This window comes from Pelobates fuscus, chromosome 4 (assembly GCF_036172605.1).
Source record: "Pelobates fuscus isolate aPelFus1 chromosome 4, aPelFus1.pri, whole genome shotgun sequence".
NCBI lineage: Eukaryota > Metazoa > Chordata > Amphibia > Anura > Pelobatidae > Pelobates > Pelobates fuscus.
In genome coordinates this window covers 340,368,352-340,440,440 of record NC_086320.1, presented here as the reverse complement: position 1 = coordinate 340,440,440, position 72,089 = coordinate 340,368,352, and the positions used below count along the sequence as shown (strand labels likewise).

The 72,089-nt window shown below is 38.8% G+C and overlaps 1 protein-coding gene across 1 annotated transcript; it reads left to right on the top strand.

Moving 5' to 3' along the window:
- Nucleotides 1–14,327: 14,327 nt before the first annotated feature.
- LOC134609077 (metalloreductase STEAP4-like) lies at nucleotides 14,328–30,688 on the top strand. Its single transcript, XM_063452466.1, has 5 exons — nucleotides 14,328–14,605; nucleotides 20,962–21,420; nucleotides 22,463–22,990; nucleotides 25,987–26,151; nucleotides 28,948–30,688. The coding sequence occupies exons 2-5, from the start codon at nucleotides 20,965–20,967 to the stop codon at nucleotides 29,215–29,217; spliced, it is 1,419 nt and encodes a 472-aa protein (XP_063308536.1). The 5' UTR covers nucleotides 14,328–14,605; nucleotides 20,962–20,964; the 3' UTR covers nucleotides 29,218–30,688.
- The last annotated feature ends 41,401 nt before the right edge of the window (nucleotides 30,689–72,089 follow it).

The following is a 72,089-nucleotide window of genomic DNA, read 5'->3' as shown; positions in this document are numbered from 1 at the left end:
TGCTGAGCTCTGCAATGACGGCATTCTGGTGGTGGACACAGCATGCGTTGATTGGCGTGCTGTCGGGCTGACCCCGGGTGCCGATGCATGCTGTCTGACTGTGCCACTAGCTCCTTGCGACGACCCCCCCCTGCTTCCAACTGGTCTCCTCCTCCTCCTCTCTGTCTCCCCATCTGAACTTTCGCCCTGTTCTTCTTCTCTTCTAGCGGGCACCCACGTGACATCCATGGACGCATCGTCATCATCAACCGCTTCGCTTGTATCTGACAACTCAGAAAAGGAAGCAGCAGCGGGTACAACATCATCATCATCACACCATACCTCCATGTGTTTAATGCTGCCTGCCTGAGACATATCCCTGTTATCTACATCCTCTAGCAATAATGGTTGCGCATCACTCATTTCTTCAAACGGGTGTGTGAATAACTCCTCTGACATACCAAGTAAAGCGGCTGTGGTGCTAGTTTTGGTGGTGGCGGCAGGCGGGTGAGTGCTATCTTGAGAGGTGCCTGAAGCTAAGCTGGAGGAGGATGGTGCGTCAAGGTTCCGAGCGGAGGCTGTACAAGATTGGGTGTCCTGTGTTAGCCAGTCAACTAAGTCCTCAGAACTTTTCAAGTTCAGGGTACGTGGCTTCTGAAAACTGGGCATTATTCTAGGGCAAAAGGGAATCACAGCACCACGACCACGACGGCCCCTGCGGGGTGGCCTGCCTCTGCCTGTCATTTTTTGGGGGATTTGTGGTACTATGCGTGCAAGCTACTGTGAGACCAGATATGATTGGCAATGTGCACTGGAACAGTTCTGCAGAGCACACACTGTAGGCCTGAGACACCCGCTTGAAGACAAGTACCGTATTTTTCGCTCCATAAGACGCACCTGACCATAAGACGCACCTAGTTTTTTGAGGAGGAAAACAAGAAAAAAAATATTCTGAATCAAATGTTGTACTAAACTATTTAATAAACTACCAGTATAAACTACCAGTATATCAGAATAATATTTCAACCATGTAAAGTGAACAGTGGCATTAAGTCAACAGTGGTATTAAGAACCATCATCACTGTCATTAACAAATGAAGAGAGACTTTAAGGTTTGGGTACTCTTCTAGTCTTCTGTGAACCCCAAGAACTCATCATTGCTAGAGTCAGAATTTAGGAAGCTCAGTTGCTCACAATCACTGACATCACTTTCTTCGCTATCTTCATATAAGATATCATCTTCATTTCCATCCAAAGCATTGCTAATGCCACATTTTTTGAATGACTGGACAACAATTTCCTCCTTCACAGAGTGCCATGAAGTTTTCACCCATTCACAAACTTGAGTGATAGTGGGCCTCTTCATTCGTCCAGCAGGTGTCAGATCATGATTGCCAGCAGCCATCCATTTGTTCCACTCTTCTCGCATAAAGATCTTAAATGGTTTGTTGATGGAAACGTCGAGAGGTTGCAACTGGCTGGTAAGACCTCCAGGAATTACAGCTAGATGAGTCTTCACTTCTTTAAAGCACTTTTTTGTAGTTTCACTAATATGTGCTCTAAACTGGTCAAGTACTAATAAGGCAGTTTTTTTCAGAAGCCCTCCAGGACGTTTGGACCACACTTTTTCAATCCATACTCTCATTCCATTTTCGTCCATCCATCCTTTCTCATGAACATGAACAACAACTCCTCTTGGAATCGCTTCTTTTGGAAACGTTTTCCTTTTGAAAATCAACATGGGTGGCAATTTGGTGCCGTCTGCACAGCAAGACAACACAACCGTGTAATGGGTTTTCTCATGTCCGGAGGTTTTCACGGTGATTGTTTTGGCACCTTTCAGATCAACAGTCCTATTAGATGGCACATCAAAGGTTAGCGGGACTTCATCCATATTCCCAATCTGGCCAATTTCATACCCATTTTTCTTCCTAGCATCAATGACAAATTTATGAAAAGAAAGAATCTTAGATTCATATTCTTTTGGCATTTTTTGCGCAATTCTGGTTTTGGTGCGCATAGCAAGGCCACATCGCTTCATAAATCTGTAGCACCACGATGGTGATCCAATAAAATCGTGAATGCCTTTCTCTACAGCAATGCGTTTGGCTTCATATATTATCATTTTTGTAGAGACTGAGAAGCCATTATTCCGGTGATTTGTGATCCATTCTTTCATGGCCACGTCTAACTGTGGCCACTTTGCAGCATGTACACGAAGAGTGTGCTTACTTTTATCCACTTTTTGCAGCTGATCCTCCTGTTTCCTCCACTCTCTTATCATTTTTTCAGTTGGAGGTGGCCCAAAATGTCTCTCCGCTGCTCTGTTTCCATGCTCCTTAGCATACTTTACTACCTCTAGTTTAAAAGGAAACTTATATGCTAGTCTTTTCTGCTTGCTCATCCTTGTATGTAGAATGGGGGAAGGTTTCTGCAAGAAAATACAGTGATGAAGGAACTGTCAGTAATGTACCGTATCTCCAATGTGTACCACTGAGTGCTGACCGTACCTTTAAATAATGGCATCATAGCAAACATACGTAGTACCGTAAGTGATATCTATAAAATTCCACAAGGAAAATAAATGTGCAAATTCAACTTGCACTTTTCAGAGAACTGCCCCATTAATCTGATCCCTGACAATTTAAATAAAATTAATATTATATTCAATATATATTAATGTACGGTAATTACTGTACATGTTGTAATATGTTGTAATATATTACAACATTTTGTGGGAATATAACCGTGTTTAATCAGCTATGGGTTTTGATCACTGCTAACAGTGCTGTTTAAGTGAGGAAAGCTAGGTGGCGATAGAGCTCTTACCTCAAATCCCAGCAAGACCACTGCTGTTGAAGTGAGGGAAGCTAGGTGGCGATAGATCCCAGCAAGACCACTGCTGTTCAAGTGAGGTAAGCTAGGTGGCGGTAGATCCCGGTTACGAGCGAGTGGGGAAGAAGCACGGTGCTGGACAGACGCAATACCGGAACCCCAGAAGCCTCTTCTCTTCCGCACGGAACCCCAGGAGCCTCTTCTCTTCCGCACGGAACCCCAGGAGCCTCCTCTCTGCAGCACGGAACCCCATGAGCCTCCTCTCAGCCGCACAGGAACCCCAGGAGCCTCCACGATCCACATTTCATCACTGCACTCTGGCGTTTTGACTCAAGGTACCACACATTCGCTCCATAAGACGCACATACATTTCCCCTCACTTTTGAGGGGAAAAAAAGTGCGTCTTATGGAGCGAAAAATACGGTAACTGCTATTCAATCTATAACAGTGAAAAACAAATTTTGTTTTTAAAAACACGCTATAGAGACACCAGATATGATTGGCAATGTGCACTGGAACAGTGCTGCAGAGCACACACTGTAGGCCTGAGACACCCGCTTGAAGACAAGTAACTGCTATTCAATCTATAACAGTGAAAAACAAATTTTGGTTGTAAAAGCACGCTATAGAGACACAAGATATGAGTGGCAACTGTCAAAGCACGCTGGCACAGGTCTGCAGAGCACACGCTGAAGTGGGCCTGGCACCAAGATGCTTGCAGACAACTAACTGATCTTCTATTACAGTGAAAAAAAATTATTTCTTTTAAATCTAAAGCTTAACCAATTGTTAAAACAGATATGAGTGGTGGCACTGGGCAAATAGGCACAGTATCCAATGTGAACCTCACACAGAAGCTGGCAGGCAGGTAACTGCTCTTCTATTACAGTGGAAACAAAATTTTGGTTGTAAAAGCACGCTATAGAGACACCAGATATGATTGGCAATTGTCAAAGCACGCTGGCACAGGTCTGCAGAGCACACGCTGAAGTAGGCCTGAAACACAGACGCTTGCAGACAACTAACTGCTCTTCTATTACAGTGAAAAAAAATTATTTCTTTTAAATCGAAAGCTTAACCAATTGTTAAAACAGATATGAGTGGTGGCACTGGGCAAATAGGCACAGTATCCAATGTGAACCTCACACAGAAGCTGGCAGGCAGGCAACTGCTCTTCTATTACAGTGAAAAAAAAAAAATATTTTAAATGTAAAGCTTAACCTATTGTTAAAACAGATATGAGTGATGGCACTGGGCAAATAGGCACAGTATCCAATGTGAAGCTCACACAGAAGCTGGCAGGCAGGCAACTGCTCTTCTATTACAGTGAAAAAAAAAAATTATTTTAAATGTAAAGCTTAACCTATTGTTAAAACAGATATGAGTGGTGGCACTGGGCAAATAGGCACAGTATCCAATGTGAACCTCACACAGAAGCTGGCAGGCAACTGCTCTTCTATTACAGTGGAAACACAATTTTGGTTGTAAAAGCACGCTATAGAGACACCAGATATGATTGGCAACTGTCAAAGCACGCTGGCAAATAGGCACAGTATCCAATGTGAACCTCACACAGAAGCTGGCAGGCAGGCACCTGCAATTACATTACACAGGAAAAAAAAAAAAAGCAGCCTGATGTTATAGCCCTAAAAAGGGCTTTTTGGGGTGCTGTCCTTACAGCAGAGATCAGATGAGTCCTTCAGGATTGTAGTGGACACTGAATACCCTAGCCTAGCTATCAATTTCCCTATGTAATCAGAAGCAGCTAAACTTTCCCTCCTCTCACTAAGCATGCATCTTCCGAATGAATCGAAAATGGATGCTGGGAGGGAGGTTGGAGGGTGTGGAAGGGAGGGAGTGCTGCTGATTGGCTGTAATGTGTCTGCTGACCGAGAGGCACAGGGTCAAAGTTTGCCCAATGATGACGAATAGGGGGCGGATCGAACTGCGCATGTGTCCGCCCGCCGCGGCGAACGCGAACACGCTAATTTCGCCGGGAACTGTTCGCCGGCGGACAGTTCGGTACATCACTAATTTGGACCTTAAATTTTAAATTAATGTTAAATTCACCTTTAGTTTTCGTTTTCGTGAATAACTCTGAAAGATCAGATTCTTGGCTTCCCACAGAGCCTACCATTAAAATGTATTTTGCAGCCGAAATATGTATGGTTTTTTTTCACCTCTAAATTTCCACAGAAGAGAAACAGCAATGCATGCTGCAACAGGACTTAGAATTTTAGATTTTCTGCCAACTATATTGGCAGAGAGCCTATTTGTATTACAGAGAGTCATCACCTCCGACAACTCCACAGAGACACTCCCTAAATTACTTTCTGCATGGTGCACCATATCTATTGCCAGACAGACTGAAGACGATGAGAAGATCTACCTCAATATCTCTCCCCCTTTGTTGGTGGCGCTGGCAACAAAAGGGCATTGCATTCTATGTTTTGTGAAGCTGTTGCAAGTTATTCTTATTTTGGCTACAGATCCAAAGCCTCCTACAATCGGTGTGTAATGTGAATATTGCATTATTTCCAATGTTTCCTAAATGTAGTCAATAAGAGAGAGACAGAGAGAGAGAGACAGAGAGAGAGACAGAGAAAGAGAGAGAGAGAGAGAGAGAGAGAGAGAGAGACAAGGGGATACACAACGGTAACTGTATACTATAGGAAAATAATGGCATCAAGAGGTTCCAAAAAACAGCTTAGTAAATAATGAGAAGTAGGTTGTGTGTTTTGTATCCACAATCCTTAGAAAGCATTATCAACATATTTTGTTGTTATGTATCTTTTACATTGCAAAATATTTTCCTCAATAAATAGTTTTTTGAATTTAGATCCACAACAGCTGGAATGCTATAGACTGATCCTTGTCATTTCAGTTACTGTTGAATGTATCACACGAACGCACTTCCACACGCACCATGACAACCACAAAAGAACACAGACACATAAACGCAAACACATAAACATGCGTGCGTGTTCACAGACACATATATGCACATGCATGAAACACAAACAGATATGTGACTGAATTAAGGATGGTTGAAAGTACTGTGAAGTGTAGTCTAGACCACAGCCTACATTTATAAGTTAAACAAACTTTTAAACGTTTTATTGAAACACTAAAGCAAGTTATAGCAAATTTCATTTTTTTTTCGTGTCAGTTATATATATAAAGTTTGTTAGACTTTATCCGAAGGGTTTTTTGTTTGTTTGCTTTCGGTTTTTTTTCTTGGGAAATGTAAATGTGTACAGCTGTGGTTGCCATGGTAAAAAAAAAACAAAGAAAAAAATGTGTTCTTCTCTCCTCTCTCTCTGCTTTTTAATATTTTATATTTTAAACTAAACTCTGACAACCAGTTGCTATAATTCTAATTTGATTGCTTTTGGTTCCATTTTTTAACCTCACTAGCTATCCATGCTATAATATGAATTATTCTTGTGTTATTTGTATTTATATTGTCCATTTGATATCATAGTAGTAATCTAGAATATGATCTAGAACACACACAACTTCATGTGTTATCATAAATATTTTTTAGTTTTTAAATTGTACTGATCAAAATAAATTTGTGGGAAAAAGAAAGTACACCCTCTATTCTGTGGTTTTACATATCGGTGCATAATAATAATCATCTGTTCCTTAGCAGGTCTTAAATTTAGATAAATACAACTTCAGATGAACAACACATGACATATTACATTGTGTCAACATTTATTTAACACAAATTAAGTCAAAATTAAGATGTTATTTGAAAAAAAAAAGGAACAGATGATGTCTAATATCCAAGACTCTTTTCTATTGTGCAATGACAGAATCATTCCAGGCATACAGTACATGCAAAGATTTTACAAAGTGTTACAATGGTCTACAAATATTTGACCAAAATAACATTATTTATTGACTAGATAAAAAGTTGTATCTTCATTAGAAGGGTACTCGATTCAATACCAACACAGAAACCAGCTATAGTGATTATAGTTAAGAATTAGATTGCACTAGTAGGCAATATATCGTGGTCCAACCACACCGACGTATCCATCACCCTGGGTAACCTCTGCTTGGCATCGCCGTGGACATGGAGGCTGAACACGTCTCTGTTGCGGGACCCTGAAATAAAAGAGCAGATTCGGAAGGAGATGACAGAATATTCCGATACAAATAACACCCCGGAAGTAAGTGTGGGTACGGTGTGGGCGGCACATAAGGTCGTGGTGAGGGGGACCCTGATTAAATTGGCCACCAGAAAGAAAAAAATTAAACATCAAGAGCTGGAAAACCTACTGGGACAGTTGAGATCCCTCGAACAAAAACACCAAACTGCACCTGGGGGAGATACCTACGAACAGTTAAGCGCAGTGAGACAATCTATTCGTACACTATTACTAGACGATACAGCTAGGTCCATGACCTGGTCGAAACTGACATACTTTGAAAAAGCTAACAAGATGGACACCCTACTGGCCAGGACGTTGCGACCCAGGCAGGATCGGCCCCATATCACAGCTATTAAACATCCAGACGGCACAGCCAAATCCAAACCGAGTGAGATAGCCAAGGTATTTGAGGAATTTTATAAGCGGCTTTACAATCACACACCAGATGGCAACACTAATGAGAAGCAGGAGGAACAACATATCCTCACTTACCTCGACAGTCTAGGGATGAACAGATTGAATAGAGAGGCGATTGTTAGCCTAGCCGCAGACATTACTGAAGATGAAGTGGATCAAGCCTAAAAGGCAACAAAGCGCAGGGGCCAGATGGATTTGACGGCTCATACTACAAATCCTTTAGAGAGGAACTGTTCGATGACCTGAGGAGGGGAGGACGGCTAGATCAAAGACCCAAACTTCTGCCCAAACCTAACAAAGACCCACTACAACCGGAGAACTTTAGGCCCATATCGCTAATCAATCACGATCTAAAGATTTTAGCGAGGATACAGGCAGCTAGGTTTAATCCAATCCTGAACTCGCATATACACGAGGACCAGGTTGGCTTCATCCAGGGCAGGCAATTGTTTGAAAACACTAGAAGGAACATTGATTTGATTTGGAAGCAGGTGGCCACTGGAACTCCTACGTTAGTGGTCTCCATCGACACAGAAAAGGCCTTTGATAGGGTCCGGTGGCAATTTATGTTCACAGTATTGAAACACATGGGCTTCCCAGACGAATATATCACTATAACAAGAGCAATGTACCATAATGTGAGAGCCCAGATTCAGATAACGGGAGCCCCGTTGAACCCATTTAGGCTATATAATGGGACTAGACAAGGGTGCCCCTTGTCCCCCCTCCTATTCGTGCTGGCATTGGAACCCCTGCTACAAGCAATACGCCGGCATTCGAGGATTAGCGGTGTTCGAATGGGCGACAGAGAGTTCAAGGTTTCGGCTTATGCGGACGATGTCCTCCTGACAGTTACAAATCCAATAGAATCAATGACGGCTATACAGGACGTAATAAGAGAATACGGAAAGACCTCCGGATATAAAGCAAACATGCAGAAATCTAGCGCCCTGCCGGTGGGTTTAATGGAAGACGAGACGAGTAGGATACGGGAGACCCATAGGCTCCAGATGGAGACAAACTCCTTGACATACTTAGGGATCCACTTAACAGCAGACCCGGGACGCCTATACCCCACCAATTATGACCCCATGCTTCGATCATTGATAAAAGACCTGGAAAAGTGGAAAGACAAGCCTATCCCCTGGATAGGATGGATTCATTCTGTGAAAATGAATATTCTCCCATGTATATTGTTCTTGTTTCAGGCACTACCTGTGCGCATTACGAAAACTCAATTGCTACCTCTAAAAAGATCAATAGGGGATTTTATCTGGCAAAACAAGAGACGTAGAATCTCCAGACAGGTGTTATATAGACATAAGGACAGAGGTGGACTGGGGCTGCCGAGCCTATATTTTTATTACCTAGCGGCCTAACTAACGCAGATAGCAATGTGGCATTTCCCACCTAATGAAAGAAGATGGGTAGAAATTGAGTCTATGCTGGTGGGATTGGATATCCCCCAGTTCACAATGTGGGTTCCTAAGGACAGCAGACCGATAATACGAGCGACATGTCCGGCCATACTCAATTCGATTCAAATATGGGACAGGTGTGGTACCAGGTATGGGCTCGCTTCGTCCCCCTCACTCCAATATTAAGAAACCAAGAATTCCCCTCCGGAATGGCCCCTAGGGAATTTCGACATATCGAGAGAACCGGACTGCAACGGATCCATCAGTTATATCTAAACGGAAGGATATTCCAATTCGCTGAACTTCAACAAGGCAATCACTTAACCCAAGTGGATTTCTTTTGATATATTCAAATCCGGGACTTCGCCAGAAAACCACACATAAAAGAAGCAACTCAGAGAAAGATTACTTTTTATGTGCTTAAACGGGGTGACCCCCAAGGGACTGATCACGCTCTTATATGCTCACCTCAGTACAGAGAATAAAGAATGGGGAAGACTGATGTGCACCGACAAATGGGAATCGGATTTAGGGGAGGTATTGGAAGGAATTGAGTGGCAAGAGATATGGGAAGCAAACACCAATGCTTCCATATGTGTCACATTCCAAGAACAATCATGGAAAACCATGTTACGATGGTACACCACACCCATACTACTTTATCATATGCATAAAACAGAAACAGATGTATGCTGGAGGGGTTGCAAAGCACTTGGTACTTACATACACATGTGGTGGGAGTGCCCGAAAATCCAAGACTTCTGGAGGTCTGTTGGGGATCTGCTGAAACAGACTTTCGATAGGCTATGGACCCTTGGGTATATCTGCTAAATAGGTCAGTTGATGGGTGGACCAGGAGAGAGCAGAAGTTAATACATAAGATAACTCTAAGCACACACTGAGCAATTGCAACCGCGTGGCTTTCGCCAGAGGGCCCAGAATTCACGGGGGTTATATCCAGAATAAGGGAATGTAGAATAATGGATGACCTGACAGCAAGGGTAAAAGGGACGATGGAGACTTTCCAGAGACTGTGGGAACCGTGGGACAACAGCACATTAGGTTCGAGCAGCGACTGACAGGGATCGGTTAGAGAAATGATCCGAACCGACAATAACGACAACAGAAGCCCCCTATTGAAGGACATAATATCGTGCCCTGCCCTCCCCCCCCCCTTCCTCTCCTCCGTCCTCTCCCCCTGTTTTCTTCTTCTTACCCTTTTCTTTCTGTCACTAGCTCTCTCTCTCTCTCTTCTTTCACTCTTCTTTCAGGGGGAGGCAATTTCTTTCTAATGTTTGTTTTTTACCAGGCATGACTAAAAGGTTTAAAGGAACAGAAAAGTCTTTGGGCTGGATGAAAAGGTGCTCCAAAGGTCGCTGATATTCCTGTTCAATAAATCAATAAATTAAAAATCCTTTTGGGAGGCAAGCCACAAAAGGTTCAAGATTGGGCATATGTTGTACCGTTAGGATTGTACTGTTCAAATTGCATTTTGTTTTCACAAACTGTATCTCAGTTGGCTTCTGCGAAAGCCCAACAGTTAATGTATACTTGCTTTGTCTGTCAAGTGAAAAATAAAGAATTAACAAAAAAAAAGGATTAGATTGACCCTTACCTCAGTCACCTCGGCCATCGCAGTTCGCCCCCCTTCACAAATATCACTAAAGCAGAAGTTCCCCTCGCCCATTAGCTTATCAATTATGTTCATCTTTATCTGCAATTTTGGGTTTGTTCTGGTGCTATAAACTTCTGACCCCTCCAAGTGCCGTTATGACATCACCCTTTTATATTTCTTTTCATTTCATATATTATCAGGCAAAAACGTGTTTGCTTTGCTGCCAAAGTGCTTTAATATTTGATATACTTTATGCTTTTTGTTTGCCTATGTCAAATATCGCAGTCACTTTCCTGTGTAACATTGCAGATAAACAAATGGGTCAGACTTTTATAATTACACTATAGTTACAACTGCAGCAAACAAAATTACATGTAAGGGTAGAGTGAGAAAACCCCCTGATATCTGATTAAAATCCATTGTGTTGACATCTGATTGAGACATGTTTGCAATTCAAATATCCATAATGTTTATAGGGTTCTTCACAAGAGTGAATTTCAAATGTTAGGCATAATAGTCAAACTGGAAAATTCACGTAAATTTCCACTATTTTAAAGTTGACTTTTCAATTCTAGTAATTTTACAATTTAGTGAATATGTTTCTGTAGTAATCTGTATGATCAGATCTTGTAGTGACTGTCTCTACGTATGTATATCCGGAACACAGCAAAGGAATATTCTTATAAGAAATGTATAGGAATGCTGACCTAGGGGATATGTGGCCACAGGTGTCTTACACTAGATGTGCTCACCCCTCCCACCCTTCATCCGCTGCTTCCTCCTCCTCTCCTCGCTAGCTCAGATTGAGCGCATGCGCTTTGAGTCGGCAAAACAGCACAATCACAGGCTTCTCTATGATAATCCTGTCACTGGACCGCGCAAGGCCACCGTGACGTTAGCTGAGGCGTGGAAGATTAACTTTTTTGAGGGGTACAAAAGATTAATGCATATTAAATAAAAAAAAACACAGGTTGAATATGAGTTAAAGTAACCCTCTAATTTTGACCTTTAAGCTGTTTAGTAGATAACTCCTTCACTTAACCTTGCATTGCCATAATTAATGGTACCAAATTAGGGAGCTGTTGAGTGTACTAGATAGCTCTCTAATTTGGTATTCTTAAATTGTCAGTCCCACATAAGGGTATCACATTGAAGAGCTATCTACTATGCAGCTGAAAACAAAACTTAGAGGGACACTGTAGCCACCAGACCACTTCAGCTAATTAAAGGTGCCTGGGTGCTGTGACCATTTTGCACTTAGTGCTGCAGCTCTAAGACTGCCCTCTGTGGCTGTCTAACAGACAGCCACTAGAGGGCTTCTGGAATCCAAATGGACTTTTGGTCCGTCATCTGATGCTGGTGGTCCTCACGGACCTCCAGCGTCAGATTTTCCCCATAGGAAAGCATTAGATAATGCTTTCCTATGGGGAGGTCTAATGCGCGCGCAGCCATTGCCGTGCATGCGAATAAGGAGCGTGGGCAGAGCCTGACCCAGCACCGAGGGACATCAGCTCTGGATTCAGGTAAGTGACTGAATGGGTTTTAATCCCTTCAGCACTGCGGGAGGGGGGACGCGAGGGAGGGGGGCACTCCAGGAGCCTATAGTGCCAGAACAACGGGTTTATTTTCCTGGCACTGTAGGATCCCTTTAAGAAAATGGCTGTACTTAATGTGAGCTTTAGAACTGGACCATGGAGCAATAAAAGAAGGTTGTCTGGTCTGATGAATCACGTTTTCTTTTAGATCAGCAATATGACCGGGTGTGTGTACATTGTTTACCTTTGGAAGAGATGGTAGCACAATGCACTATGGGAAGAAGGCAGGCTGGCAGAGGCAGTGTTATGCTCCAAAACCTTCATTAGAATGTTACTTTAACACGTACCACCTCCAAATTCCCCTGATCGCAATCCAAGTGACCATCTGTGTGATGTGCTGGAACATCAAATCCAATCCATTGAAGCCCCACCTCCAACTTGCATGTTTTAAAGCAGGCTTTCCCAAACTCCGACCCTCCAGACGTTGCTGAACTATAACTCCCATGATTCTATGAATGAAATAGATAGGCTGAGAATCATGGGAGTTGTAGGTCAGCAACATCTGGAGGGCCAGAGTTTGGAGAAGCCTGACATAAAGGATTTTCTGATAATGTCTCAGTTCCAGATACCACAGGACACTTTCAGAGGTCTTGAGGCGTCCCTACCTTGACGCATCAGAGCTGTTTTGGGCAGCAAGGAGGGGGGACTACACAATATGACGCAGGTGGTTTTAATGTTGTGGCTGATCAATGTATATGTATGCAGCATAAAGATTCGGTATATATCCAGCATACACTATATATAAATGCAGAAATTACATTCTATATACAGCATGTACATTATATATGTGTCATTGCCATATTTAAGGATACCAAAATAGAGTTATCTACTAATCACAGCTTCCTTCCTAATTTGTTACCTTTAACTATAGCAATCATAGATATATGTATATAGGATGTATATGCTATATGTATACGAAATAATGCTATATACATAAGATATGTATACTGCATGTACATAGAGTGTATATGCTGCATGTCTATATGATATATGCTGCATATACACAGAATTTAAATGCTGTATATATATATATAGAAAGTATGTGGTGCATGTATATAGGATGTATATGCTGCAGAGTTGCATGTATTGCATTGAAATACGCAGTAGAATGAATTAGATATATACACAATAGCAATAAGCTGTCTTCTAAACAGCTAAAAATTCTAAATTAGGAAAAGCATCAGCTGTTTAGCAGCTGTTTCATCTGTTTCATAGATATTGGTACCCTTATGTGGGATTGCCATTTTTAAGTGTGCCAAATGAGTTATCTATCTACTAAACACAACAGCTCCCTGTTTTTGGTACCCTTAATTATGGCAATCCCACTTGAGGATACCAAATAAGGGAGCTAACTACTTAACAACTGAAAATAACAAAATTAAGAAAAGCCCTTAACTTAATTTTACTGTTTCAGTTGCTTAGTAGATTAGTCTCTAATTTGGTACCCTTAAGTATTGCAATCCAATGTAAAGATACCAAATTAGGGAGCTATCTACTAAACAGCTGAAATGTCAAAATTAAGAAAAAAGCACTGTATTCAATGTTGCCGTTTTAGCTGCTTAATAGATAAGTCCCTAATTTTCTATCCTTATAAAAACAAATGGATCTGAAATTTTTTGTTTCAAATCATTCCTAATTTCCTCGGTTTTGGTTCATTTCAATTTGTAAGGAATTCGGAAATTCTAAATTGCCAAATTCGTCCTAATTTGTCTGAAATATGATTTGGAATGAAACCAATTGTATACTGTGTACACTTTATGTATGGTCTCAGTCATGCATTTAAGTTACGATAAAGTGTTTTACATTTACTTATAATCAAAAGAGCAGAATATTTCCTTTTCTCGTAAGTTTACGTCGAGTGCAAAAGAACACGGCAACAACAGTGAGTATCCAAAAGTCGATCTGCAAAGTTCATTACCAAGCAGATGTAGGACGTAGGAAATTGTTTAATACCTTTTTAGTTATTGGCTGGAAATTCAAGGTTATTTCTTGGAAAACAAATCATAACAAATGTTTTCAATTACTTCAGTTTTAAAAAACAAAATAAAATAAAATATATTGAAACCCAACTGTCCTTCTCCTCTACACAACTACACTAATCAGCCACAACAATAAAATGACCTGCCTAATATCGTGTATGTCCCCCTCGCGCTGCCAAAACAGCTGTGATACATTGACACATGGACTCCTGAGGTGGAATATAACTCTTTCTGAAACATACTTCAAGAGGGGCAGGCATCGGGCAGCCTGGCACTTTTATTCAGTGTTAAACTGTTTAGAAAATGCTTTAAAACTGAACTATAAGCCAGCACCAGGGGACTCCAGGCACCATAACTACTTCAATGATGTGTCCCTTTTAAAGAAGCCCTCAGTAGTGAAAGGGTTTTCCAGTTCTGCTTTGGCAGTCTTTTAACATGCTTTTAGTTTCAGGAAATGACTAGCATTACGAAATCGGCCAGACAAAATAAATAGACCAGGTGAAAGATGATCCAAAAGCACAGTGTTTTTCATGCAGTGCACACTCAGAGGCTCAAACATATTTTGCTACACTACGGTAGTCTTTACTGAAAAAACTCACAACAGGTAAGTAGGTAATTTTATAATATTTTTTGTATTTCTACCTGTGAACAAAAAGTTATGTAACGTGATACTTAAAAAAAAAATATTTGATGTATTACCATTATGATATATAATTATTATTACATGCTATACTGTAGTTTAAAAATAATATCAGGAAGTATTACTTTACTGAGAGGGTAGTGGATGCATGGAATAGCCTTCCAGCCGAAGTGGTAGAGGTTAACACAGTAAAGGAGTTTAAGCATGCGTGGGATAGGCATAAGGCTATCCTAGCTATAAGATAAGGCCAGGGTCTAATGAAAGTATTTTAAATTGAACAGACTAGATGGGCCGAATGGTTCTTATCTGCCGTCACATTCTATGTTTCTATGTTTCTATGTTACTGTATTACAGAATTAATAATAATAATAGCAAATGTGTACCAAAAAAAAAAATAATTTTATGAAATGATAAATGTTTCAGCATGTTTTTTTCATTGGCCGTGTAATACAGTACTCTAATATGTGAACAGATTTAACAATTTTGGATTGAACATCTCGGAGAAGACAATCCTAACATTTTAATAGTATACAACTAAGCAACCCTGAGTACTAGGCTATTTCTCTGTTTTAAGAAATTCATTTTGTCCCTCTCGTTTTAACTCTAAAAACAGGGGGGGGGGAGGGGGGAAGGGGGGAATGTTACCGCTATTAATGTATTCCCAAATGATATGTGTTGGTATGACCACTTTAGTAATAACCTCACCGCACTGTGTAATTTATTGCTTTGTTCTCTTCACTATAAAATGGGGCCTCAGTTTATTAAGTTACAAAAATGAATATAGGAACCGCACTTAATCCCAAAAGACACCCGGTGCACTGGAGCAGGACCAGCAATCCCACAACGATCAGACAAACAAAAAGAAAATCTCCAGGCACTCAAGGTGTTCGTGCCGCAGACAAGTTTAATGGAACAAAAAAGAGGAGCAACATTTCAACCTTCTAAGACCTGCTAGCTTGACAAAGACCTCTTAGCAGGTCGAAACGTTGCTGTTCTTTTTTGTTCCGTTAAACTCGACTCAGTTTATTGGGTGTGATGTGCTCCATTGTGCAACCCTTGAGTCGTTATGATTTAAGTTTATATGACTAATGTAAATGTAAATTGTCTCTGTGGAAAGGTTGCTGCGGGCACACCTAGCAATCCATTTTAATAAAACATTAATGTATAAAAATAGTCTGCTTAAAAATATGTACTTAAAGTTGACACGGCAGTATGAAAGTGTAGATTATACGGTGTGCTTCAGGTAAAAAATAAGTGTGCAATAATACACAAACACAGATAAATAGAAAGGCGTAGCCTGTAATTGTGGGAGGGGTTACCCGGCTATAAAAGCTCAGGCCCCCTCCTAAGCAGTACTGGTATCGCTGGGTTCATTCAGAACCTTTTGACTTCCGGTTCAACTTACCTGGACCTCGCTCCCACGTGGTCTGCTACCGTCCAAGTGCTACCTGCTTCTTACTCACCCTGATCGGTACAATCCCGGCGGTCTCCGTGCCAGGCATCAAGTGCTCCAGCCCGGCTTGCTACCTTTAAATCCGGCGAACTCCCATCCTCCTCAGCCACACTCGCAGAGTTTTCAGTCGGTACAAGTCTCGTTGATCTCCATGCCCAGCATCAACTGCTGCATCCCCCGCCCGCGGTCAGATTCCGTCGAACTCCCATCACGCTCAGCCACCCTCGCGGCGGTCCCAGTACCTTGAAATATACTTACCTACTTCAGTGTTCTGCTTCTAGGGTCCCAGAACCGTGACTCTCCCATCCACACCACTCTCGGCCAGACGCCTGTCGCCCATTCATTCATTTACACTCATTTACCCACACTTTCATTCATACTTACCTTACCACTCCATGCTCCGTTCGGTACCTCACTCCACGCACGCGCATTCACCACTCTGGCACTTACCCTCCAATGCTGGTCGGCAACCTGGCCATTCGGCATCCGAACAGGTTCATTCTAATACTTACTATATACACGGCTGCTCACTACGACCCCCGGTGGCAATAACATATTATTACATAGAAATGCTTTATCATTTAAATTCTGTTTTTCCCTCCTTTTTCCTTGTTTTAAATTTCTAAATCGTGTATTAATTCATGATACGTTTGCTTGTTGGGTCACCTTAGGTACCCCTATATATGCGCATTACGGCATCAGTTTACCCAAAAAAGCATGCCAACAGCAGCACGCTAACTATACTATAACTACTGTTATTCAAGTACTTATCTTAAAACATCCCATGTTACTAATAGCGACAATATATTACCTGTCCCCCATACTAGACATGTGTCCAAACCTTACCTCTACTCCCGGCCTCACTTGACTGCCTCAGTTATTTACTCATTAAAGACACATTCTGATTCTGGTTATACGGTAAGGAAAATAGACTCCAGCATACCCAATAGACTTCGGCACTCAGAAAACTATAATGAGATCAAGGGCCTGATGTCATCTCTTCTGACCTCAATCACCATGATCAGCGTTAGGCTGGACAAGCTGGAAATCCCGCAGACTTCGACAGTCACCTCGCCCATACCAATCCCCACTTCGGCTCTCCTCCCCCACGATAATGACACTCCCACAAACCCAATGCCAAGCACGTCCACTCACATCATCACGCCTGCAGACTTTGTACCCCCGACGATACGCAAAGATATTCTGGAAGGCAAGGACATAAACCTAGTGTCTTTATTGTTCGCTTCACAAGATATGATAGAGAACAAGGCCTATTGCTACAGCGATCTTTCGGTTGTGCTAAAAGCCAGAGATCCTAGGCTCAACCGAAAGGTCGCCATACCTGAGTTTGTCCTTGCCTTTGGCCTCTATCGTGACGTAATCTGTTCCACCTCCCCGCACCGTAGGGAGGAATTAGATTTATACATGCACAAATTGGTGGACTTAGGGCACAAGTATGGAGGGTTTTCTTTCTACGATTATCACAAATCTTTTTCGGCCAAGGCGGCAGCGTCCCTTACTCAATTTAACACCCATACCAACTGGAGTAAGCTGGATACAGAACTTTTCTGCAGCCACTTCGCTGGCCAAAAAGCCTCCTTCTTGTGCCTTGTGCGCCTCCATCTTACACTCCACCAACTTGTGCCCAGTCGATCCTAGCCTTCCCACCTACAAGTATACCTTGGGAAAGCTCAGATCTGCAACAACTATAATTCGGCACTTAGTCAACTTCCTCATCCAAGGCTTCACTAATGGTTTCCACACAGGCCTTCTTACACTCCCCAAGTTACAGTCAGCTATCCTTGACCCTCTCACCACACAGTCACTACTCACAAAGGAACTGACGAACGGATTTATCTTGGGCCCCTTCTCTCACCCTTTGTTTTCCAGTTGGCGTACCAACCCTATAGGTATTGCCATTGGAAAGTTCAACAATCAAAAGAGACTGGTTTACGACTTGTCAGCTCCGCATTCCTTAGCAACCCCCAGCATTAACTCATTAATACCTTCAGAAGAGTTTTCACTGCAGTACACAACAGTGGGCAATGCCATTCAGGCCATTCTTGGGGTAGGGGTAGGAGCTTGGTTGGGAAAAAACAATATTTCTAATGCTTTCAAACTCCTACCCATTCACCCATCCCTGTGGCACGTTCACGGCATCAAATGGGAAGACAAATACTACTTTGCTACCCGCCTTACTTTCGGGGGGCCAAAAGCAGCCCCAAACTATTTGACATATTTTCCGACACACTATGTTGGCTACTCCTTAATATTACCCATTGCCCCTCAGTTCTGCACTACTTGGATGACTTCCTCACTATAGAATCACCTCAGTCCTCTCCAGTCAGCCTCCACAAGACCTTGGCCCTATTTGCAGCATTAGGGGTTCCACTGTCCCAAGAGAAAACTATAGGCCCTACCACAAATCTTACGTTCCTGGGCATTCACCTGGACACTGTTACCTTACAGGCTAGTTTACCAGGAGAGAAGGTGCGACAAATCATAGAGATGGTGGAGTATTTTCTGGTTAAGGACACGTGTACCAGGTCAGACCTGCAATCTTTACTGGGCACGTTGAACTGCGCCATGAGAATCATTCCGCAAGGCCAGGCATTCATCTCTAGATTGTTGTGCCTTCTCCCTTTACTCAATACTGACTCCAGCTCCCTGTCACTAGATACTCATGCCAGGGCAGATCTACTCATGTGGCTACGCTTCCTGTCTCATTGGAATGGGAGAGCCATGTTCATCACACCCATGTCAGAATCCTCACCAGTCATCTGGACCGATGCCGCAGCTCACACAGGGTTTGTGGCCATCTATGGCAATAACTGGTTTAGAGATTCCTGGCCCTTAGAAACCCTTGGTTTGCCCTCATGTAACACTACTTCAGCCTTATTTGAAGTCTATCCAATTGTGGCAGCCGCAAGAGTATGGGGACACCTATAGCAGGGGAAAGCAGCCTGTGACATCATAAGCAAGGGTAGATCTTCCTCGCTCACCATAATGAAATTGATCCGAAGGCTAACATGGTTAGCAACACGACAATTCCACATCACGTGCATCTACATTCTAGGAAACACTAATACAGCCGCTGACGCATTGTCGCGATCTAACTTACAGCTTTTCTTCAGGACGCATCCCACAGCACACTCCAGACCGGTCAGCACCCCCTCATTTCAAGACCTCATTCTGGACTAGAGAGACTGCTATCACACAGCAGTTACCTAGCCAGAGCTGCAATCTCCACTAACACATCCCGGGCATACAATCGAGCATTTACCATATATACCAAATTCATATAACAGATTATCAGATAAGCGACACCCATTCACTAGTTTCTATCATTCCGTTTATCTCCTTTTGCCACCTTAACCTTAAACTGGCATTTAATACCATAAAACGGTATATCTCAGGTATTTAAAACCACATCATTAGTGCCTACCCTAGTTCTAAAGCCTGTATGTCTTCCTACCCCGTTAAATATTCCACAGCCGTACAAGAATTAAGATCAGCATTTAAAGGTCTAGCAATGTAACTTATGTCCAATAAAGTTATTTGTTTACTCCAATCTTTTTGACCTCTTTTATTACAGGCCAACCCCTACCGTCAGGTTCCGGCAAAGCACAACCGACTGTTATATTCTTATGTACTTGTCATACCTTACAGCTTATGTCACCGACTACAAATAGAAAGGCGTAGCCTGTAATTGTGGGAGGGGTTACCCGGCTATAAAAGCTCAGGACCCCTCCTAAGCAGTACTGGTATCGCTGGGTTCATCTCTCCCACCTCACCCCTTTTATTATTACTATTTAAGGGTAGGCCCTCTTTTATTACAGGCCTACCCCATACATCGGTTCCGGCACACCAAACCGACTGTTATATTCTTATGTACTTATCATACCTTATGTCCCCGACTACAATTAAGCTAAAGACATATATACATTGCATTAGGAATTGAACTTTATGGGTGCTACAATTTAACTTTCATATAATTGTCTATTTAGTTTTTTTGTATGGCTCATTAAGCAGATGAAGATCTGACTTACTAAACAGAGATGCACTAGCTGGACCTAAATACAAAAATATCTACAATATTCAAAAACTAGGTGCTATTATTTGTATTATTTTTTAGATCACTTAATTAAACTTTTTCATAATAATAATTATCCTTTTGTTTTGTTTTTAACACTGTCCTATGGCTCAAGGATCCTGTCATATATTCTTCAATTTGTTTTAAAATATAGTTTAATTATAAAAAAAATATATATTTCCTTTCAAAGCTTGAATAATGGATTATTATATTAAAATAGTTTTGAGGTTGTTCTTTGAAAAACATCAAGGCATTAGGAAGACACACACACACGTTTCTAGCTTTGCTGAAGCTCTCTATGCATGGTCCTAGTACCCACTGCAAGATGTGTCTACGATGTGCTGATTGGGGACCGTTCCCTGATATCCCCAGATTTATGACACCAGGAAACTAGCAGGATGGCGGGACTGTCCTACAAAAAGCAGGGCTATTGGGAGGCAAATTTGCACACCATGTTGTTAAATGCACATTGCCTGAATAAGTTGATTAAGATCTTTCTGAGCTCTCCAGAGTATCGATTTGTTGTCGAAAGCAAGTCTGAAATGCACAATGGTAGAGCAATTTTCTTGAATGTTGTACTATTTGCACAGTTCATTTTCTCTATAAAAAAAATAGCTAAAGAGTAAAGAATGTAATCTCCTAACTACCTTTACATAATGATCTTTGTCTCTTCCTGGGTTTATCTGCCTGTTTAGCTGGTTCTTGCTGCTTTACAGTTAGAATTTAATAGACAATCAGTTTTAAATAACATTTGTATACCTGCCTCTTTTTCAGATCATGGAAAAACTTAATTCAAATATGATACCTTTGCGCACAGATTTTACTGAAAAAAAAGACAGTATTTGTATTTTCGGAACTGGAGATTTTGGCCGATCTCTTGGGTTGAAAATGGTACAGAGTGGTTATTCTGTAATTTATGGAAGTCGAAATCCTAACGCTGTCAGCATGGTTCCGAAAGGAGTTGAAGTATTAAACCACGCCGAAGCGGCCCAAAAATGTTCGGTAATCTTCCTGGCAATGCATAGGAACCACTACAGCTTTCTTGCTGAATTGTCCGATGTTTTACAAGGAAAAATCCTAGTGGACGTCAGCAATAACCTCAAAATAAACCAATATCCAGAATCTAATGCAGAATATCTTGCAAGCGTTTTACCTGGAGCTAAAGTAGTAAAGGCCTTTAACACAGTGTCTGCATGGGCTCTGCAGTCAGGTACATTGGATGCAAGTAGACAGGTAAGTGTTCATTATGGCGAAAAGATTAATTAGATTGTTATATTGACTTCAGCAAATATTGATTTTAATTGTTGGATTTCGGTTTTGTTTTGCCTAGTGATATTTTTTTTTCAAACAAGAAAACAAAGTGCTAAGCTTTTGATTTGTATATTCATTCAAGTAAGACAATTAATGGTCATCTCCCTGAGTTGGAAAATGCAACAGCAAACTTAATCAAGGGTAAACTTCCATTAACAGCCAAGTTGTCTAAAGGAAGACAATCAAATCTGTTATGTTAAGATCAATTATTTACAAAGCCAGGCAGCTGGATAGATGTGTAGCTAGTTAGACAGACGTACAGACAGACAAGCAGACATTTTTTATACAGTGAGATGACAACTGACAAATGTTAAAGAAAAACTAGTTGAATTTGTAGAAATCTATATTGGTGATTTGATTTTATAGTGCAGATATCTTTCCTTCCGTTTCACTGATTTATAATATAGATTTATATTATATATAATACTAGGTAATATAACTTATCTGTTATTAAATCTGATTTTTAGTTTCAATGTATATTTTAGTTTGTTATGATATCATAGGCTGTTTAACCGATGGCCTCTGAATCTACTGAACCATTTAAAGAAGAGTTTTGTGTTGTGTAGACCTGCATGGTTTTCTACCAGGGTTCCATGGCACACTGATGTGGTTCGGGCCATAAGAGCCACAAAGACATTGACTTCAAGGCTCTGACAAATTGAATGCAGTAATCAAATGTGTCCATTTTAAAGTTAGGATTCCCTTAAGTCAATTAATTAATTAATACATCTGTTTGACTGGATACATGCATATCTATCAAGAATGGCTTCAAGTAAATGTGATAACTGCTGCTGATGGTAAAAAAAATAATATTATACTTAAAAATTATTCTCTCATCGAAGAGTGTGTCTTGGTCTAAAAAAGAAGGGGAGCTAGTTGACTGTGTTTATGCAACCATGACAAGTCTTATACCTATGCAAGCTGAAACTGTCACAAATATCTGAAACCTTTATTGGCACTACAGGTGTTTGTCTGCTCCAATGACAACATAGCAAAACATTTTGTGATGGATATTGTACGAGGGACTGGACTGACTCCTCAGGATCGTGGATCTCTCTTGGCTGCCAGAGATGTGGAGAATTATCCGTTACAACTCTTTCCAATGTGGAGACTCCCAATGTATATATGTGCGGGACTGACAGTGTCTGTCTTTCTTTACTGTGTTATGACAATGGTGGTCTACACTGCTATCTATGAAAAAAAAGACGTCTCCTACTACATTTTAGTTACCATTCCAAACAAAGTATTTCCGATTGTCTCACTAATGCTACTAGCCCTGGTTTACCTTCCCGGAGTGTTTGCTGCCATTATCCAATTATACAGAGGAACAAAGTACAGTCGTTTTCCAAATTTTCTTGACCAATGGATGCTTTGTCGCAAGCAACTTGGACTAGTGGCCCTCGCATATGCGTTTCTTCATGCAATTTATACCCTGGTTATTCCAATTCGCTACTCTGTATCCTTCAGAAGAAACAACGGTATCATTGAACAGGTACAGTACGTTGATATTACAATGTGCATTTAAGACCTTGTAACGTATTTAGTTCTCATATTATTGTGTGTCGCATATTTATTGTAACTATTCTAAAGAAGAAAAACCTTCTCTCATGTAAGATAATGGGAAAAAAAATATTTTATTATATATTAAGTGCAGGTTTTGACCCTAGATAACTCATCAATGATCTCCAAATAGGTATATTTATATATTTACCAGTGAAATTAAAATAAATACCTTTTTAATGTAATGTAAAAATGAACTAACTAAAATCTTGAATGACATTGACAGTGGAAAGAGGGTGAGTTCACTTACAGTCCATCTGCAGAAAGTAGAGGCACTGTCATAGCTCTGATTGAGAATAAACTGACCACTTTCACAGCAGTGCATGGCTTGCATAAATTGATATGACTAAGGAAATGTGTAATCTCTACTTAAGCCATACCTCCAGGATTGGCCGTGCCAGAGATAGTCAGGGATCCGCATTCAGTGTTAAAGGGTTTCATAATAGTTTAACGTTGAATGGAGGGACAGTGCCAATGAACTACTGGCACTTTGACCAATTCAATGAGATATAGTATATAATAGTATCCTATTAAGCTGAAGTTATTTTTTGTGTTTAGAGCATCCCTTTAACATATGCATGCATAACTAAAACAATTCTAAACTATTCTCGATAAAACATCTAAGATATTTTAAACATTATTTTATACTCATTTAGACTGTGCACATCATAAATATGGTAATTTTAAAAATCCATTAATCTATAAGTTGTAGAAAGAGTTACTCTCTCAATATTGTATGAAATACAGCATTCCATGGTTCTGCCTGGGTTTTTTTTTTTTTTCAATGCATAACACTTTATTACAGCAGGTTAGTGCAACATACAACCGTTACAGCTTGAATCCTATACAATATGCAAGAAACAAACAATTAAATTCTGTGTCCTCGATATTGGTTGGTATACACACCACGTGGCTGTTACTTCCTATGTTTGTCTCATAGGGAAATCATCTAACAGATTTGTTAATTTTCTACAGATGGTCACAATTTCTAGACGTCTGGCATCTTTAAATACATTCTTGTCTCTCACAAACCTTCGTTACACTCCTTACATAACAAGTGTTTCAGAAGAAAAACATTTTTAACCCTTTCACTTTAGTTGTTCAACAAGTGTAATATTTTTGGTAAGATGCAATCCACAGCAACATAGCTCATAAAATCACAACAAAGCAGAAATTGCTTTTCAATATAAAAGAAAAAAAAAGATTACATAATTCATTATTATTTACATTTTCATTTTTCATTTCATCTTTTGCCAAAATTATTGGCAGCATCAAATTGATCATACATTATACAGTATCCAGAACCAAGTGGTACTAAAAACAGGCTCTGGATTATTAATGTACATGCACAAACACCAGCAAGTGTGACAACAAAATATAAACAAATTGTAATTTGAAGTAATCTGCTGGTATTTTGGTATTTTTGGTATTACACTGACACTGCACTTTTGGGAGAGTTTAGACACTACCAGTGCAAGACAGAAGTTTGGTTCTGCCCTAGCAGAGAACAGATGGTAGTGGAAACATGTACAGGTATCTGGGAGAACCCTACTTTGACTCCTTAAGGACCAAACTTCTGGAATAAAAGGGAAACGTGACATGTCAAACATGTCATGGGTCCTTAAGGGGTTTAATGGGGAAAGTTGAAAAGGCAGCCATAAGCCAAATGCTTACAAATACAATGTCATCACTTAACACTCTGAATTTTATATTTTGGTTTAGTTTAAAAGTATAGGGACAGTGTTCCCCACTAAGTTTGCTTGATTATTAATGCTATGTAACAAAAGCATTTGTCTTGCCCTCCTCCCCCCCATGTTAACAGAAGATCCAAAAAAACAACCCTTTCTCACCGCCCATGATAACGATAGCATTAATCATTTCACTTAGCAGGGATCATATGGGCCTCATTTTTTTTATTTATTATACTTAATGCATCCAGGGTTTGTTCTCTAGTAGCTTAATAAGCTGGACATTTTTACTGGTGAATTACAAAATAAAAAAGAAAAGAAAAACGTAATGTACAGCAAGCATGTCAAACTGAAATGCTGACACAGGCCAAATAAACGATGTTTAAGTTTGTGTGGGCTGCAAAAAAAAAAAAAGAGTTCGACCTAGACCAACACAAACTAAAATGACTTGTATTATTCTCATGCAAGCAATATGTAATCCTGGGTACATATATATAATTTACTCAAAAGCTTCACTTCAAGTTACTTACTATGCCCCCAAACTAATACACATCCTACTGTGCCCTCCCCCCTTACTCCCTCTAATATACTTCCCCCTCCCCGATCTAATTTTCTCAAATAATATATATTACTGAATTAATTACTGAATAATTTTACAAGCACATTATGTGTAACTTGTATTTACTTATCTACTGAGCCATTTGACAGGCTCTTTGTTTGTGAGTACAAGACCTTATTTATATATTGGTGGTTTTAAAGCAGTATTACACTATATATTTATTTCTTCTGAGATTACCTAAAGGATTTGTACACCTACAAAGAGGGGGGAAGGGTCGCCTTTACAGACCCAAAAGTCTCTACACACAGAGCTAGATTTTATAGCTCTGGAATATGTGAGTGTTCCATTTTAGATAGCTATATACTACATTGAGTAAAGCTTTTACACTATTTTGATTGTCAATTGACTCTTAAAGGTGCACACACCAGATTATATAAAAAAATTAATATTAAATAGTAAATATTTTCTAGAAGTGATATCACGTTATATTTATTGCAATCTATTTATATAAATGTTCATAAAGTGGGTGTTTTAAAGGAAAATTGCCTCTTAACAAAGACATGGTAAAATTGTAGACATGGTAAAATGGTAAAACTGTCTTTGTACAAAAATTCAAAACCTTTTTTGTGCAGACATTTATAAGATAATGATGACTAATGTATTATTTATATTTGTATCTAGATAAAAACCAACAATACAAGACCCTTTTTGTACAGTAGCACATGGCGATCAGACACATATTTGGCTTTTGGAATTCTTGGATTCTTCTTCTATATTCTCTTAGGGATAACATCCTTACCTTCCGTCAGCAACACTGTAAATTGGAGGGAGTTTCGATTTGTACAAGTATGATCTTCTTTTATTATATGTATTATTATTATTATTGTTAATATTATTATTGTTATAATATTAAAAATGAGAAAATGACCCCAAGTAAAAACATAAAGGCACAGACACTATAAATACAAGCCTGCATGTTTTATTTGTGCTTATTTTCTTTTCCTTTTTTTTGTATCTATATCACCTTATGGGATGGTGGATATGTTGTTTTATTGACCTCTTTAAGAGGATAGTCTCTGGTGGGTGGTTTTCCTTGGCTTCTGCTTTTGACATCGGGGTATTTAACTGTCCTACTGTGTTTGTTATTCATTCCTATGATTAACCCCTTAGGGACCGGCCTGTTTTTGCGATGTTTGTACGTTAAGGACCAGAGCAGTTTTAACACTTTTGTGGTGTTTGTGTTTAGCTGTAATTTTCCGCTCTCTCATTTACGGTTCCCATACAAGTTATATATTGTTTTTTTCAAGACAAGAAGGGCTTTCTTTACATACCATTATTTGTATTATGTCATACATTGTATTTAAAAAAATAAATAAAATATGGTGAAAAATAAAAAAAAAACATGTTTTTGGACTTTTACTTGAAAAATCTTTTACTTATCTACAAAAGCTAATGAAAAAAACTGCTAAATAGATTCAAAATATTGTCCCGAGTTTAAAAACACCCAGTGTTTACATGCTTTATTGCTTTTTTTTGCAAGTTATAGGCCTATAAATACAAGTAGGAAATTGCTGTTTCAATATATATATATATATTTTAAATGTATCAATAGTGACATTGTAACACCGTTATCTGTCATAAATCCCCGAAACACACCTAACATGTACATATTTTTTTAAAGTAGACAACCCAGGGTATTCAACATTGGGTATGTCCAGTTTTTTTTAGTAGCCACCTAGTCACAAACACTGGCCAAAGTTAGCATTTATATTTGTTTGTGTGTTAAACATGCAAAAAACACTAACTTTGGCCGGTGTTTGTGACTAAGTGGCTACTAAAAAAGGCTGAACATATCCCATTTGCAATACCTTGGGTTGTCTTCTTTTGCAAATGGTATGCCACCATGGGGCTAATTCTCATTCCTTGGCTACCAAACGCTCTCAAAGGTAACCTAACCAATCCGACAAATTTCAATAAAAAAAAAAAGTAAAATCAAGCCTTATATTTGACCCTGTAACTTTCACAAACACTATAAAACCTCTACATGTAATATTTGTGTTCAGCGAAGTCTTCCGAGTAAAACAGTACCCCCATTTACAGGTTTTAGGGTGTCATAGAAAGTTACAGGGTTAAACACAGTGCTAGCAAATTAAATTATCTGGACTTTCGGCCTGGGTTGGCAGGCAGGTCCCTCAAATTTCAATCATTAAAATTACTTAATTAGGTAAAAATATTACATAAATACGCACGTAGAATTTTAATATATATACATATTTATATATTTGACGTCTACGTGTATATTTATGAAATTATTTATGTTATTATGTATATGGACATATGTATATTTCGTATTATTTGTATTTATTTATTTATACATAGATATATATATCATTACATTCTAAGTGTATTTTGATATAAATATATATATATCAATAGCAAAATACTGTTAGAATAAAATTGCATATATATATATATATATCTCATTTTTTTAATTATTAAAAATTATTTTTATTTTTTGTTATTTATTTTTATTAACATATTATTTTTATTTTATAATATATATATATACCATATATATAGTAATTATATATATATTGTATATATTCGTGTGTAATTTAAATATAAGTGTATTTTTATATTAATATACGTATATATAAATATAAAAATACACTTAGTATGACATTATATATATGATACATATACATATATTATATATAGATATAATACATGTATATATATCATATATATATATATATATATATATATATATACATATTATTATTTTTTTACACTGATTGCTTTATTTTTGTAACTTTATTTTTTATTTTCCACTTGCAGGGAGACTGCCTGTCAGCACAGACAGTCCCCCTGCAGGCAGACACATGGACACCTATTGCGGTCATGTGATTGAGTGATCACATGGCCGCAGGGTCCTGATCTGCCGAGGGAAGACTGCCCGGGCAGACAGGCAGTCCTCCTGGACCGGGAGGAGCGCTGATCGCCGCCGTGGGACCGATGGCGATCAGGTAAGTTATCTGTTATTAAAGTTATGACGGTTCAGGACCGTCAGCGGTCCAAACACACGTTTTACCGCTGACGGTCCTGAACCGTCAGCGGTCCTGAAGGGGTTAAGGACCTAAGAGCCTGAAATGTCTTTCAATATTTTCATTGCTCCTTCTGTTTTGTTTTTTGTTTGCTGACAATACATTTTTTCATTTCTATGGTAAGTGCTTACATTGGGCGTTCTTTTTGCAGTCTTTCAGTCCTTGCTTGATCCTCAGAATTAGAACTTTCTCGCCCTACATCCACTCTAGTTTTAAGTTAATGGAGCTTTGTCTCATTTTATTTTGCATTTTTCACCTTTTTGAATGCTATATATTATATTTTTTCTTTAGTGTTAATATCACTGTATACCTTGCCTAAAACAAGTCGTACGAATTGTATCCAATACAATGTTCTACCCAATATCTGCTCATCTTTAATTCCATCATTATTTTACTTCTAAAACAATCTGAAGTTTGTCGCTATTTATACTCATTGTCTGAGATCATACTGAGAAAATATCATGTAATGCTACTGGGTGTTAAATGTTACAAAATATATTTTATATGAAATAAACATATTTTCTATTTTATCTTTCAGTCAAAACTTGGATATCTTACACTGCTGCTGTGTACGGCGCATGCTATGGTCTATGGCTGGGACAGATTCCTCATCTTTTCTCGATACAAGTGGTACCTTCCACCTGCTTACACACTAGCTCTCATCATTCCGTGCATTGTGCTGGTCTTCAAATTTATTCTTATAACCCCATGCATAGATCAAAGAATTACAAAAATTCGTCAAGGATGGGAAAGAATGTCTAAACCACAAAAAGACACACATTTACACAATGACAACTTAGCTATATAGTTATTTGTGGTGCAATCAAACACTAGGGGGCCTTCACTGGAATGTTCTCGAGTATTCCTGCTACAGGTTTATCGAAAAATTCCAAGCTCCCTTAATTTGCGCTTCTGGTGATTTATTGTGAATTGAGATATGTATGTTTCCCTTGCCCAGTTCATCCTTCATGAATGACGCTATGAGGTATAACATTTTCTCAGTCTCCTTACCTAATCAGTGTTCGTTAACAAGGGCAGTCCAGATATCTGTAGCTTATACAAATGAACAACTCCAATGTGTCCTGATAATGATCAGCTTAAAATATGGCAGAAAGCACAGTTATAACTGCATTCATCGTGACACGTGTAGTTAAGCCACTATTAACAATATAGCATGCAAGCTGTACAGTAGCACAACACACACTTTATGGATGACTGGGAGAATACTTTGTCAAAACACTGTAAGAAATCTACATTCTGGTATATACCTAAGATGCAGACAGGGTGTGATTGAATATTCCAGAACCCATTTGGAAAATGTGAAAAATTCTTTGGAGCACAACAGATTATATAATTTTGTTAAAATGTCATAAGCCACTTGTACGTTAGTCAAAATTGTAGTTTGTATTGATAAGGGAGAGATTAATCATTGAATCCAAGAGCCATGTGGACTGAAATATGAGTTTAATGCTTTAAAAAAATAAATTAAATAAAAAAGCAGGTATAGTTACAGGGGGAAAAAATCAGGTTCAGGTCTTTAGGGGTCGAGATAGAAGACAGGACATGTATGAGTTGGTGACAATGGAGGGATTCTAATAATGGGGGAGTCTTCTTCTTGTCATAGACAAAAAAAAGCATATACGGAAGTGTCCAGGATTGGAGAAAAGTCTGGTTTATTAGAGAAATGTAATAGAGAAGGGAATGTAGAGGGTAAAAGGGTATTCCGTTTTGTCAATGCCATTGAATTTCAGGTTTTAACAAAGCGTTTGCTGTTAATATACTGAAAGTGCCATTAGTAAGAGATAGTAAGTCCTTCAAGACCGGGGGCTTTAGGACACTCTAAAATTCTTCAATATAAATATGAATATCAAGGTAAACTGGCAGTTCATTATTTTGGTTTTAGGGCATGTTTAGGGAGCTAGTGTTCAATCTGCTTAAATGTATCTTTAATGTCTTCAGGACAGAAAGGCTTTTCAATTTCAAATGCAGACACTTTCAGCAATATAAAGAAATAATAGGCAGACCTGTCCGGTCAAGTTATACATTTTGGTAAGAAATGTGTGTGGGGTTTTTTGAACGTTCACAAATTCTATTACATTTGTAACAGCCCCTAGTGATTCAAAAACCTCTCTTAATAGAGCTATTTAGAAATGTTTGTGTCACACGGGACTGGAATTTTCATTGCTTACATTTTGTAAATCTAGTTTACATTCCAGATACTGTTTTGCTATGGAGTATTGTCTTGATTTGTTTGCATGTTTCTTTCATATTGTCACTTTGAATTATTTTACTCTAAATAAAGATTTGCCTTTTTTTTTCAAATATTTGTGTAATCTTTTGTGTACATTCCCCCATTTGTGACAGTATTAATAAACGTTTAAAATGAAAAAGAAATTCTCCAGTACTAATTTTACATTTTTTTTTCATCACAGAACAAATAATAAAGCAAACATATTGATTATTTTCAGTAAATTAATTGTTGATTTTATTAAAATACCATTTTACCTCACTTAATTAGCACACTTGTCTGTTTTTTCTTCTTAAATGTCTCTCTGGATTATTTGTTGTAATTATTTATAAAAGTTACAAACATATTGTCTTAAAAGACCGAACAGAACACAGATGAGCCAAAGAGACAAACTCTTCATTCTTTTTAACATTCCTCTCTAACGTGGTTTATTACAATTTATTATAATATATTATAGAAGCAAAACGCAACTAAGCACCCATTTAAGTTTTCTTTTTTTCTTTTTAAATGTCTTCATGTACACATTTATAAGACTTAGTAAGACATTAAAAATGTTTGAGTATTTAAGCATTGTTAAAACAAGTTCATTTGTCACACATGCAACTAATTTAACTAATTAAAACCTCAATATACACAGAATAAATTGTGCATCTTTGATTTTATGCTTTAGTAAAGGCATAGTTAAATATTTAATTTTATATCAGTTATTATGTTTTGGTATTCACATCAGTTTCTGCACAAATGCCTATTATAAAGTAGTTCATTGCCTTCATGTGTTATTTAATAATACAAAACCTTCCACATTAAAGCATTATAGAATTAAATAAAACATGATGCATCTATTCATTAAATGTGCCCATGTATCTATACACTATACAGTGTTTTAGAGTTACTTGGGAACAAGAATTCAGGACTTGTAGCTAAGTTGAATAAATCTTACATTCAGGCATAGGTATTAGCGATTTGTTTTCTAATTCTAAATTTTGCAAATTTGTGTTCAAATCACAACTTACAGTACAGACAACAACCCCTTATGTATAAAATTGGGATTTGCATCTTTCTCTGTTGTTATAGTTTGCGGACGTTAGAAAAGAGACCTGCGGTGCTTGAGATCAGTTGGCACATAAGGAATGGAATGAGATTGGGAGGCAGAGGAGGAATGGTAGGGGATAATAAATATACTAGTAGGTTAAAACTCAAAACTATGACATAGTTACTTACTAAAGTAAGAATTCTAAGTGAATTTTAAATGTAAGGCCAGAGTAGCTGAACTTTCATAGCCGGCTTTTTCCAGTATGGCTATTTTGAACTTGAAATTTATCTTGAATTCAACTTGAATTCGCACTTTAGTGAATTATGGTGTTAGTGTGCGTTTAAACTACAGTTCTAGAGGTGTGCGTTTACAACATGGTTAATCTCTTTGCACCCGAACTGTTCTAAAATGATTTGACTTCTTACATTGAAGGAACTCTGTGGCAATCTTAGCAACATACCTACTACAGTGTTCCTTTAACTGACATCCCTCCATACCAGCCTTAGTAAGCATAGACTAGAGAATACCTCAATATCTAAATCTCAATTAGCTTTCCTTGTCACATGTGCCTGAAACAATATAAAGACAACAAACTGAGTTAGAAAAGCAAAATTAATAGAAAGCATTTTTTTAAATGTACGTGTATCTTTTTAAAATAATATCTCTGTTAAATTGAAAATCTCCCTTTTAAAATTACTTTAGTTGGAACATGGGTAACAGTAAAGTTTAATTTGTACGAATGTGTGCCTACAATTATAAGACCCAATTCATGGAGATCCAAATGACAGATGAATGTGTTTGGTTGCTATCATTCGGCTTTTTCATACTTTTTTTAAAAAAAACATTTTTTATGAGGAACCCATTTCACAAATGACACATTCTGTTATTTCAGCTGTATGTGCTCTACACAACATTATTAGCTTTATATACATTTCCTAATCTGCTTTGAACAAACAAAAAAGCTGGAATATTAGGGAATCCCACCAGTAGCTCTAAGCCCTAAACGACCATAACAACCCGCCTTCCCCACGCCACCGCCGCTACACTATCACTCCTACTTTTTACTTTTATTTATTTATTTGTTTTCTAATACCGGAAAGAATTTTCCTTTTCGTCAGCATTTTACTTGTTTTTGCCTGGAGCTATTTTCAAGCACATCAGATGTCTAAAACTCTTTCAAAATCAATGTGGTTTTAAATTGATCAATAGAATATGCAATGAATTCAAAAGGAAATTGAGTAAATTTCCAAACTGAAATAATTTGAGACAAATTAAATTAGTGCAAATTTTTTAGATTAAATTACAAAAATACCTTACGTTCTTTGTAAAATGTATTCTCTTTTGTAAAACTTTTCAGTTAGTCCGATGAGCAAGAGTTTGGCAGCTTAGAAACTCAATTCATCAATTATGTCACGCCATGCTTAGCAGATGGTAGGAAGCCTTGATCTGGAGAAAGATATTATCTCAAATGCCATGTTCATTCTACAAATAGCAAACCATACCAGAACTTTAAATAAGAAAATGATTTCAGAGACTTGTATTTCCTTAGAATGCTTCCTATAGCTGGAGATGTAAAAAAGACTTCGATGATGGAAGCCAGCAGGGAGGAGTAAGAAAATTCATAGTAATTCAGATCTCAAAGAGATACTATTTATAAATAAAGAAAAAACAAAGATATAACAAGGATGCTGTTATTTAGGATGACGGTTACAGCATGAACGTGCAAGATGGCCACAGAAACTCTACCCTCTAGGTTTCTGGTTTGCCAATGGTTTAAGAATGTAGAATAATAAATGCCAATATGTTTGCAAACGGAGATCATACCGGCTCTAAAACAAAAATTCCCATTTGACCGGAAGGAGGACTTCCTGGTTTACTTGGGGATTAAAGTAAAAAAAATCTTAATAACCTTTTCTTGGCAAATTATGTTAAAGTGGCCAGGAAACTTCATTCCACCATTAATGGGTGGAGGGGTAAATTTATGTCCTGGATGGGTCGCTTTGCCGCTACAAAAATGATGCTGCTTCCAAAACTGAAATTTTTGTTTTGTTCCCTTCCCATCACATTCCCCCTCCACAGATTCATCACAGGTAAACAAAGATCCCATATCCCCAACTGCACTGTGATGAGGAGGATCTACAGTTGTACTATCACACCGAAATGATAGGGCAAGCAATATGCTCCTATGACAAACCGGATGCCCCCCAATGGGTTCATATTGAATCACACTGGACGATCGAGGAAGGAATACACTTGCTACTTTAGCTGCCAACTTGAGCTGCCAAGGGCATCCAGATCATACACACCACACATGCTACCTACCACTATGGCTATGCTCATGGGACAAACACAAGGATAAATTCTAAGCATGGTTTCCAAGATCCCTAGATACCCCATACGCAGTTTTAAGCATCTGATTCCCACATTTGACAACAGGGCGTGGGAGGGCACGATATTAACGAGTCTGCACCAGATATGGACGGGAAACCGTCTCACTCCATTTCTACAGCTGAAATCTGATCATGACATACCTTCTACCATGTTTCTATCATACTTCCAGTTACAATCCACACTACACAGCTTCAAATAGGTGCAATCTTCCACAGCCCTAAATACAAGTATGTCCCTTATTGAAAAAATGTGTGCTAGCATGTTACCCTAAAAGAAACTGATCTCTGTATGGTATGACACCCTAACAACTGACACAAATCAACCCACTACCAAATTACATTAAAGAATGTAGGCCATACTATTTCCAAGGAGAAATGGGCCTCGGCGTTCAAAATCCTTAAAAAGAACACACACTGTATCTCTCACCTAGAACTAATCAGTAAGATTGTGTCCAGATGGTACCTAGTGCCCATACGGCTGACTCACATGTACAGCACAACAACAGATATGTGTTAGAGATGTGGCTCCACTGGGGCACTTTGCTACACACTTGGTGGGAATGTTCAGTAATCAAACCATACTGGGAAATGATTGCAGACATAATTGCAGAGGTGTTAGAGAGGCCGGTCCGAGCTTCGGCAGAGTATTTCTTGTTGTTCATGTTCCCAGATACTCTCACCGAACATCAAAGGTTACTTACCCTATACATACTGATAGCCACAAACCTTTTGATAGCCAGGGGTTGGAAGTCAACATCCGCTCCCACACAAGAGGAGGTAATACGACAAAAGGATGGCCCACATGAGCTCAAATAGACACCATAAACAGATAGAAGCTTGGAACATATGGAGTTAAAAGCATGATTGCCAAAAACAATACAATTTTAAATTTAGTTTTTTTTTTTTTATCTTATAAATTAGATTGTTTTTGTTTTGCAGAACAGTCCAGACCCACGCGACTGCGGGTCACTCTGACAGTAGCAAGCCTTACTTATCCACCACACGTAAGATGGGTCTTGCCACGTTTTGTATTGAAATGTGACATAACATTCTGGGTACTGAAAAACTCTCTGTCTCCCTCTCTTCCTTCTTCCTCTTTTCTCTTTTTCTACTTTTCAACTTTCTAACCTTGCTTCGTTTCTGCTTCATTATGCATTAAGAAAAAGTTCGATGGGATGGCACACAAGTTCACGACACTTCAGGTGCATATTATGTAAGAAACGATAATCTACAACTGGGTAAACCCAGGATATTTCTTCCACCATTTATGATGTATCTTGTACCACTCTATATTTTGGGAATGTATACCTACACTTGATGCAATACTAAGGATGGCGAATGTCCATCCGGCATCCGTACTAATATTGCCTGTATATGTACCCATCATTGGTATGTTGCCTCCCCTTCCGACAATAAATGAATTGAAGATAAAAAAAAGAATAATAAATGCACATGTACCATGACCGGGGATCTGGGTACCCTGTAGGCTACCAGAAGGGAAGAAAGAGTTTTAGATTTGAAGTTTTTTGTTGGAGGTTCACATTCCTACTACCATAATCTATAAGATGCTGCTTCTTTTTTATAATTTATATATAGGCATAATATTGACAGATAAAGGTATCTTACCCTAATGCCAACATGAAGAGAGGAGAAGGGTCTCTGCAAACATTTCTTACCCTACACCCCACGTAATTATAGCCTGAATGTATACGTATATATGTTTCTATTCATTTATTTTTAAAAAGAAACATTTTGCAAAAAAATATTTGCAACAATTCTGTGTATATCATTATTATTCATAAAGTGCCAATTAATTCCATAGTACTGTACAATAGGTGGACTAACAGACAAGTAAATGCAACAAGACGAGCTGGGTGCACAGGAACAGACGGTATTGAGGGCCCTGCTCAAAGCGTATAAGTTATTGAAGTCCTGCAAAAGGTTTTAAAAATCCAGTTCAACCTCTACATCTTCTCCAGTAATTACATCTTTTGCGAAATGAAAATGGAGGGTGAGATGAACAGAGGGGATGTGGTGGGGCTAGTTTAGTGGTGCCAGGTGGAACTTTGAACCTTGGATAATGTCCCTAGAATAAATATTGGGGGCTAAAATGGGCAGATTGTAAGCAAAACTCGAAAGCAGAAAAGATTTTCTTGGAAGTAACTCAACAATAACTTAATATTTTCTGAAAATGGCATCTTATAAATATACAGTTTTTTGTTGTTGTTTTTTAACCCCTTAAGGACCAAACTTCTGGAATAAAAGGGAATCATGACATGTCACACACGTCATGTGTCCTTAAGGGGTTAAAGCAGTTTAGTGTTCTTTCAGTTCAAATAGAAAACATTTGCTCATTTTAAATGGATTGGTCCTTGGCAGATAAAGACACGCAGAGTTTCTCAACCATTCATCGAATGTAAACCACAGTTTGAACATTTAAATAACAGAAAGGTCAGCACAGATGAAAATGTTTAAATTTTAATAGAACTCTCAGCTGCCACAAAAAAAAGCTTTCAGTTAACCTTAAGCATTCAGATTTTTTTTTTTTTAATAAAATGTTGCAAAATCTGTTAACAAGTGGAGTGGAAAGTGAAATGCTTGCATTGCAAAACATTTTCTCGTCATGTTATACAAATAAGATGTTTGTTGGTTATAACTGAGTGCTAACAATACCTTTTAAATAAATCATGAAAATAAATTATATCAGCACATCGTATGCTACCATAAGATGTCAATAGGACATTGAGTACTGTTGTTTTGTTCCTGTTCAAGTATATTCAGAGTTACATAAAATATATATTTATATAACATGAGCGGTCAAACAGCAGTGGCTAGCAAGTCCTAAGCTGCTAGCCAGGGCTTAAAAGTTAAAGGACTACTATAGGCACCCAGACCACTGCAGCTCACTGAAGTGGTCTGGCTGCCAGCTCCCCCTAGTTTTAACCCTGCAGCTGAAAACATAGCAGTTTCAGAGAAACTGCTATGTTTACACTGCAGGGTTAATCCAGACTCTAGTGGATGTCTCCCTGACAGTCACTAGAGACCGCTTCCGCGATTTACACTGAGTAAATTGCACTTATTTGATGCTGGACGTCCTCACGGAGTCCAGCGTCAGATAAGATCCCCATAGGAAAGCATTGAGAAATGCTTTCCTGTGGGTGGGTTTGAATGCGTGCGTGCCTCTGGCCGCCCATGCGCATTTGGCTCCACTCGGGAGCTGACGTCGGCGGGGGAGAAGAGGTCACCAGCATCGAGGGAGCCCGGCGCTGAATTAAGGTAAGTGGCTGAAGGGGTTTTAACACCTTCAGCACCGAGGGAGGGGGGCCCCGAGGGAGTGGGGTACTCCAAGAGCCAATAGTGCCAGGAAAACGGGTTTGTTTTCCTGGCACTATAGGATCCCCTTAATCACCCTTGCAAGCCTGTAGAGTACATGGCACACTCACTGGTTGTGTGCTTCTATTGGCCAGTGATACATTTTTCATTGTCAATAGCTAGTGGCAAATGGAAATTTTAAGGAACTGGGGACTTGTGAAGTGGTGGGGCATCTATCTAGACTTCTACACACTCAAAACCATGTGCTCCAACCATGAGTTAATGTGACATCATGCCCTGTTCAAAACAATTAACCTATACATACATATACAGTATTTTAAACACAATAATCACTATAACAGCCCTAGAAGACACTAAAGTTTGCCTTTTAGGGCGCCCAGGATGCAAAGTCAGTGAGTGATAACTGAAATCTAGTGAGAGCAGACCAAACATTTCTGATTGTTCTCTACTCTGTAAATGGGGCATTATTCAAAAATGCTCCAAAATCTTGACATGATTAGTTGCCCTCAGCTGCCTCTACAGCCATCAATAAAAGGAAGAAGGGTGTCATAACTCCTCTTGGCCCTAGCCGTGCCGCTCCTCTTCCCTCAGCCAATGCCATACCGCCTCCTTTGAATAACGCGTTCTGGCATTCGGTTGATATCAAACGCACACGTGCTCTGTTCTGACCTATTTTAAAGCAACATTACCACAAATCACTTATGGGGTTAAACTAATATATATGTGACGATACCAATTTCGCCACTCTGCATTGGAGAAGCCTGGTTGCCTGCCTGCTGCCTTTTGACTATGGACCGGCATTTATATTTTCCTATGCAGAAAGGTCTATTCATGGATTTCTGCTCTGGTGTTCGGTAGATTCTCGGATTTACTGAATGAACTCATTTAACCCAGATAGCTATGCCATGGAGCCTATTCGTGTAATAAAAGACTTTGGCTCCATGGCAATTGAACTGTATGTGTGTGGTCTGAGAGCCATTCAGTAATAATGTGCGCTCAGACCTAAGCTATCTGGGGATATGTTACATGTCTGTATTTTATGTAGTCGATGTAACCTTGCGGATTTTATTGTAGTTTACTGTCTTTTTACTGCCATGTGCTTAATGGAGTTTTGCCTCTGTCCTTGGAGATAATTGGATTACTTCCCAAGTATCTCCAGGATAGAAGACTCTGTGGAACTGGTATTGGGCAGAAAAGCCATGCTTCCTTTGGTCACAAAGGACTTCGATCTATCTTTTGAACCAATGGACCAATGTGGATAATTTTGGAGTATGCTGATTCTGAAAATGTAAGTTTTATGTGAATGTGATGCATACTTTTAAAGTTATGAATAATGTGGAAAAACTGTATTTCTCTGCCTGTGATAATTACATTACCCATTGTGTAACTTGATTGTATCACAGGCAGAGGGGAGGATTTTGTGTGGGAGTATCTGAGCGTATTGTACATGTTTATTGGTTGTTTTTCAAAACCCTGTGGGTGGTACTAATGTGTATATAAGAACAATAAACCCACAGCTATATCTGTTCCTGCTTGACCCCCAAAACTGAGCCTTGTCTCGTTCTTGGGGGGATTTATTGTATGCTGTTCCAGTTTGACTGCTAGGAGTGTAAACCTATTCGTATGTTTTTTCCTATTCGGCTGTTTACAGCATTCGTATGTTTGAGAGCATTTACATGCTTCTCCAGTTCAGTGTATTGGTGTCTACAGTAGCTGTGCCTGTGTCTCTGGAAGGGAAGATCTACTAAACGGCTTTTAACCCCCTTTTATGCCTGGGGGTGCCGTTACAATATATATTGCTAGTTATCCCATTTATGTTCCAGCCAATCACCACACACTTATGCCTATTTAAGTCCTTCTCTGACATCACTTCCTTGTCGGGATCTTAGTAGTATTCTTTATATTTTATTTAATTGCCTCTAGCTTGTGTGTTGGGTAGTACCTTGACAAAGGGTAGGAAACTGCAGAATGTTATTAATGACACTGGGCAGTGTAAGGCTCCTGAACACTCAAGAAACTAAAACTTTTTACAGCTCATTTTTTGTGGTAAAGCTCCCTAAAATCTCAGTCACACTGGTAGTATAGATTTACCATTTGCGTATTATTAATTTTGGCCGAGAACACTGGTCTAACCAACCCACATCACTTTCAGCCAATCAATGTTATTCAGGTTGGATGAAAATGATAACAATAATGCAGACATGTTAATTCCCCATTAGCAATGCAGACAAGATGTTTATAAACAGTTTGAAATTAAATTGATGAATGGAGCCAGTGGAATCTAATTAGTTAGCTATGTTGTGGTTAGGATGTTTAAAGTGTTCCTTTAAAATATCATGTGTCACATGCAGCATGCTTTAACACCGAAGCATATATATATATATATATATATATATATATATATATATATATATATATATATATATATATATATCTACAGGGGAAAACAATGCCCTCTTGGAATTCTGACGACTTATATTAGATACTACACCACAGGTTCAAAGAAACGTAACTTTTCCCTAACGCAAAGGAGTCCCAATCCAGCCTTTACCCTAATCCTAACCTATTCCAAAACTCAGGCTTAGCCTTAACCATAACCCTAAAACTATCTTGGAATATTTTAATATTTTGGGGTCCTGGAGTGAAGAATTAGGTGTAAATAGAGGAAGAAAATGTATTTATACTTTTACAAATTTACAATTACACAAATAAATGCTGGACTCCAGGATCATCAATAGCTTGCATGATATAAAAATATGCTTTATCATACTAAGGATGCCACCTTGTTAGAGCTACCTCGATTTATTGAAGTTTTTAGTGAGTCACCCCCTTTTTAAGATTTAGCAGCTTTTCTAACAATGGCTTTATTTATTTTTTATCTTTAAATATTATTTTTCACTTATAACTGTTTTTATATCATATTTATATATTTTTTCAATTTATAAAAAAAAAGGTGAAAGAATATTCAGATTATTAAACCGCTATTACAGTACGTAGTTAAAACAGATCCTGTGTTTAAACAACAGACCTATCTTGTTTTTGAGTTACCGTATCTGTTTACTGTAACTATTTTTTTGTCTTTAACATTATTCCTTTGCTTGCTCAGGTTTGTAATTTTTCATTAAACTCGGGAAACTCTGCCATAAATATTTTAATACTGAATAAAAGACTAATTGTATCGTAATGTTTTGATGTGACTGTGGTGAGCGATAAAGGCTCATTCGACAGATTCTTACATGTGTTCCAACAGACTGAAAATATTAGATGAGTGACAAGCCCATTCTGTACAAAAAAGTTTTTGTACCAAATTATGTAATTCAAAGAAAGACTAGACAATAAAACAACTGTGGTTGGAAAAGTCATTACTAAAACATCATGAGTTTAATAAGTTGTAGACATCCAGCTCTGGAGGTCATTAAAGAGAACATGTTATATTTAAAAAATGATGGGATCTGGGCATTCCCAGGTATTTCAAAAGATGCTGTGTCTTTAACTGCCATATTTTAGAACATAATATCTGTAGGTATTTAAATCTTATCTCAGCTGTGCAGGAAACAGCTTAGCTTTACAAACGACTAATCTTTGTCGGGGTGGGGCTTTGGCAAACACTAATGAACAGGTACTGTTGCTGCTGATAAGGCAGTGGCTTCCCATGATATTGTAGTATATAGTCTATATAGTCTTGGGCAGACTAAATGAGCCGAATGGTTCTTATCTGCCGTCACATTCTATGTTTCTATGTTTCTAGTCTAGTATAAAAGTATAATGCTGTCGGCTTAGCTAAAGCTACATACAGAGTGTAAAAGTGAAAACAGGAAAGAATGTAAGTAAAGGTAAGGGATAGAAGAAAATAGTTACATGTCCCAGCTTCATCCATACAGCTGTCAATTGTTCTTCGCCAAACAAAGCATTGGGTGCACGGCATCCAATGGTTATTTAAACAAATGCATTGTCCCTTTTGATAATGTCCAGTAGATACATTTGACATAACTAAAATATATGTACCCATTGTTTTCTAAAAAAAAAAAAAAAAGGAATGGTGTTTTAAGAAAATATAACTTGCCCTATATTCAGTGAACTACCTATCAGCATGAACATTCAGTATATGTGCAATGCACCAAGCAGATTCTACAGATTCTAATAATCATTGTTTTTGAAGGATCTCAGCTCAGTAGAACGTCAATGTAAAAACGTCCAGGAGGTGCCTAATTCACTGAATTTTTTATGCATTTTGCAATTACTTTTCTCTGTTCCAAGGCTATGAAATTACTTTCAAATTCCCACGAGGTTTGTGCTAAATGTATAATTTTCTTGGGCATATGTGTGCTTGTGTGATGAAAACATGTTTTTTTTTTTTGTTTTCAATAATTGCTTGATTTTTCTTTGTCCCTAAAACATGTTTACTTTACAAATTGGCAAGGGGTTGCAAATTTTAGGCTGAGTTGAAAAAAATCTGAGTTTAAAATTGTTTCCATGTTGGTTATATTGGCCTAAAATTTGCAATTGCTTTTTACATTTTGTACATTTCCCAGAATAGTGAGTAAGCCTGCAAGTTTCAATATTTAGATGGTATATATGTGTCATGCCATGTGTCAAGTCTGACATTACTTTTAGAAATGTGTTATAAGTTTAGAACCAGAATTCAACAGAATTCTTTTTACATATTTCTATATTTAATTCTGCCACCAGATAGACTATTTTTCTGACTCTCTCTTGTCTGCTCTTTATCATTGGTTGATGTATTCTACTAAGCATTATAATTATTCAGATTTGATTATACCTGTTTGGATCTAACACCAAGTATGTGATCAGATGTGTGGGTTTTCTAATGTTATTTCTCATATTTCTTTGTAATATAGCATTACTGCACATGGTTTGAATACACAATGATTAACCATGTTATCTAGACCTTTACTTGCTTAGAACAAAATGATCTAAATCAACTTTTATCTTGCCAGTTTCCATTTGTTTGTTTTGGACGCAGTCGTTTTCAGAGTCCAGACATACACTTGTCAGTCTTCAATAGCCAGCCTATCCAAAGAGTTATGTCCCCCGGTCTGTGGGTTTGCTGGGAGCTCATGTAATATACTGCAAGGTATCAAAGAGACAGACAAAAAAGTAAATGTACAGGAACTATTGGCAATACACCAATTTATGAGAGAGAAATACTCTTTAGATAACAAAAAACAAGTCTAGAGGGTTATCAGTTACACCTCAATGACAAGGCCCGAAATGAACGTCAGGGGTTGCTGTGTCTCTCGTGCAGAGGGAACTTGCTGGCATTTCGGATCTGGACTGCCTGTACGGGTACCAGTCTGATATGCTTCAGATATGTTCTCTCTGTAAAGGCACAAGTGAGCAAAAACTATTTTGAGACCTAAGCGGGGAAGTACCGCAGGGAAAGCTATTGAGTATCTCTAAGCTTTTGCCCATTCTCAGAGTTCTCATCCTTACTTTTTTACTCTTTTGATCATATTTAGATGTCAGGTACCTGTAAGCACAAAATTCCAAGATGCCCCCTTCTCCCCAACTGCCAAATAAGGAAGTTACAGTAAGTGTAATTAATTTATTAACTGGACATTACAGGCCTAAGAACATTTATATATATATGTGACAACAGCAGATGTATAAATATATGCATGTGCAGGTTTCTTCTCTGCTTGTAAAGTATTGTGTTTGAATCTAGAGTATAGCGAGTGTATACAGTTGTGTTAATGCATGCAGGGTAAGCTAATGTTAGAAGGGATTAGAGTAAAGAGAGTAAACTTACTTTATTCTGTAAATTAAACTTTTAACCGGAGCATTCCTAGAGCAGGAGCATTCCCCCCAACTTTAAAATGTAAAAACACCCACAATTTTTGATAATGTTTTAGAATATTTATTGTGCACACATTTGTAAACTTTAGGGATGTTCATAGGTAAAAAAATTAGGTTTGGTTCGGCACTTCCGAAATTCGGGACTTCGCCAATTCGGTTCCTCAGCAATTCGGCACTTCGGTTCAGTTCGCACTTCCGAAATTCATGACTTTGGCAATTCGTCACTTTTGCACTTCGGTTCGGTTCGGCACTTCAGAAATTCGGGACTTCAGGAATTCTGCACTTCAAGACTTCAGGAATTCGGGACTTCGGCAATTCGAGACTCTGGCAATTCCCTAACCCTATCTCCAACCCTACCCCTAATCCTACCCCTATCCCTAACCCTACCCCATAGCCATAACCCTAACTCTACCCTTGCCCCTAACTCTACCCCTAACCCTACATCTACCCTTAACCCTTACCCTACCCCTAACCCTAACCCTACCCTAACCCTTAATCTAAGCCTACCTGTAACCCTACCTCTACCTCTAACCCTGCCCCTAACCCTACCTCTACCCATAATCATAACCATAACCCTAATCCTAGCTCTACCCCAACCCTAACCCTACCCCCAACCCTACCCCTATCCCTACCTCTACCCTTAACCCTTACCCTACCCCTAACCCTAACCCTACCTCTAGGGTTAGGGTTACGGTTAGAGCTAGGGTTAGGGCTAGGGTTCGAAGTAGGGTTAGATTCCTTTTATCATTCCCTTTCAAAAAGATTTATGTTTATCCATTTGATAATTTATACCCATTTTATGTCCTCCTCCCATCTGCACTGTATTATTGCTTGTTTTAATACGTTTTAATATGTTTTCTGTATCACATGATTGATGATGTCACTAATTGTAATGATGTAATCAATTGTATCTGCTATTTAAACAGGATAGGCCTCTGATGCTGTAACACTTTGATAAAGCCTCTTTGCAGGAGAAACACGTTAGTGTTTTTTAAAGCTGGTTTATGTAACTGATTTTTTTGGTCTGAAATAAAGAACATCCCCACTTGAGGACTCAAGGAATGATATCCTTGGTGGGGATCATACCACCTACACCTACATATATTGGGCAATATCCTATTTGCTCTTCCCTTGTGAGTATACCTCCATCTTTTATCTTTTTATTTTGTATTATCCAGAGAGCACTATTTTGTGTTTTTATCCTCTTTTTTTTTATATATCACCAACTATTTGAATATCGACCAACTGCCATTGGAAAGGAGATATACCCTACTACAACCGGAGACCCCCTTTTGAGGACATCCAAGGACCATCTACATATCCATAGGAGGGGATTGTACTGTCCAGGCGCACATATCTGGAGCTGAGTATAGGCCCCAGAAAATTGTAAGTGCAATTCCTTTCCCTTCATTACTATCACTTAAGATCTCAACATACTACACTATATCCGTTCCTTCCCTCCATCACAGTCGCTGCTCCCTGATCCTACTATTCCCTCTCTTATGTCTTCTGTAGACCAGTCAGATTTATGATAAAAGAGCTGCAAGAGCAGTTATACAATGTGCATCACTGAGAGCTTCCCCTGCTCCTCCTGCAAGGCATTTCCTGTGTGAGAGGCCTGTGGACAGATGGGGAGTGATCCCGTCCACCTGTCTAGCCTGACACACAGACACTGAAGAAGATGGGACACTGTGTTTCCAACCCTCTAAAACATCTCCTTAAGCTCTGTTATTGAAGCTGACTGGACTACAGAGGACAGTGGCCAAGGCTCCTGTTACTTATTTCTGCTCACTGGCCTATTTAAAGGGACACATGAGGCACCAAAACAACTTCATCTAAATTAAGTTATAATAATGTCATTAGGACCCCCGGGAGGACTCTTACCTCAAGGGATCATACCGTTCTCAAACAGTTTAACCACTAAGTTTCCTCCAGTAGCAATGTTCGCTCCACCTTAGGTGGCATTCAACTTCTGAAATTTCATTTTCAGGAAGAACAGAGTGTTGCCGGGCAGGGGCACTGCTGATTGGCTGAGATCGGTCAGCGATGCTCTCAGCCAGTCAGTGACTTCCTATTCACAAAGCTGGCTTGGAAAAGGTACGTTTTAGATTGCCTGGAGTATCCCTCTAAGCTCAAAAAGGCAGTTGTGATTGCTGAAAACAGGCATGTCCTAGTGGACAGGCATCTGTAGGCAGCTACTCAGCCTAATGGGAAATCAGAATGTTGTAGTTTATATGGTAAATCCGACATGTGATGACTCACATTTTTCTTAGCAATGTTTGTGTTTATATAATTCAAATGTTATAATTTACTAGACAAGTGTATGAATTCAGCTAGGGTATGGCATGTTTCCAAACACAGTTTGCAGGTCATAGCGTGTAGTGTAGTGTCAGAGGTTTGCATATTGAGAAGGGCAGGAACGGTGGAAATGGAGAATGGTAGAAAGCTAGCTAAGAAGACTTGCAAGGTAAAATATATCAGTAGTCTGGGAATTAAACAGGTTCGTAGGACGCATGTCAGCCCTACCTAACAAACTGCAGACAGGAAAGCAAACAAGAAAATAATTCTGTGTTATCATTCAAAAGTCATTATTCAACCTAGTATCTTTATGCATTTATAAATAGATTTACAGTTCCTGGGCTTCTCCACACCCTCTCCCGCAATTTAAAAAAGCATGTGTGAAAAGTATGTAAATATTGTCCATTGTTGTTTGATTGATAGCCAGAAATGTATGAGCCTATTCCTGTTAGTAAATATAGACATCGAAGAAATTTCAGAAAACAGAATTTCGGAGATAGAAGGGACTTAGTATCCTAAGAATTGAAGGGGCTTATGATAAGGAGTTTCTCCGTTTAAGATATTGTGCCCATCATTTAAGGGCCGGTGTCGTTGTAAGCTATGGTTTAGTGATGATAGTCATTATAAACATTGCTATAACGCCAACACAATTTCAATATGATCTTAGCCTTTTTAAGAGAACATTTGAATGTCAACATTTTTAAATGTAATATATACACAGAGAACTGAACTTTCAGTAAACATACGTAGGACATTAAATTGATGCTTGATGTTGATAAATTGTTAGTTTATTGCCTGGTGCCAAAATCATGTCTTTTTTTGTTTTTGTTTTTTGTTTTAGTTTTTTTTTGCTAAGGCTGTGATCTTTGCTACAGTTTTATAGAGTAAATCATCAGACTGTATATGAATAATTCAAGCAGAAAGATCCAGCGATTGCAAAAGTCAGAAAAACAAATGGGAAAAACGGACAAAACACAAGAACATGATGTAGCTGTCAAATGTCGGAATATCAAAGATAAGAGAGCGTAAGCATTTGAGCCTTCAGTTGTGTACAATGATTCCTCCTGTGTAATATATTATACTGTAGGATGCTTGCAGTAATTTTTGTGATAGATAGATAGATAGACAGACCGACAGATGAATAGATGAGCAAAGAGACAGACTGAGTGAACGGCTAAGATACACATATACTAAATGGGTTTGTATGTGTGGTATTAATGATATGAAACAAGTGTCCTCTTACAGTGGAACATCATACGAATTAATACATGAGATAAATTCATGTTTCTCTGTAGAATGTTGTGGATCGATGTTATAATCCTTTCTCCATGAGGATACAGGGCATTTTTTATGATGTATACAAATGTGTCAAACTTTCAAAGCGGAGGAATTAAAATGACAACCAATGACATCAGCAGCAATTTACATTAGTTGCTATGGTGATTTCTCCACTTTTAAAGTTTTGCCACATTTTTTTTGTTGGCAGCATTTTTATAAATATCCCTCGATACTGTTTGACTTGCTTAAATAACACTGCCGTGCTAGTCACCCTTATAGTTGTTCTTTGAGACTGAGTACTTTCTGCTACGGTATACGTTGCTTAATTATATATTTTATTTTCATATGTGTTATATAAAGTTGCAAGTCCTAATCTAGTTACATCATCAAAAGGGCACTCGAAAAAGGAGTTACATCATTAAAAGGGAACTGACTCTTTAACTGACCCATTTCATTTCTTAAGATTTACAATAACCAGTCATTCAAAATAATAACAAATATACTTATTTTAGTGGCCTTCGAGCTTTAACCTCTCCAGGAAGTAACTTGGTCAATCAGAATTCTTTATTTCTAGTGTATAGAGTCTGAAGTGATAAGCATGTTTTATCCAACACTGTAAGGATAAAGTATAGTGCGGAGCACTAGCTAGCAGTTTTCAAAGCCCTCTGTGCACAGCCATAGTTCTGCTCATAGTAAGGGCTTCAACGACTTGAAGTTCAGTTATCTGTGTTCTTCATGAAAGCTGTTAGTGACAACTCCCAGAAACCTTTGATGTGCTTCCCTTTTAACATGCAGTGTCCAATATCTCTATTATTGGACACTGTGTGATAAAATGTAGGGACTAAAAAAGGGCTGTATTAGGAACCAGCACTAAATATATTTTTTTACAGTGTGACGAGATAGGACAGAAAAGACAAAGTTAAGATGTTAAATGCTGCATAACATCATTTTTTTTTTTTTTTTTTTTTTGCTAAACTAGATACATGTAAATATTTAAGCCAAAAGCTAGAGTGGGCTAAATGGTACCTATCACAAAGTCATTTTGGAGCAATGCTAAACATCATTTTCCTATCTCCCCACTCAAAGGAGAAACCCTTAACAATTAGTTATCAAATAGAGAACACCTGGACCAAACAGCATATATGAATTTGATATTCAACATTGAAATACTAAATATCACATCGGATGCACATGTTTAATACCCCAAGAGACACTGTTTTCTTTAAATGAACTCTTTAATTATCGAACAATTGAAAACCATACCCAAGTAATGTATTTATATCCAAATTATTATTTTGTTTAAATTTTCAAGTACTATCTTTCATTAATAAAATAATTGATGTCTGTGTTAAAATTTAAGAAAGTTGGAAACACTTTAAAAGGAAAATAACAAGGAGTCTTCCGTTACATGTAATGTTTATTAACAATGAAAATACAAATTGTTCACTACAAAATAAAAAGAATGAATTTTCAAGAATTCATCAAACTCAGAAAATCTCTTAATATTTGTCATTCTGACCTAGAACACACATCGAACAGCGAAAAACAAATGTCAATCTAAATCATGGCATTTCATTGCAAATATTGAATGGTTTTGAATATTTCAAGGGAATTGGTGCGTAATGTACTGTAAATGAATGATTGAGCACAGGTCTGAATTTAAATCATCTTTAGCATCAAGTGGTTAATGAAATCAATTTAATTGACATTCTAGAACCTAAAAAATGTGAGACAACCAAAGTAAACAGGAACAGTACTTTTATGATGTTATAATAGATTTATTTTCTGTATAATGTTAATTACACAAACACATCATATTCTTGAAATGTATTCACAGGTGTTCCCAGATAAGTGCACCTGTACGTGTACACTGCTATTCCCATCTAATTCTTCAAACTATGCAGAAAAGAAGAGCTTTTTATCTTGTGAAGGGTATTTGCACTGATGAAACCCGAAACGTTTGTTGTATCTATCTGTGGCCTTCCAATAACCTATCACTGTAGTAGCACTCTGTGCTCATAGCAATACAAGCAGCACTGATCTCTTTTTTCCCCCTTATTTTCCTTATATTGTATTTTGCTGCAGCTTAAGCACTCATGGAGGTACCTTTTGTTATATAATTTCAGGATCCTTTATTCCTGACCTTATTTAACATTGAGGAAATTATACATACAGTACTCCTTTCTATGTTGTTTACCTCTAATGTAAATGAACAGGCATTTTCTTTAGGTAATGGACTGACTGAAAGCTGCCTTTCAGGATGTGACTGGTCCATATAAATGACTGGAAAGCTAGTAGTCGTATTTTACCAAAGGTGAGTATTCAAGAGGGCTATCTTAACACATGGGCCCGCTGGGCAGATGCCTGGGGGCCCCACGAGCATAGGGGTCCCATAGGCTTTCCATCTTTTTAGTATATCATTCCAGGAGAGTTATTCAGAACATTAAAACCTTCTATAATAAGACGTTTAGGTGTACTAATCACCTCAGTATCAGCTGTTATCTGTACATGCGATCTTGCTATTGCATATACATATCTTGACTTTGACGAAATCAACGTACACGTACCAACTGTACATAAGCAAGACAAAACCAACACACATCCTTTGCTGAAGCCATAAAGTTATAAGAAAGTTCTTCTAATATTTTTTAAAAATTAATCTCTGCTGTACAGCATGCTTTTTTAATTTATTAAACACTGATGTTATTGGAGGTATCAATAAATATAAGCTTCATTTTATAGATGATTTACATTTTCATTCCTGTGAGTGGTTGTGTAGGCAGGGCCCCAGTGCACTGATTCGCCCGGGGGCTACAATGCTGTTAGGATGACCCTGGTATTCAAGGCAAAAACAATATAATAAATAAGAGACCTAAACAAGAAAATGGGGAAGTCAAAGAGACAGCTTTGGGTCACCCAAAGAATTTGTGGTTCACAGTGGTTTGTGACCTCTTTATATCTCCACCTAAACCAGGACTATTTACGTACAGTCAGACTCCCTTACGTTAAATTAATTTCTGTTTAAAAAGTACTTTTTAATCATAATCACTACAGCCTATTGCAGTAGTTATGGTGCCAGGAGTGTCTTGGCTCCATCTCATGGTAAGATGTCAAACTGTTTCAACATGCCACCTTGGTCCTAGCAGGCGCTGTCACGGCATCTGCTGCATCTTTTCTTCTTCAGCAGGAGAAGCTAAAGCTAAGCGAGCCGATGCAGGACAGAGCTCATTGGCTGAGCCAGTGACTCAGCCAGTTGTTGTAGTCCTGCTTTGTAGTAACGTCTGCCTTCTCCTCAGGGCCGCCACCAGAAATGTTGTGGCCCCTGACAAAGCACAAGGTTTGCGCCCCCCCACCCCCCTCCCTGACTGGCCGGCCTCCCACCCTGCAATGAATGCAGTGTGTGTTAGTGTAATGAATGCAGTGTGTGTGTCAGTGTAGTGAATGCAGAGTGTGTGTCAGTGTAGTGATGCAGTGTGTGTGTTAGTGTAATGAATGTAGAGTGTGTGTCAGTGTAGTGGATGCAGTGTGTGTGTCAGTGTAGTGATGCAGTGTGTGTGTTAGTGTAATGAATGTAGAGTGTGTGTCAGTGTAGTGAATGCAGAGTGTGTGTCAGTGTAGTGGATGCAGTGTGTGTGTTAGTGCAGTGGATGCAGTGTGTGTGTTAGTGCAGTGAATACAGAGTGCCTGTTAGTGTAATGAATGCAGTGTGTGTCAGTGTAGTGGATGCAGTGTGTGTGTTAGTGCAGTGGATGCAGTGTGTGTGTTAGTGCAGTGAATACAGAGTGCGTGTTAGTGTAATGAATGCAGTGTGTGTTAGTGTAGTGGATGCAGTTTGTGTGTTAGTGTAATGAATGCAGAGTGTGTGTCAGTGTAGTGGATGCAGTGTGTGTGTCAGTGTAGTGAATGCAGAGTGTGTGTCAGTGTAGTGGATGTAGTGGATTACTCAATCCTCTAGGGTGGCAACACATAGCCGTACGTATTACATGTGACAATACATGGTGCAGTGACTTATGGGACCGGCCCTGTGTGTTAGTGTAATGAATGCAGTGTGGGTTAGTGTAATGAATGCAGTGTGTGTGTTAGTGTAGTGAATGCAGAGTGTGTGTCAGTGTAGTGAATGCAGTGTGTGTTAGTGTAATGAATGCAGTGTGTGTTAGTGTAATGAATGCAGAGTGTGTGTTAGTGTAGTGGATGCAGTGTGTGTGTTAGTGTAGTGAATGCAGTGTGTCTGTTAGTGTAGTGGATGCAGAGTGTGTGTCAGTGTAGTGAATACAGTGTGTGTTAGTGTAATGAATGCAGTGTGTGTGTTAGTGTAGTGAATGCAGTGTGTGTTAGTGTAATGAATGCAGTGTGTGTGTGTTACTGTAATGAATGCAGTGTGTGTGTGTTAGTGTAGTGGATGCAGTGTATGTGTTAGTGTAGTGAATGCAGTGTGTGTGTGTGTGTTTAGTAGTGTATGCATGTAAATGTAATAACTGTTATTCCCCCTTCCCTGTTTCTTACCTGGTTCAGGGAGGGGAGAGATTCCATGATCCCAGGTGGTCCGGTGGCATTGTGGGCCCCCCGGCTTCCTATACTTGCAGAGGGGGCCCAGCGGACTGCAGCTGTACTTTACAGCATTTCCCTCGCTCTCACTTCCGTGAGATGTGGTGTGCGCGCCGCGCGGAGCATTGCCATGGTAACCCATGGCAACGCTCTAACGGCCGCACGTCTCGCGGGATTTAGAGTGAGGGAAATGCTGTAAAGTACAGCTGCAGTCCTCTAGGCCCCCTCTGCAAGTATAGGGAGCCGGGGGGGCCCGTGGCTGCACCTAAATATAGCGAATAGCGATCATCGCTATATATAGGTGCAGAGAGTAATTGTGGGCCCCTGGACTGCCAAAGCAGTCCGGGCCCCCCAGGACCGCCGGGCCCGTGACAACCGTTATGGTTGTCACCCCCTGATGGCAGCCCTGCTTCTCCTGCTTGAGAAGGTTGTTTGTAGTGAACGTGGTATGGTGCCCAGCAGGAGCTGTATACATTGTTAACTGTGCTAAAACTGTTTGTCAATGTCAGGGCACTCCTGGTACCATGACCACTAGAGCATGCTGTAGTAGCTATGGTGATTGAAGTGCGCATTTAAAAGGATAATTTACAGGAAGGCAAATATTTACAATTACAGCAGAAAAGGGAAAGGTGCACCTGTGATTCAGAAGTAGTAAATGTGTACATTTCGAAGCATATATTGTGCTAGTAACTGTTATCTAGAAATATAAATAACCACCTTACCTTTGAACAGCGTGTATTTGGCATATACACCTACACATGCAATTCATTTTACTCTAACTTGCAAAACATTTTGAGAAGTGAGAAACTGGACAGTGTGAGGTATCTGAGGAGACATATGGCCTCTAGAAAACCACAATATTGATTAATACAAAATACTGAAAATACAAGATCTATGATCAGGCCCATATTTGCATAAGGCCACCGAAGTCATGGCCTCAGGGACAGTACCTGCCTCTATTAGCTGTAATTTCTTTCTGCATCTTTTTTCTACCTTTCTTTTAGTCTGGTGCTGACTGATTTGACAGGCACCATGTCAATCAGCAATGCCCTATATAACAGAGGCACCACCAGTGGTGTAATGGCAAGAGAGACCTCAGAAACACCAGTGATGGTGGCCCGCTCCAAGAATCCACTGCTGCAGAACCCCATGTGTGTGAAAAGGAAGGGGAGAGGGGGGAAGTGACATCACATTCCCCACTCTCTCCACACATACAGAGCACTGTGAAGCAGGCCTTGAGTGGATTGCCAAGTATGCTGAAGATACACAATGGTGGGTGTACAAGAGCAGATAGCATTTTTGCAGAGTCACATGCACACAGTCCCACAGACAGTCGCACAAACAGTTACAGTCAGACAGTCATACAGCCATCGTTACAAATAGTCACACATAGTTATAGGCACACAGTCACACACAAACAGTCACACACAGTTACATATAGCATATAGTCATACGCACACACAGTTATAGGCAGACAGACACATACACAGTTACAGGCAGTCAGTCACACACAGACAATTACAGGCAGCCAGACACACTCACAGTTACAAGCAGAAAACACACACACAAAGTTACAGATAGTCATACACACAGTTACAGGCAAACAGTCACACACAGTTATAGGCAGATAGTCACAAACACACAAAGTTACAGGCAGACAGTCACACACACAGTCACACACAGTCACAGCATAAAGATTCCATGCCAAAACTCTAAGACGTACATCACCACTGATCCAAAAGCACAAGACAAGTTGGTTTCAATATGCTCAAAGTTTGTTTGTTTGGTTTTTGCAGCGAACAAGTATAGTATATACTGAATAGCAGTTTGTGGTACGTTTCTAAGTTCTGTTCAGCTGAAATTCTTTCCAACTTTGTTATTTAAGCCCAAATCCCATAACTTGTTCATTAACACATCACTACTGACTGTTCAGTAAATATACTTGAGTTCTGAGGCACAAAATTACTGAACTAACTTTTTCAGGGCATGCTTTAGGCATTATCCAACCTTGTTTTGAGTCCCAAAGGTACTCTGTTCACCAGTATATATATATATATATATATATATTTATATATATATATATATATATATATATATATATATATATATATATATACGTAATATTACCCTTACAAATACAATAGTATGTTCAAGTTTCGCAATTCCAAAGTTCAAGGTGTTTACTTTATTTGTTACTAAACATTTACATATGCATTAGTACACAAAATAGAGAGTTTCCTGGCTAATCATGGCAGCATTTAACATATGGGTTTAGCTCCTCCCTCTAACCCTCAGGACAGGAAACACAAACAATTAAACAATTAAGCATACCTTCCCCTGGTATAATAGGAACCCCATCAGCCATCACACCTCTGTCTTTTTTTCCTGTCCTCATAGCCCTAGGACAGTTGTTATCTTTTTTTTTCTTCCTCCCTGAATTTTAAAGGGTAAAGTTTTTCTTTATGCTCACCTGATCATGCTGCTATGATCTTCACTCTGTGGAGGTCAGCCTCCCTCCACAGGAAGCCCAGGCACATGTAGCCCTTTCTCTCCTTGAGCAGGGAACCCCTGGGATCCATGGTGGGTAGTCCCCCTGACATCTGGAGCCTGAGTTCGCAAGGATTAAAGCCTCCAGACCTCGATCAGACGATCATCTATCCGGTAAGACGCCCGCGCATGCGCAATGGCCACAGCCGGATTTTCTGCATATTTGCCCTCATCCAAAATGGCGGACCCGTGGACTTGCGGCCAATCGGCGCATGCACGCCTCCTTAAAGGCACAGAGCGGGAAATTTGAAAATGGTGGTATTTCTGCAAATAAGCTGGCGTTTTCAGTTCCCTCTGTTGTACAGTGCTCTCTATTGCCATATTCCGTCGCTGCAGGTAGGTTTTATGTTTTCTTCTATGATACATAAGGATGTTCAAGTTTGGCTGCATGAAGTTCATTGTGACACTTTTGTTATGCAGCCCTTCTACTAAAATGGATCCAGCATCTCCATCTGCTAAGGCGACAAGATCTACAATAGGTCATAGGTGAGCATTAATCTATATTCTATTTACTACGTTTAAAAAAGAGTGCATGGAGGGTACAGTCATATGACTTCTGTGTTTTACAGCCCTCAAGACCGGTCTGGCTCTAGATCTCCATCTAAGAGGAGGGATAAACCGGCGGTCTGCCCTGGATGTGGCGCAAGGCCTTTGGATAACTGCAGGTTATGCCGCAAATGTTTATCCATGATCGCAGGAGAGTCGGAACATCGCAGGTCTCCTCAAGCCTCTACGTCCTCAACTCAGGACATAGCTTATTGGATTAAGCAAGCAGTGGCGGAAGGGATTTCAGAATCCAATAGAGGTAGACCCAGGCGTGAGAGCTTTGGCCAAGAATCCGACCTATCTGAAGAAGACCTCATACATCCTGCTGGTTCCTTGGATTTGGAGCTTATCTCTTCTAGTGAAGAAGAGTCCACAGAACAACCGTATTCATTGGACACAAAGGCTATGGAGCATCTAATCAAGGCAGTGAGAAAGACTCTAGATTTGCCAGAAGAAGTCAAGGAAGTTTCTACTTCTGATAGACACTTCGGAGATCTCCATAAGAGGAAACCTTCCTTTCCAGTGCACAGATCCATTAAAGAACTGATTTGCTCCTGGAAAAAGGATTACAAGTCAGGGTAGATTATCAAAATTGTACCCTATTAAGGAAGAGGATTCAAGAATGTGGACAGCGGTCCCTAAAGTTGATGCTCCAATTATTAAAGTGGCTCTTTGGTTGCGATCCTGGGGAGCTGACCTCTCTTCCAAGAATAATTTATGTACCTTACCAGTTCTGGGAGAGGTGCTTTTTGGCAGACCACTTGAGGAGGCTATTAAAAAAGCGGCTGAGGTCAAGCAAATCTTCAAACCGGAAAATCTTCCAGACCAAAGGCTCAAAATTCCTCCTTTCGCCCCACCAGACAGTTCTGAAGGTGGCTTACGCCAGGTTCCCCATGTAGGAGCACGCCTTTCGTTCTTCTGGAGGACCTGGAGTGTGATTCCAGATGCTTGGGTGAATTCCGTAATCACCGCAGGATATTCTCTGGAATTCGAAGATATTTCCCCTCCACCAAGATTCATCAGAACAAGACTCCCTGTCGACAGGCAAAAAAGAGAAGTCTTGACCCATTATGTTACCAATCTTTTTCTAGAAAGGGTCATTGTTCCGGTTCCTATGAGAGAAAGGTTCCAAGGGTTCTATTCTCCCCTGTTCTTAGTAAAGAAACCAGGAGGAAAGTGGAGACCTATTCTAGATCTACACCAGCTCAACATCTTCTTAAGGATAAGAAAGTTTCGCATGGAATCCATCCGTTCCATCATTCCAGTGATACACCACAGAGACTGGTTAATCTCAATAGACCTAAAAGATGCCTACTTCCATGTTCCTGTCACAGAAAGACATCAGAAGTTTCTTCGATTCTGTGTAAAAGAGGAGCACTTCCAGTTTCAGGCTCTTCCCTTTGGGATAAGTATGGCCCCGAGAACCTTCTCGTAGATACTGGTCACGGTAATTGCTTTCCTGAGGAAGATGGATGTAGCCATTTACCACTACCTCAACGACATTCTAGTAGTGGCCTCAGACTTCGAGATGTTACTCCAACACAGACATCTAGTACTCGAGACTCTCTCTCAGTTTGGGTGGCTCATCACGAGAAGAGTCATCTACAATCTTCAAGGGAGCTGGTGTTCTTAGGAGCAAACTTCAATACCTTCAAGGCGATGGTATCTCTCGCCCAAGAAAGAGAGTTGAAACTGCAGGATCGTATTCAGGTTTTTATTCAAAAGGCTTCTGCTTCCGCAAGGGAGTTTATGAAACTCCTGGATACCCTGACCTCTACTATAGACCTGGTCAGATGGGCACATTGGAATCTTCGTCCACTTCAACAGTTCTCCTGAAGAACTTCAAAACCAGCTCAGAGGACTGGGAGAAGCAGATCCACATTCCTCTCACCCTGAAAAGGAAGCCTCGTTGGTGGATGATAGAAGAAAACATCTCCAGAGGTTTTCCTTTGAAGGAAGTCGACTGGGTAGTCTTCACGACAGATGCCAGTCGATTCGGTTGGGGTGCACATATGGGAAATTCCTTCGTCCAGGCAGAATGGACTCAGAATGCTCAGCACCTGCCTTCGAATATAAGGGAATTGAGAGCAACATTTATGGCTCTTCTTCATTTTAAGCATCTGATCAAAGGAGCCTGGGTGAAGTTGAGAGTGGACCACAAAGCGGCTGCCGCCTATATCAACCATCAAGGGGGCACCAGGAGTGTTGCACCGATGAAAGAAGTATCAGCAATCATGACCTGGGCACAAATACATGTGGAAGGTCTACGTGCGGTCTATCTTCCGGGAAAGGAGAATGTCTTGGCGGACTTCCTCAGCAGACACCAGGTAGAAGCCACAGAATGGCACCTGTCAAGAACGGTGTTTCATCAATTAGTCCAGAGGTGGGGTCTTCCCCAAGTGGATCTCATGGCTACGGCTCAGAACACTCATGTTCCTTGTTTTGTTTCAAGAAGATTCCATCCAAAGGCGCTCGATCAAGATGCTCTGTCAATCAACTGGCACTTCCGTCTGGCATATGTCTTTCCCCCAGTTCCTCTCATTCAGGCTGTTCTGAGGAATATTTGCAGAGAACGTTGCAAAGTGATTGCAGTGATCCCCTTCTGGCCAAGACGTCCTTGGTTTCCTCTTCTGAGGAGGTTGGCAATGGAGGATCCTTGGGAGATTCCGGTCTCAGAGGATCTACTGACACAAGGCCCGGTTCATCCAGAACCTTACAAGCTCAGGCTTCATGCATGGCTTCTGAAAGGCAATCCCTGATGAAACAAGGCTTATCGGAACAGGTGGTATCTACCCTTTTATGTTCCAGGAAGATCTCCACTTCGTATACTTACCACAGAATATGGGAAGCCTTTGCGGTATGGTTGAATTCTTCTATACAGAACATGGGTCCTCCTACTGTCTCTCAAATTTTAGGTTTCCTACAAGCAGACTTAACACCCTGAAAGTTCACTGCTCAGCTATCTCTGCTCTTTTTGGCATTCGATGGGCACTTCATCCTATGGTGGTTCGTTTTTTCAAGGCATTTTATGGATTAGACCTCCTATCAGACAACTGGCGTCTCCTTGAAATTTGCCTCTGGTGCTGCAGGCCCTAACGGAGCCTCCATTCGAACCTATTGGGAACATACATATGCAGATCCTTTCTCAGAAGACACTATTATTACTGGCTCTAGTCTCTGCCAGAAGAATGTCTGACATCAGAGCTTTATCAGCCGAGGAACCTTACACTTCATTCTTCGATGATAGGGTCGTTCTCTGACCGAGGCCTGAATTTCTTCCCAAGGTTGTTACATCTTTCCATCTCAATCAAGAAATTATCTTGCCTGCCTATTTTCAGCATCTGTCTACCCCTGAAGAATCAAGGTGTCATATGCTGGATCTTCGTAGATGTTTACTGATGTATATAGAGCGCTCTGCTGCTTGGAGGAAATCCTCTCAATTATTCATTATACCTTGGGGTTCTCGCAAAGGTGAAGCCGCCTCAGTCTCCACTCTTCGTTCCTGGACAGTTTCTGCTATCTCCAGGGCTTATGGAGCGTGTGATGTTCCTGTTCCGAAAAACATCAGGGCTCATTCCACAAGATCCATCTCTACTTCATGGGCTGCAGAGTCAGGAGTTCCTGCAGAGATCATCTGTAAGGCTGCCAATTGGTCATCTCTAAAGACCTTTGTGAATCACTACAAAGTGGATATTGCTTCTCGCTCGGATTCGGAGTTTGGCCTGTCGGTCCTGAACTCCTTTAATCTGCATAGCTGATTTCTATATTAAACTATTTTTGTATCATGCATTTCCCTCCCTATGTTATTATTGCTTGGGGAATCCCATATGTTAAATGCTGCCATGATTAGCCAGGAATAGGGAAAATGTATTCATACTTACCGTAATTTTCTTTTCCTGGCTATTATTCATGGCAGCATTTGGTTTCCCACCCTCTCTTGGATTTACTTCTTGTTACTTGACTGAGGTGTGATGGCTGATGGGGTTCCTATTATACCAGGAGAAGGTATGCATAATTGTTTAATTGTTTGTGTTTCATGTCCTGAGGGTTGGAGGGAGGAGCTAAACCCATATGTTAAATGCTGACATGAATAATAGCCAGGAAAAGAAAATTACGGTAAGTATGAATACATTTTCCCTATTGTTGAGTATACTGGGTATAGCGGAGAAATTAGATTAGAACGTCAACCTAAAATAACCAAAAATTACTTCAGCTCTGCTATTTCTATAGTTTGACTGTTTCAGCTTAGAATTTGATAGATAAACAATTCTTAATGTACTTTTGTCAATAAAAACAGCAATCTCTTCATCAGCATGGGATATTTGCCGAAACCATAGCTTTCAGCTCGTACTATGCCAATCACTAAATTTGGCACAGAAACGGTTCATACTACAAAATACAAATGTTAGAATATCTAGATTAGAATATTCGTAAATCACAGGTAACTGTCAAAACTAAGCAGAGAGTACTGACTTCAAAAATGCTTAGAACGGAAACAAAGACACAACAGCTCCAAATCTTTGCCGGCCACCTAATGGACCCCCCCCCCGCACACACACCCTACTACGCCTGGCAGGCGGCAGAGTTCCTAAGAGTTTTCTTCCGAATATAACCAGTACAGCACATCCCACTTGGAATATCGGTATCGTTTGAACCGACTCACATCCTAAGACGGAGATTATACCATCCATGCAAAATAACAGCAGAGCACTGAGTTAGCTCTAACAAATGTGAGTGCATTACACACAAAAACTGAACATATTATTTATAAATACATATTGTGCTGCACTATCATAGTTTTATTTGTTTTTTTTTAGGACAATTGTGTCGCAAATAAACAAAGATCATATAAAATCCAGACGAATCTACGCATAAAAGCAACATTACTTAGATTGGGCGCGGTATATATATATATATATATATATATATATATATATATATTCTCTTCACTTCTTTTCAATGTTCTAGATTTTCTTCTATCTCTATTTGATTGTTTTTTGCTTGTGTTTTTTTTTATCTTTTGAAATATTAGGGTTAAATGCATTGTCTTCAGTCACTGCTTGCAAGGGGTTTAAAAACTGCTTAGTTTAGTGGCACTTCAGGGTTTATTTCTCTTTCTGCTGGTGAACAAAAGCTTATCTGTCCACTTACACAAACATCACCTGCAATTCTCATTGTCTATGATAAAATCCATAATAATAGATGAAACAGGTTAGATGTAACATGAACAGTTCTTTGTTCTGCCACTGCACTTGGAAATAAAAAAAAAAAAAAAAAAAAGCTTTTTTTAATCTAAAAGTTTCCACTTTTTGTTCATCCTGTGTAAGTGCCTGGCTGGAGTCTTTCTAATCTAATTTTTTTTTTTGTTAGAAAGAGAGATAATCCTGTTGGAAACCAACAATAAATAATAGATTGGTTTGCATATGATAACATTTGGATCAGTAAAGACATCACTACTTTGTAAGCAGTAATGATTATTTATTATACTTGTAAATCTTGTAAAAGTTTTTTTTTCTTCAAGATGTTTTTGTTAAGATTTATTTCTTAAATGCAGGCATCAGTAAAAATACACACGTAAAGTAAATCTCTTGCAAAAGCTTAAAAAACTAAAAAAAAAAAACATGTAAATCAAATAAAAGATTAAGAAAAAGAAAATATATAAATAAAATTACATTTTATTAAAAGATCCACAATGCATAACACATGGAACAAATAAATGTGTCTTAGTGGAAGACTGACTCATAAAACAAAGGAATTTTATAAGGGCCTAAGCCAGAGCCATTTTTAAAACGTAGTAGATGTTTTTTTCTGTAGCGACTGTTCTTGTGGATTTGAAAATTGAAAGAAAGAAAGCCAATGTGTTAGTTTAGTACAAAAGTTACAAGTAGTCCAGCTAGTTAGCTGTCATAATTTGTCATTATTTACAGTCAGTTAAAAAAAATCTGTTTAGCTTAAAATGATGTGCACAGGCAGTGATGCCAATATCATGTCACTATCTTGTCCCCCAACCACAAAGTAACAGGGTGAAATACTAACTTAGCAATCTAAGTTGAAATAATTGGTATAAAACTCAGGTCCATAAGGAATAACATCTGTTTTACCAACACTTTTTATTTTACTAAAACACTTTTGATAAAGTCTATCCAAGGAGAAACACGTAAAGTGTATTGTTTATAACTTTTTTATCACTATTTTGTTTAATTATATATTGTATTACTTTTATTATTTTTCAACATTAAAGTCCTTTTTTTTGGACCTAACTTGTGTTTAGTGAAGTCTCCCGAGAATAACAGTACCCCCATGTACAGGTTTTATGGTGTTTTGGAAAGTTAGAGAGTCACATATAAGGCTTGCATTTTATTTGTTGGACATTGAAATTTGCCAGATTGGTTATGTTGCATTTGAGACCGTATGGTAGCCCAGGAATGAGAATTGCCCCCATGATGGCATACTATTTGCAAAAGTAGACAACCCGAGGTATTGCAAGTGGGGTATGTCCAGTCTTTCTTAGTAGGCACTTAGTCACAAACACTGCCCAAATATGAGTTTTTTGCTTTTTTCACACGAAAACAAATATGAACGCTAACTTTGGCTAGTGTTTGTGACTAAGTGGCTGCTAAAAAAGACTAAACATACCCCACTTCCAATACCTTGGCTTGTCTGCTTTTTCAAATAGTTTGCCATTATGGGGGTTAATTCTCATTTCTGTGCTACCACTCCGTCTCAAAGGTAACATTACTAATCTGGCAAATTTCAATTTGAAAATGGAAAGTTCTATATTTGACCCTGTAACTTTCCAAAACACCATAAAACCTGTTAATGGGGGGTAGTGTTGTACTCGTGAGGCATCGCTGATTACAAATATGTTTTTTTTTTCAGTAAAACAGTATTATGACATTTACAGCTAAAATGTGAAGCGGAACTACAATTTTTTTTTTTAAATAAAAATTTCTCACAGTGTTTTTTATTTTATTCATAATAAATTATGTTTCATATATAAATAATTTATATGAAATGAAAGCTCTGTTTCTCCTGAACAAAATGATATATAATAAGTGTGGGTGAATTTAATAGGAAAGAGGTGAATGACGGTTTGTGACAGATCCATCTGTACAGACTAGTATTGCTGGTTCGTCTGTTTGCCTTTATTTCGTTGGATTTCCTGTCCGTATGCCCCTGTTCGTGTGGTTCCGGAATACTGATTGAAACTACCGAACGGACGGCCACCCAGGAGAGGAGTGTGCTGCTGGTTAACCTCTTGGCCCCAATTGGAACGTTGTGGTTAACCGCAGACACCTCTCCATTCCATTCATATGGGTGGTCGTCGTTCGTATGCCGACCACGAGGCGGAGACCATTTTGGGACACAAGGAAGATCAGCGGTGTTCGGTGTCGATTCTATGGAACTAAAAGCGGACACTTTATCTACCGAACACTGCTGGAAGCTGCCGCCCGCCTTCTATTTCGTCGAGGCATACGAATACCGGTCCGTTCGGGAGTTTTGTAACGTACGTATGGACTTCACCCAGATAGCCGTCCCATGGAGTCAATCGTATACCGAAAGACTTGTGAGAGACTTTGACTCCATGGCGATTGAACTGTGTACATCGGATCTGAGCGCTATTCGGTAAAAATATGCACTCAGATCCAGGCTATCTGGGGATATGTTACACGAACCATATTTATTCGGTATTTTCTCATTTATGTATTTTAATGTATTTTTCATATTGTATTTAAAATGGCGATTTGCCTCTATCCTTGGAGATAATTAGGTTTCTTCCCAATTATCTCCAGGATAGAGAGGAAGGATTTATGGGTAAAATGGTGAGGGCTTACACTTAAGCCACTGCGATTGGCTACTGTCCTATATGTGTTACAGTCTTCCAAAAGGTCCCCTAGGGGAGTGTCCACCTTGTGGGAGACCTGCATAAATACCGGGCAGGAAGCCCCCATTAAAGCAGATTCCTGTTTGACCCTCAAGACAGAGCTTGGTCTCGTTTGTGGGGGGAATTATTACTGGGAAAGCGCTTTTCGTTATTTCTAGCTGTGAAAGTAGTTCGGCTTATTTTATGGTCGGGAGTTGCCGCGTTCACGTATTCTCCCTTCGGGAGTTTGACGGTCGGCTGTACAGAACCTGCATTTCTGGAAAAGGGGATTATTGACTAAACGGCGGCTTCATCTATCTGGCGGTGAGTGTCGTAACACGGTTGAACAGACATATAGCACAAATTCCAGTTTTTGTTTACGTTTTGTTTTGATCAGAACGTGTACTATTGACTCCGTCCTGAAGGGGATAAAAAAAAGAAATTTAAATTCTTATTTTCTCCCATTCTTTTTATAATTTATTCATATTAAATTATGTTTTATACCTAAATAGTTGATGTTAAATAAAAGCCCTGTTTCCCCTGAATAAAATGATATATAATAAGAGTGGGTGCACATAATATGAAAGAGGCGGATTACGCCTGAACAGACATATAGCGCAAATTAAAGTTTTTGTTTACGTTTTGTTTTGATCACATTTTGCTCAGTACATTTGGCTCAGTCCTTAACCCCTTAAGGACAGAGCTTCAGAAGCTTGTCTTTCACTTAATGACAACGGCATTTTTTGCATTTTTTGCTATTTGCGTTCAACTGCAATTTGCATTTTACTAATTTATTGCACCGACACATATTATATACCGTTTTTTAAAGGACAGAAAGGGCTTTAATTTGATGTAACACATGTATATATAAATGCTTATTTATTATAAAAAAAATGCAGAAATATGCAAAAAAAATGAATTTTTGTGTGTTTTTTTTACAGTTTTTGCAATAATAATGTGTACATAATTAGTGCAGGTTAAGGAAAGTAATTAAAAATAAATTCATTTAGTTGTTCTGAATTACAGAATATATAATGTGTCTGGGATTTTCAGTTTTTTTTGGTAGTTACAGGTCACAAAGCACAAGGAGTAAAATAAACTTTTTATGTGGAGCGATTTTAGAATTTGGTATGTTTGTCTTGTAAGCCTAATAGCCATAAAAGAAAACAAAATTGCCACACAAAAGTATATATTTATATAAAGTAGACACCACAGGCTATTTACCTAAGGTTGTTTTGACACTTTCTACGTAGCCATTTTACCGCCAACCTCTGCTAAATATTGGAGTAAAATTGTGTTTTTTGGGGGTTTTCGCACACAAACTTATAACAAAGAACTTCTCATGTGTATTTTGTAAATTTGGTGTGTGCTATTCCTGTACAAAGTTTTATTATGTGTTCAGTTACTTCTGCTGAGTACAACGGTACCCCCATTGTATGTCTTTGGCACTATTTCGTGAAGCTACAGTGCCATATAGGAGACCTGTCCTTTTCAGTATTCACAGTAGAATTTTGAGAGACGGATTTAATGAGCCTATGCTTCCATTTGGGGTATTATAGTAGTTTGACTGTTCAAAAAAACCCCACAAAGGCCTACCATTTGTAAAAGTAGACACTCCAGGGTATCTCGTAAGGTGCATATTGTGCCTTAACATGCCCCCATTTTTTTACCATTACATGCCAAAGTATGTGGTAAAAAATAATTTTGTGCATATTTTACATACGGATTGCATTTTTGCTGGGCATTTTGTATATTTCATGTGTGCCACTAAGTTCAAACCCCCCAAATTATGCTCAGCTAAGTCTTCTGAGTAAAAGGACACCCCCATTGTATGTCTATGGCACTATTTCGTGAAGCTACAGTGCCATACAGGAGACCTGTCCTTTTCAGTATTCACAGTAGAATTTTGAGAGACGGATTTAATGAGCTTATGCTTCCATTTGGGGTATTATAACAGTTTTACTGTTCAAAACACCCCACAAAGGCCTACCATTTGTAAAAGAAGACACTCCAGGGTATCTCATAAGGTGCATATTGTGCCTTAACATGCCCCCATTTTTTTACCATTACATGCCAAAGTATGTGGTAAAAAATAATTTTGTGCATTTTTTACATACGGATTGCATTTTTGCTGGGCATTTTGTATATTTCATGTGTGCCACTAAGTTCAAACCCCCCAAATTATGCTCAGCTAAGTCTTCTGAGTAAAAGGACACCCCCATTGTATGTCTATGGCACTATTTTGTGAAGCTACAGTGCCATATAGGAGACCAAGCCATATCAGTTTTGACCGAACTTTGAATTTTGACGCCGGGCCTATGTGCAATTTCCAAGCATCTTTGCAGGTTTTAAATTCAAACTACCCCACAAAGGCCTACCATTTCTTAAAGTAGACACCCCAGGGTATTTCAAAAGGCATATTTTGAACCTTAGCGTGGGATCATTTTTCCGCTAGCTTGTACCAGGTGTAGTGGTAATAAGCGTTTTTTCTGCCTTTCTGACACACAAAGTGAGTTTGCACAGTATATTTTGCAAACCTTATGTGTACTACCACTGTATAATACTTCATATGTTGCTCAGCTATGTCTGCTGAGTACAAAAATACCCCCGTATGTACCTTTGCCAGGTATATGTGGACATCGGAGGGGCACATTTGGGACAGAGCCATTCCATTTTTTTTCAAATTTTGAATTTTTACGCTGTGCCCATGTCCCATTTTAGAGTATTTTACCAGGCTATATAATCCAAATACCCCATAAAGCCATACCATTTCTTAAAGAAGACATCCCAGGGTATTTCAAAAGGCATATTTTGAACCTTAGCGTGGGATCATTTTTCCGCTAGCTTGTACCAGGTGTAGTGGTAATAAGCGTTTTTTCTGCCTTTTTGACACACAAAGTGAGTTTGCACAGTATATTTTGCAAACCTTATGTGTACTACCACTGTATAATACTTCATATATTGCTCAGCTATGTCTGCTGAGTACAAAAATACCCCCGTATGTACCTTTGCCAGGTATATGTGGACATTGGAGGGGCACATTTGGGACACAGCCATTCCATTTTTTTTCAAACTTTAAATTTTTACGCTGTGCCCATGTCCCATTTTAGAGTATTTTACCAGGCTATATAAACCAAATACCCCATAAAGCCATACCATTTCTTAAAGAAGACATCCCAGGGTATTTCAAAAGGCATATTTTGAACCTTAGCGTGGGATAATTTTTCCGCTAGCTTGTACCAGGTGTAGTGGTAATGAGCGTTATTAAATGTATTTTTTTTACTTTTTAAAACTTTTTTTACTTTTTAAAACTATTTTTTAAACTTTTGTTTTGATTATTCATTTTTTTAAAGTTTCCTAAACTTTCGTAAAACTTTTTTTTACAGATTTAACATTTTTCTAAGCTTTTTTTTTACGTTAACCCCTAACTAGCAGTAAGCAGCACTAACAGTAAATTCCCCATTTTCCCATAACTCCCACCCACCCCAGCTAGCAAAATATTTAATTATACAATATTTAAATTAGTTAATTAAATAAATTTAACCCCTGAGGGTTAAAAAATAAATAAAAGTTAATCGTCAGGGGTTAAAAAAAAAATTAGAACAGTATAATACTGTGATCTGTATTTTGATCACTGTAGGCAGTGATCGACTGGCAGGGAAGGGGTTAATTTTTATTTGGACTGGGTAAAGGGTTTATTTTTTTACATTTTTTACTTAAATGTTATTAAAACTTTTTTTTTAACTTAATTTTTTAACTTTTTAAAGCGTATTTTTAAACTTTTTTTAACGTTAACCCCTAGTTAGCGTAATACTAAATCCCCCAATTCCCCACTAACTTCCACCCTCCCCAGCTAGCTAAATTTATAATTTTAAAATATTTAAATTAATTAATTAAATAAATTGAACCCCTGAGGGTTAAAAAAAAAAAAGAATTAAACCTCAGGGGTTAAAAAAAAAATCAGATCTTAGTAAAATGTAATCCCTGCCAATTGATCACTGTAGTCAGTGATCAATTGGCAGGGAAGGGGTTAATTTTTTATTAAAATGGGTAAAGGGGGGGTAAAGGGGGGGGGGATTTTAATTTGACTATATTTTCTTTCCACCAGGGGGCAAGATCACTGAAGATCCGGCTCCCTGCACTTCACACAGAACCAGGAAGTGCAGGGAGGCGGAGGTGAGTATAGAGAGCACATGTGCCCGCTCTGGCATGCTGTCAGAGCGGGCACATGTACTCTGACAGCCCGATCCGGTGCTCCCGGTCTGCCTCTAATGCAGAGGCAGACCGGAGCACCATTAACCCCGCGATCGCCGCGATTGCGGCGATCTGGGGTTAATTTTAACGGGTGACGGACGAGGTCCGTCACTCGTCATTAACGCATTCCCCTGAGTGACGGACCTCGTCCGTCACTCGTCGTTAAGGGGTTAAAGGACCACTCTAGTGCCAGGAAAACATACTCGTTTTCCTGGCACTAGAGTACCCTGAGGGTGCCCCCACCCTCAGGGACCCCCTCCCGCCGGGCTCTGGAGAGAGGAAGGGGTTAAACTTACCTCTTTTTCCAGCGCCGGGCGGGGAGCTTTCCTCCTCCTCTCCATCTTGATCGCGACGTCATCGGCTGAATGCGCATGCGCGGCAGGAGCCGCGCTCGCATTCAGCCGGTCGCATAGGAAAGCATTTACAATGCTTTCCTATGGACGCTTGCGTGCTCTCACTGTTATTTTCACAGTGAGAAGCACGCAAGCGCCTCTAGCGGCTGTCAATGAGACAGCCACTAGAGGATTTGGAGGCTGGATTAACCCTCATTATAAACATAGCAGTTTCTCTGAAACTGCTATGTTTATAAAAAAAAGGGTTAATCCTAGAGGTACCTGGCACCCAGACCACTTCATTAAGCTGAAGTCGTCTGGGTGCCTAGAGTGGTCCTTTAAGGGGTTAATTTGCTAGCACTATATTTAACCCTATAACTTTCCAAGACACCATAAAACCTGTACATGAGGGGTACTGTTCTACTCGGGAGACTTCGCTGAACACAAATATTAGTGTTTCAAAACAGTAAAATGTATTACAACGATGATATCACCAGTAAAAGTGAAGTTTTTTGCATTTTTCACGCACAAACAGCACTTACACGGACAATATTATTGCTGCGATACTTTTTACTGTTTTGAAACACTAATATTTGTGTTCAGCGAAATCTCCTGAGTACAACAGTACCCCTCATGTACAGGTTTTATGGTGTTTTCAAAAGTTACAGCGTCAAATAAAAGGCTTGTGTTTCATTTTTTCACATTAAAATTTGCCAGATTGGTTACGTTGCCTTTGAGACCCTATGGTAGCCCAAGAATGAAAATTACCCCTATGATGGCATACCATTTGCAATAGTAGACAACCCAAGGTATTGCAAACGGGGTATGTCCAGTCTTTTTTAGTAGCCACTTAGTCACAAACACTGGCCAAAATTGACGTTTTTTGCATTTTTTACACACAAACAAATACTAACGCTAACTTTGGCCAGTGTTTGTGACCAAATGGCTACTAAAGACTGGACATACCCCATTTGCAATACCTTGGGTTGCCTACTATTGTAAATGGTATGCCATTATGGGTGTAAATATTATTCCTGGGCTACTATACAGTCCCAAAGGCAACGTAACCAATCTGGCGAATTTCAATTTCAAATGTAACATGCTATATTTGACCCTGTAACTTCCCAAAACACCATAAAACCTGTACATAGGGGGTACTGTTTTACAGGTGAGACTTTGCTGAATACAAATATGTGTATTTTATTGCAGTAAAAGCAAACAGTATTATGACATTGACAGTTAAAATGTCATGTAGAACTAAAAAAAATAACAACAAAATTTCTTATTTTCTCCTATTTTTTCATATTAAATTATGTTTTATAGCTAAATATTTGATATTAAATGTAAGCCCTGTTTCCCCTGAATAAAATGATATATAATAAGGGGGGGGGGTGCATTTAATATGAAAGAGGTGAATTACAGTTGGACAGACATATAGTGCAAATGCCAGGTTTTGTTTACGTTTTGTTTTGTTCACAACGTGTACATTTGGCTCAGTCCTTAACACCTTGAGGACGCTAGACGGTTCAGGACCGTCATCGGCATTTTTCCCTTGCCGACCGACGACGGTCCTGAACCGTCCTAAATTTAAAATGTACTTACCCGATCGCCGTCGTTCCCCCGGCGGCGATCGGCGGTGCTCCCGTTGTGGGGAGACTGCCTGCAGCCCAGACAGTCTCCCCATGGCGGATTAGGACCCCTGTGGCCATGTGATCGCCCAACAGGGCGACCACATGGTCACAATAGGTGTCCATGTGTCTGCCTGCAGGGGGACTGTCTGTGCTGACAGGCAGTCTCCCTGCTAGTGTAAAATAAAAATAAAAATTAAAGTTAAAGTTAATAAAAAAAATATTATTATATATGTGTATATAATATGATATATAGACATATATTATACCTATATAATATATGTCTATATATCATATATATAATGTCATGCTAAGTGTATTTTTATATTAATATGTACATATATTAATATAAAAATACACTTATAATTAAATTACACACGTATATATATAATATATATAATAACTATATATATTGTATATATATATATTATTATAAAATACAAATAATAAGTAATTTAAATTAAATTAAACATGTAAAAATAATAATACAAATTTTAAAAAAAATTATATATCTATACGAAATGTTATCCCCTTAAGACCGCAGGACGTACTATGCCGTCCTTATTTTGGTGGCTCTAAAAGCCGCAGGACGGCATAGTACGTCCTGCGATCTTATGTACTTACCCGGTCGCCGGCGATCCCACGCCGGCGATCGCGGTATGGGGGACTTACCTGGGAGCCCAGGGAGTCCCCCTGCGTCCTCTTCAGCCGCTCAGGGCCATGTGATCGCGAGGTCCTTGCGAGGACCCCGCGATCACATGGACGGCATAGCCGTCCAAGGCATTGCCAGCAGGGGGAGTGCCTGTAATGACAGGTACTCCCCCTGCTGTCTGAAAAAAAAATAAAAAATGTTAAAACAGTGTAAAAATAAATTATATATACTTAGATCATATATATATTTATTATATATATGATCTAAGTATATATATACACACATATACACACATACACATAAATATGCATACACTGTCTACGTGTATTTTAATATTAATATATACATAATTATATATATATATTAATATCAAAATACACGTACAATGATATTGATTAAATATATATATAATTTTCATTATATATATATTTATATATAATAAAAAATAAATAAATATATAAATACGTTAAAAAAAAAAAAAAAAATAATAAAAAAATAATAAAAAAAAATAGATAAAAAATATATAAACATGCGTAATTTCGTTCTAACTGTATTTTAAAATTAATATATATATATTGATATCAAAATACATGTAGAACGAAATAATATATATATCTATATACATAAGTATATACGTATATATCACTATGTATATACCTATATATAAATAAAAATAATTAAAAAAAATTATATACATATATATACACACATATATATATACACACATATATATATAATAATTCTACGCATATATTTATGTAATAATTTTACATAATTAGGTCATTTTATTAATTACAATTTGCAGGACCTGCCTGCCAACCCAGGCCAAAAGTTCAGGGAATTACATTGTCTAGCACTATATTTAACTCTGAAACTTTCCAAGACACCATGAAACCTGTACATGGGGGGTACTGTTTTACTCGGAAGACTTCGCTGAACACAAATATTAGTGTTTCAAAACAGTAAAATATATTACAACGACGATATCGTCAGTGACAGTGACATTTTTTGCATTTTTCACACACAAATGGCACTTACACTGACGATATAATTGTTGTGATACGTTTTACTGTTTTGAAACACTAATATTTGTGTTCAGCGAAGTCTCCTGAGTATAACAGTACCCCTCATGTACAGGTTTTATGGTGTTTTCAAAAGTTACAGAGTCAAATATAAGGTTTGCATTTCAGTTTTTTCACATTAAAATTCGCCAGGTTGCCTTTGAGACCGTATGGTAGCCCAGGAATGAAAATTATCCCCATGATGGCATACCATTTGCAATAGTAGACAACCCAGGGTATTGCAAATAGGGTATGTTCAGTTTTTTTAGTAGCCACTTAGTCACAAACACTGGCCAAAATTTGCGTTCAAATTAGTTTTTTGCATTTTCAAATATTAACACTAACTTTAGCCAGTGTTTGTGACCAAGTGGCTACTAAAAAAGACTGGACATACTCAATTTGCAATACCTTAGGTTGTCTACTTTTGCAAATGGTATGCCATCATGGGGGTAATTCTTATTTCTGGGCTACCATATGGTCTCAAAGGCAACGTAACCAATCTGGCGAATTTCAATGTAAAAAAACTGAAATATGTAACACGCTATATTTGACCCTGTAACTTCCCAAAACACCATAAAACCTGTACACAGGGGGTACTGTTTTACACGCGAGACATCGCTGAATACAAATATGTGTATTGTATTGCAGTAAAAGCAAACAGTATTATGACATTCACAGTTAGAATGTCACGTAGAACTAAAAAAATTAAAAAAATTCTTATTTTCTCCCATTTTTTAAATATTTTTTTCATATTAAATTATGTTCCATACCTAAATATTTGATGTTAAACGAAAGCCCCGTTTCCCCTGAATAAAATGATATATAATAATGGGGGGTGCATTTAATATGAAAGAGGTGAATTATGGTTGGACAGACATATAGCGCAAATGCCAGGTTTTGTTTGTTTTTTTGGATCACAACTTGTACATTTGGCTGCGGTCTTAAGGGGTTAATCTAACTGTATTTTGATATTAATATATATATATTTATATCAAAATACACTTAGAATGAAATTGTATATATATCTATGTATATATAAATAAATAAAAAGAATACGAACTATTCATATGTCCATATACAAAATTACATAATTATATAAATATACACGTAGACTTCAAATATATAAATATGCATATATATTCTACGTGCGTATTTATGTAATATTTTTACATAATTAAGTAATTTTATTGATTGCAATTTAAGGGACCTGCCTGCCAACCCAGGCCGAAAGTCCAGATAATTTAATTTGCTAGCACTGTATTTTACCCTGTAACGTTCTACGACACCCTAAAACCTGTACATGGGGGGTACTGTTTTACTCGGGAGACTTTGCTGAACACAAATATTAGTGATTCAAAACAGTAAAACATATCACAGCGATGATATTGTCAGTGAAAGTGACTTTTTTTGCATTTTTCACACACAAACAGCACGTTTACTGATGATATAATTGTTGTGATACATTTTCCAGTTTTGAAACACTAATATTTGTGTTCAGCAAAGTCTCCTGAGTATAACAGTACCCCCCATGTACAGGTTTTATAGCGTTTTTGAAAGTTACAGGGTCAAATATATGGGTCAAATATTTTTACATTGAAAATGGCCAGGTTGGTTACGTTGCCTTTGAGAGCGTATGGTAGCCCAGGAATGAGAATTACCCCCATGATGGCATACCATTTGCGAAAGAAGACAACCCAAGGTATTGCAAATGGGGTATGTCCAGTCTTTTTTAGTAGCCACTTAGTCACAAACACTGGCCAAAATTAGCGTTCAATTTAGTTTTTTACTTTTTTCACACACAAACAAATATGAACGCTAACTTTGGCCAGTGTTTGCGACTAAGTGGCTACTAAA

Bases quoted from the DNA above. Each gene is read 5' to 3' on its own strand.
- LOC134609077 (XM_063452466.1), top strand. From the start codon at position 20,965: ATGGAAAAACTTAATTCAAATATGATACCTTTGCGCACAGATTTTACT. The intron at 21,421-22,462 runs GTAAGTGTTCAT...TTGGCACTACAG, and splicing joins CATTGGATGCAAGTAGACAG to GTGTTTGTCTGCTCCAATGA. The intron at 22,991-25,986 runs GTACAGTACGTT...ATTTGTATCTAG, and splicing joins ACAACGGTATCATTGAACAG to ATAAAAACCAACAATACAAG.